The sequence below is a fragment of the Nicotiana sylvestris genome, chromosome 2 (genome assembly GCF_000393655.2).
Source record: "Nicotiana sylvestris chromosome 2, ASM39365v2, whole genome shotgun sequence".
Taxonomy (NCBI): Eukaryota; Viridiplantae; Streptophyta; class Magnoliopsida; order Solanales; family Solanaceae; genus Nicotiana; species Nicotiana sylvestris.
In genome coordinates this window covers 84,207,722-84,279,810 of record NC_091058.1, presented here as the reverse complement: position 1 = coordinate 84,279,810, position 72,089 = coordinate 84,207,722, and the positions used below count along the sequence as shown (strand labels likewise).

The 72,089-nt window shown below is 39.2% G+C and overlaps 1 protein-coding gene across 1 annotated transcript; it reads right to left on the bottom strand.

Annotated features, from left to right (window-relative positions):
- Positions 1-39,406: 39,406 nt before the first annotated feature.
- On the bottom strand, positions 39,407-42,462 carry LOC104245060 (uncharacterized). Its single transcript, XM_070166077.1, has 2 exons — positions 42,386-42,462; positions 39,407-41,024 (listed from the first exon to the last, which is right to left on the bottom strand). The coding sequence occupies exons 1-2, from the start codon at positions 42,460-42,462 to the stop codon at positions 39,407-39,409; spliced, it is 1,695 nt and encodes a 564-aa protein (XP_070022178.1).
- Positions 42,463-72,089: the final 29,627 nt, after the last annotated feature.

Here is a 72,089-nt window from a genome sequence, read left to right as displayed (position 1 = left end):
TTTAATTGCCTGTATATTTTCTGATTCTTTTACATGATTCTTCCCTTAATTAAACCCCTGATTATTTTATTCCGAACTCCTTTATTTGGTTTGATTTGAACTTCTTTCCTTAATTAGACTCCCTATTATTACCGTTTGGCTAATTATCTTCAATTAAGGGAGGTTTATTCCGAACCTTTATGTGATTGGATTTTGTGACTTCCTTAATTGACTGAAGTTGATTCTTTTACCTTAATTTTGCTCTACTCTTGAACTGCTATATAGGCACTCTCATTATGCTCCTTCAAGGAGGGAACTAAGTTAGAATACATATACGCACATTCAAACTCTCTCTTCTTTCATTGTTACTTGTGCTAACTGTTGGTCTAGCGGGCTTAAAGCCAAGGCTAGATAGTGGAAGTGTATCGGTTTTATATTTTGCACTTTGCTTCTTTAACTAGTATGTTTCCATCTCTAATGTCATTATAAAGTTCAAACCTATATGATTATCTGTAGCTCCATGTCTCTTCTGCACTAGTTTAATTACTTATGTACTTAATGCTACATTCTTTCCTATTTACTGCCTTGATCAACATGTTTAAGTTCATTATTCCATGTCAATCACTTTAATCAGCATGTTATTCCTGTTTAAGTTTCCAGCCTGTTTATTGCTTTAAACCAATGTGTCTACTTTTATGTTTAAGGCTCTTATCTCTTCAGTCCACTAACTTCAAATGGTATGATCAATACCATGTGGTTAAAAACCCTGCCCTCAGCATGACCACTTCTACACATAGTCTCTATGCTTCACCGTCTATTACCACTTTAGCATTAAGTATGATTTCTCTGTTAAGACTCTGAATCAGCAGTCTATATTCTAATGCTATGAATTTGGTTGCTAAATGACAATTAACCCTTGTCTGTCCTTGTTACTTATGTGCTCTCTCTTGTTTTTGTGTTTCTAAATCCTGTGCACCCAACCCCTGATTCCTATCTATAAAGTTACTTGTCTTCCCCTAGAATTAAGTAATAAACGGATTTGAATCTAGGCACTTTAAGTTTTGTGACTATGCTGTTGTTTGTTGAATCTTTCTATTTCTTAGAATTGCTTAAAAAAATATTGTCACTCTTAATATGTTTTTCCAAAAAAACTGTTTCCACTCATGAAATACTTTTCACTCCTAAATGTTCTTCTCCTATACTATTTTCCAAAAATTATTCTAACTATGTCAAGCACTCTCACTTCTACTCTTAGATTATTTAGGTTCTACCCCTCTGGTGTGTCTACTTCTTAGGGATCCTTGAGATCCCTCTAAACTCTGGCACACCAGGGCTGGCCCTTCCACACTACACATAACCAATCCTTATTGAGAAAGGTCTTGGTGTGAGCACTTCCCGGAATCCTTGAGGTCCTTAGGGAACTCTAACATACCAAGACATACTATTGGCTGAGAAATCTTTGGCTTATGAGATTGTATTGGAGGCTTGGCATTCCCAGGTTTCCTTTGGGCCTAATTTAGGCTCCCGATAGCATAGTTTCATTTACTTATGTATTTCATTTGATCCTGGTCTGTAATAATATTCTTTGTAAACATATATTGGGGTAATTAGTGAAAAGGGGAGGGTTTCTATGTGATTTTTGTTGGGAACCGGATAAATATCATGCTTTAGGTTTACATATATGTTGATTTGCAGTAGATATCATGCCTTAGGTTTTTATATAGTAGAAATCATGCTCTTAGGTTTATATATATATATATATATATATATATGTGTGTGTGTGTGTGTGTGTGTGTGTGTATTTGCGACAACAATCTTGCTTTGAGTTTATATTATGATAGAAATCATGCTTTAGGTCTATATGCTATGTTACATGCATCAAAAACATGTTTTAGGTCTATGTTATTTGCATTAGAAATCCTGCCTTAGGGTGCTCACGTTTATTAAATTTGCATATTAGAAAACATGTTATAGTCCATCACTTCTTTTTCTTCTGATTCTGCATAAGATGTTGTTGCCTGGGAATTGTGTCATTAACTACAACTGTAATCACGCTTAATAAAATGACCATCTCTCTCTGTGCATTAGAAATCCTACTTTAGGACTCTGTTTGCATTTGACTCTAAACCATGTCTACGTCGCTTCAATGAATAATTGTCTATAAAAAGTTTTAAAATAGCCCCACACGTAGACATCATGTTCTAGTATAAACCTGCATGAAATCAGTTTTGTAACATTAATCGCCTAGATCAACATGCCTCTAGGACTGGATAATTTCAAGTTGTTTTAATTAGTTCTCAAAATTATGGTTACATACAGACCAACACCTATGCAAGCCTTAGGTAATTAATGGTCTTATAATTGTGAAATTTTGCTCTGTTTATGTATGAAACTGTCCAGTTTTAACAGGCTTCAAAATCAATAGGCAAACTGCTTAGAATTCTGCCACTTCACCTTAAAACAAAAGCTGCATATTCTGTGTTTGTGATGTTCATCTAGATATCATGTTCTAGGGTATTTTGAATTTCATTAAAATCAGTTGTTTGACATGTGCTACCTATTTGTTTATGTGTGGAGGTAAACATGAGCCCCCTAATTGCTTCCTTATTTGACAGTCCTACGTGTTCTTTGTTGTCACTTAGATTTTACCTTTTAAATACCTTAGGAGTGTCTAGAACTACCTAAGTATAGAGATCCTAAACACCTCCGGGATCACAAGTAAGGGACGGGTAAAGCATGCTTAGAGTTCGTTAATTAAACTCGCTTATATAACCACTAAGGGGAGGGTAATGGGTAGTAAAAGGATATGATGACATATGCGCTAATGCCATATGTAACCCCTCTAGTTGAGGAAGGCTTACTGGGTATTGTACAAATGTGATCTCATAGGCTAACCAACTTAGGACTTCCCTTCTTTAATTTAAGTATGTGTGTTTGGACCGTCTAAACTTCCTTGATTATATGTGTGCTTAGGCTGCATAAACTTCCCTTGTTTGCAAATGTGTGCTTAGACTGTTTTCCTGTTAAATGACTAATTCACATAACTAAGTTCGGTCGAGACCCATCGTTGTGGACCACGAGGGGTGCCTAACACCTTTCCCTCAAGGTTATTTCGAGCCCTTACCCAATCTCTGGTAATGCAAACTAGTTATATGAGTTAATTGCTCTAGGTGCCCTAACGCACTTTAATCTGTTAGGTGGCGATTCTTCAAATACCCAATTCTCAAAAGGAAAGGAGTTGTTCCCAAAGAATGTCGAAACCTGGACTCCGCAAGGAAAAAGGGGGCGCGACACCAACTGTACTACTTATCTATTTCTGTTATACCTTATATTTTATTTAATCTCAGTAGGGCCCTGACCTTCCTCGTCACTACCCGATCGAGGTTAGGCTTGGCACTTATTGAGTACCGTTGTGGTGTACTCATGCTCTTTCTGTGCATGTTTTTCATGTGCAGATCTAGGTACCTCCACTTAGACTTATCACGCTTGAGACGAGGCATTTGTAGAGAATCCGAGGTATATCTTCCACGTCCACAAATTGGTTTATTTTGCATTGTTAGGCTTACCTAGTTGTAGAGACTAGGTGCCGTCACGATGGTTTATGGAGGGCGAACCGGGGTCTTAACAAGTTGGTATCAGAGCTCTAGGTTCATAGGAGTCATGAATCACAAGCTAGTTTATTAGAGTCTCGTGGATCGGTACAGAGACGTCTATACTTATCTGCGAGAGGTTATGTAACTGTTAGGAAAATTCCACTTCATTTGATTTCCTTGTCGTGCGAGATTTTGACATCACAATTCTAAACTTCTGTCTTTTATTCTCTCACAGATGGTAAGGACACGTGCTACCAGAGATGATCAGGCACTCGCGCCCCCTACTGCATCCGTCAAAGGCCGAGGCCAGGGTAGAGGTCGAGGAGGCGCACGTGGTGCAGCCAGAGCACTACATGAGCTGCCACCGAGGTACCACCAACAGTTCTAGCCGGAGTCCAAGCACCTAATACGCCTACTGCTAGTACTACACTAGCACTTCAGGAGACTCTGGCACAGTTTATGAGCATGTACACCACTTTGGCTCAGGCAGGGTTGCTTCCCCATGCTGTAGGTACATCCTAGGCCGGGGGAGGAGCACAGACTCCTACCTCCTACACTCATAAGCAGCGAGTGCATGTGGATCAGGTTCTAAAGATTATTCATCTACCGCCTGCAGCCCCAGGTCAGCCCGAGGACAGGGCAGCGGTTTCAGAGGATGAGCAGCGGAGACTTGAGAGGTTCAAAAAGTATGATCCTCCTGTAATTATTAGGTTAGCTTCAGATGATGCCCTAGGATTTTCGGAGGAGTGTCACCTTATCCTCCACACTATGGGTATATCAGAATTAAGTAGGGTTTCTTTCACTGCCTTCCAGTTTTGAGGAGCCGCATTTGAGTGGTGGCGTACCTATGAGTTAGACAGACTGGATGAGGCAGCTTCACTGACTTGGACTCGATTTTCAGATATGTTCCTGAAGGAGTTTGTTCCTCAGAGCCTTAGGGACGCATGGCGTGCAGAGTTTGAGCATTTGTGCCAGGGTGCTGTGACTGTCTCGGAGTATGCTGTTTGTTAAACTAGTTTGGCTAGACATGCACCAGCCTTGGTTTCTATTGTTCGCGAGAGGGTTCGTTGGTTTATTGAGGGTCTTATTCCCAGTATCAGGTCCATCATGGCTCATGAGTTGGATATGGATATTTCTTATTAGCAGGTGGAGAGCATTGCTAGGAGGATTAAGGGTATGCATGCTAGGGAGAGAGAAGAGGGGGAGGCCAAGAGGTCTCGAGAGTCGGGCCATTATTCTGCTGCCCATGCCCTAGTTGCAGGTCATCATGGTAGGGGTTATATGAGTCGTCCCATTCATTCAGCCCTTCCAACAGCCAGTGGTATTCCAGCTCCTCCTAGGCCTCAGTAGCCTTATTATGAACCTCTAGTATCTAGTGCACCTCATGCGCGGGGTGCTTTCAGAGGTCAGTCCAGTAGACTTGGCCTGAGCCAGTCACAGCCGCCATGTCCTCCTAGAGCTTTTTTTAAGTGTGGTGACATATGCCATGTGGTGAGGGATTTCCCTAGACTTGGGAGGAGTGCACCTCCACAGACTTCTCAGCCACAGCGTACCCCGCAGAGTTCTCAAGCTATGGTTACAGCTCTAGTTGCTATCCCACCTGCTCAGCCAGCTAGAAGCGGAGGTCGGGGAGGTAAAGGTCACCCTAGAGGGGGAGGCTAGGCCCAATACTATGCCCTTCCTGCCCGTACCGAGGCTGTTACCTCTGATTCAGTCATTGTAGGCATTGTACTGGTTTGTCACAGAGATGCATTGGTTCTATTCAATCTAGGCTCCACTTATTCTTATGTGTTTTCTTATTTTTCCCCGCATTTGGGTGTACCTTGGGATTCTTTGAGTTCTCCTATTTATGTTTCTACTCCTGTGGGAGATTCTCTTGTTGTGGACCGCGTTTATCGATCGTGTTTGGTTGCTCTTAGTGGTTTTCAGACCAGAGTCGATTTATTATTTCTCAGCATGGTAGATTTTGATATTATTTTGGGCATGGACAGGTTGTCACCCCATTACGCTATTCTTGATTGTCACGCCAAAACCTTGACGCTGGCTATGCTAGGTGTACCGCGTGTTGAGTGGAGGGGTGCTTTAGATCACACTCCCGATAGAGTTATTTCTTTCCAAAAAGCTCAACGAATGGTTGAGAAGGGGTGTGACGTGTATCTAGCTTATGTGAGAGATGTTAGTATTAATACCCCTACGGTTGATTCAGTCCTAGTAGTACGGGATTTTCCTGATATGTTTCCAGCTGATCTTCCAAGCATGCCGCCTGATAGAGATATTGATTTTGGCATTAATCTGTTGCCGGGCACTCAGCCCATTTTTATTCCTCCATATCATATGGCCCCTCCTGAGTTGAAGGAGTTGAAGGATCAGTTATAGGAATTGCTTGATAAGGGTTTTATTCAGCCTAGTGTATCGCCTTGGGGTGCTTCTATCTTGTTTGTGAAGAAAAAAGAAGGTTTTATGCGTATGTGTATTGATTATCGCCAGTTGAACAAAGTTATAGTGATGAACCGTTATCCTTTGCCTCGTATTGATGATCCGTTTGACCAATTGTAGGGTGCACGACTGTTTTCTAAGATTGACCTGCATTCGGGGTACCATCAGTCGAAGATTCAGGAGCCAGCTATCCCGAAGACTGCTTTCAAGACTCGATATGGTCATTACGAGTTCCTTGTTATGTTATTTGGGTTGACCAATGCCCCAACAGCCTTTATGCATTTGATGCACAGTGTGTTCCGGCCATATCTTAACTCTTTCATCATTGTCTTTATTGATGATATTCTGGTGTATTCCCGGAGTTGGGAAGATCATGAGCAGCGCCTGAGGACAGTTCTTCAGACCTTGAGAGAAAAGAAGTTATATGCTAAGTTCTCAAAATGTGAGTTTTGGTTAGATTCCGTGGCATTCTTATGCCATGTGGTATCAAGTGAGGGTATTCAGGTGGATCCGAAGAAAGTAGAGGCAGTGCAGATTTAGCCCAGACCATCCTCAACTACAGAGATCCGCAGTTTCCTTGGCTTGGCGGGTTACTACCGTTGTTTTGTTGAGGGGTTTTCATCGATTGTAGCCCCTATGACTAGGCTGACCCAGAAGGGTGCTCCGTTCTAGTGGACGGAAGAGTGTAAGGCGAGCTTTCAGAAGCTCAAGACAGCTTTGACTATAGCCCCAATTTTGATAGTGCCTACAGGTTCGGGGTCTTATACTATCTATTATGATGCCTCGAGAATTGGCCTTGGAAAGGTTTTGATGCAGGACTGTAGGGTTATTACCTACGCGTCCAGACAATTGAAAGTACACAAGAAGAATTATCTTGTACACGACCTTTAGTTAGCTTCCATTGTTCATACCCTGAAGATCTGGCATCATTATTTGTACGGTATTCCTTGTGAGATTTATATTGATCATCGGAGCTTGCAGCACCTGTTCAAGCAAAAGGATCTAAATTTTCGCCAGAGGAGGTGGTTAGAGTTGTTAAAGGACTATGATATCACTATTTTGTATCACCTGGGCAAGGCCAATGTTGTGGTCAATGCCTTGAGTCGCCGGACAGAATGTTTGGGGAGTTTGGCTTATTTACCAGCAGCAGAGAGGCCCATGGCGATGAACATTCATGCTTTAGCCAGCCAGTTTGTCAGATTGGATCTTTCGGAGCCCAGTCGGGTTCTAGCTTGCGTGGTTTCTTGGTATTCCTTATTTGATCGTACCTCAAGGAAAAGGTTCAGCATGGTGATGCCAGAGATGTGACTATTGGTGATGACGGGGTATTGAGGATGCAGGGTAGGATTTGTGTACCCAATGTTGATGGGCTTCGGGAGTTGATTCTAGAGGAGGCCTATAATTCACGGTATTCCATTCATTTGGGTGTCGCAAAGATGTACCAGGATTTGAGGTAGCACTATTGGTGGAGGCGGATAAAGAAAGATATAGTTGGGTTTGTGGCTCGGTACCTCAATTGTCAGCAGGTGAAGTATGAAAACTAGAGACCGGGTGGGTTGTTTCAGCAGATAGAGATTCTGGAGTGGAAGTGAGAGCGGATCACCATGGACTTTGTAGTTGGGTTCCCACGGACTTTGAGGAAGTTCGATGCCATTTGGGTGATTGTGGATCGGCTGACCAAGTCCGCGCACTTCATTCCTATGTGTACTATCTATTCTTCAAAGCGATTGGCGGAGATTTATATCCGAGAGATTGTTTGCCTGCATGGTATTCTAGTTTCCATCATTTTAGATAGAGGTACTCAGTTCACATCGCGGTTCTGGAGGGCCATTCAGCATGAGTTGGGTACTCGGGTGGAGTTGAGTACAACATTTCACCCTCAGACGGACGGACAGTCTGAGCGCACTATTCAGATTCTTGAGGATATGCTCCGTGCATGTGTGATTGAGTTTTGAGAGTCGTGGGATCAGTTCTTGCCACTAACAAAGTTTGCTTAGAACAACAGCTATCAGACAAACATTTAGATCGCACCATATGAGGCTTTATATGGTAGGCGATGTAGATCCCCGGTGGGTTGGTTTGACCCTGGTGAGGCCCGATTATTGGGCATAGACTTGGTTCAGGATGCTTTGGAGAAGGTTAAGGTGATTCAGGATAGACTCCGTACAGCCCAGTCCAGATAGAAGAGTTACTCGGACCGGAAGGTTCGTGATGTTTCCTATATGGTTGGAAAGCGGGTTCTGCTTCAGGTTTCGCCTATGAAGGGCGTCATGAGATTTGGGAAGAAATGAAAGTTGAGTTTGAGGTTTATCGGTCCTTTTGAGATATTGCGGCGTGTTGGGGAGGTTGCTTATGAGCTTGCCCTACCTCCCAGCTTGGTAGGAGTTCATCCAGTATTTCATGTTTCGATGCTCCGGAGGTATCACGGTGATCTGTCGCACATTTAGTTCGGTCCAGTTGGACAATGATCTATCTTATATTGAGGAGCCAGTGGAAATATAGGACAGGCAGGTTAGAAAGCTGAGGTCAAAGAACATTTCATTAGTGAAGGTTCAGTGGCGGGGTCAGCCGGTCGAAGAGGTGACCTCGGACACCGAGCAGGATATGCGCAGTCGTTACCCTTATCTTTTCACTACTTCAGGTATGTCTCTATGCTCGTTCGAGGATGAATGAATGTTTAAGTGTAGGAGGATGTGATGACCTGGCCAGTTGTCTTAAGAATTAATGCCCTGATCCCTTATTAACTTCTTTCCCCGTGTTTGTTTCTTCTATTGCGAGTTGTCGGGAGGAATTATTTGGAGTTTCAGAGAGTTTTGGGACACTTAGTCCCTAAATGAGAGCTTAAGTTTTGGAAATTTGACTGTAGTTGGAATAGTGTGAAGACGGCCTCGGAATGGAATTCTGATGGTTCTGTTAGCTCAGTTGGGTGATTTCGCATTTAGGAGCGTGTTCGAATTGTGTTTTGGAGGTTCGTAGCTAATTTAGGCTTGAAATGCCGAAAATCGAATTTTTGAAGTTTCCGGTTCGATAGTGAGATTTTAATCCGAGGTTCAGAATGGAATTTCAGAAGTTGTAGTAGCTCCGTAGGGTTGACTGTGACATGTGTACAAAATTTCAGGTCATTCGGACGAGGTTTGATAGGCTTTTTGATCGAAAGCGTATTTTGAGAGTTTTTGAAGTTCTTAGGCTTGAATCCGATGCTAAATTGGTGTTTTGATGTTCTTTTGAGCATTCTGAAGGTTGGAACAAGTTTGAATGATGTTTTAGGATTGGTTGGCATGTTGGTTGAGGTCCCGGAGGCCTCAGATGAGTTTCGGGTGCTTAACGGAAAATGAATTGGACTTAGGAAGAATTTGAATTTGTTGAATCTGTCATAACCGCACCTGTGTGTGTGGGACCGCAGGTGCGGTGCCGCAGAAGCAGATAGGTAGCCGCAGAAGTGAGTTTGGGCCAAAGCTCCAGGACTGCAGGTGCTGCTGGGTTTTCGCAAATGTGGTGCTACAAATACGACCAAGCGACCGCAGAAGCGGACCCAGCCCGTTAAGTGATTTTCACACCTGCGATGCCTTCTTCTCCAGGTGCGGGACCACAGGAGCTCTCCCTTGACCGCAGATGCAGTAATCGCTGGGCAGAAATATGAAATTTCAAGAGTTTAGTTCAAAACTTGGAAAAATCGAATTGGAGCTCGGAGTAGGGCGATTCTGTGGGGTTTTTGAAGAGAAGATCATTGGGTAACAATTCCTTATCCCTTTCTGGTTGTATTCCACTAATCTATTGTTGGTTTTATCATTTAATTTCGGATTGGAGATGAAATTTGGGAAAGGTTGGAAGAAAGTTCTTAGACCTAGAATTCAAATTTTGATTGGGAATTTGACCTTGGATTTGGATAATTTTGGTATGCATGAACTCATGAGAGTATGAGGATTCTGAAAATGTAAATTTTACCCGATTCCAAGATGTGGGCCCGGGGGGGGTTTTGGTCATTTTACCTAATTTCGCGTATTAGCTTAGAATTTATTTGTAGAATCAATTACTTGAAGTGTTATTTACATTATGAAATTGAATTGACTAGATTTGGTCCATTTGGAGTCGAGTACTCATGGCAAGACCGTGGTTTCGGATTGATTTGAGCTAGTTCGAGGTAAGTGGTTTGCCTAACCTTGTGTGGGGGACTTTCCCCTTAGGATTTGGTATTGTGATAAGTGAAATGCCTTGTACGCGAGGTGACGAGTGCGTACTTGTGCTAATTGTTGAAAATCTTGTTTTTACCAAAGTAGCTTTAATTGTATTTTTCCTTTCCTGCTTCTACTACTTGGAATTTAAGCTTGTCGTTAGCTTAGAAAAGCATGTCTAATTGACTTAATTCCTCTATTTTCTTAAACTGCCTTATTTGTATTATGTGAAGCATGCTAGGTTAGAATTACTTATTTTACCTTAGTGTGAAGTTGAGTTTAATTGAGTATTCTTTGTGTTATTACTGTGTGTTTTACTTTGGGACTATGGGAAGGCATCCCGAGAGATCCCCTGTCCGTATTTATGACTTGAGCTGAAGTGCGGGATACTGGGAGATCCCCAACACGTATATTGAGGGTACCAAGAGATCCTCGGGATACTAAGAGATCCCTTGCATACATTGAGGATACTAAGAGATTCCTGGCATATATTGAGGGTACTAAGAGATCCTCGGGATACTGAGAGATCCTCGGCTATTATCCTTGTGAATAGTGATATTTCCTTGTGCTTGTTTTTTTCTCTATTTCAGTTATTGTATTCCTTATTATACTGTATTAAATCCTTACTGTTAGCTTTCAACTTTATTGCTTATCTATTTCTGTTATACATTATATTTTATTTAATCTCAGTAGGGCCCTCACCTTCCTCGTCACTACCCGACCGAGGTTATGCTTGGCACTTACTGAGTACCGTTGTGGTGTACTCATGCCCTTTCTGTGAATGTTTTTCATGTGCAGATCCAGGTACCTCCACTCAGACTTATCATATTTGAGACAAGGCATTTGTAGAGACTCCAAGGTATATCTTCCGCATCCGTAGACCAAAGAGTCCCTTTCTACTCTCCCATTTAAGTATTAGCCCTTCTGTATTTTCTTTTCTTTGTTAGATATTCTGGAGTTAGATAACTGTAGACTTTCAAAGGCTTATGATCATGAGATTTCGGGTTTTGAAAAAATGTATTAGTTTTTGAGAGTTGATATTGTGTATGTCGAGCGACACTTTTAAACGCTGTTTTATTTCACTATTTCGGTTTTTAATTGTTTCTTCCGCAAGTTGGTTTATTTTCCGCATTGTTAGTCTTACCTAGTCGTAGATACTAGGTGTTGTTACGATGGTTCACGAAGGGCGAACCGGGATCGTGACAATTCTGCAAATGTTTTAAACGTAACTGACTCCCGTCAATTACTCACTATTCTCTATGACTATTCAGATACTTTCTCTATAACACATCCGTTACGTTTTAGATTCACATTCATAACTCTGCACCCGATACTATCCTTCCCAAAAGAACCATTTCTGAAACACACGTCCATCCCTATAACAATTCCATCAGTTTCATTCATCGTTGGATCCAGAACTGCACATGGCCTGATTCCTGTAAAACCAGTGATATGTAGGCAACTCAGAAATCGGAGTTCGGCCTCCATTTTTTAAATCATCCCATTCGGTCAAAATCGGTCATTATTTCTTTACCCGAAAATTCTTTCATCATTCCCGGGCAAAGAGGGGCAGCTGTTGATACTCAATTTTTCTCTCATATTTAAAAAAATTCAAAATAGTGCATATGCATTATCATTTGATTTATAAGCATACACAAATATGTTTTATAATTTTTCATAATTTTTAAAGGCTTTAAACCAATTTATTCCTGCATTTTATTATATATAAATACCCAATAATTATCCTCCAAATTACATTATGATTATTTAATTATTTAAACTTTTCATTTATACCAACATAATGTTTAAATATTTTTCAGTGCATTTTTAAAATTAAATTTGCTTTTTAGGGCTAATTGCACATTTTTGCAATAATATCCCATATTAATGTATAATTACATTATGTATGCATAAAATAACTTTTTATATTTTCATAATGTTAATTAATTATTTTTAATCATTTTTGTGCACAAATGATATTTTCGTTATTTATTAATTACTTTAATAAATTATTTATTTATTAAATATTGGGTATTTAAAAACTAGCCTAAATTCTACCTATTTTCGGACCAACCCCCAGCCCAATTACCTAATATACTAGATCAAAATACCCCAACCCAAACTAAATAACCCCAGCCCAATCAACTAAACCTACCTTACCCAAAAACCCCTTTTAAATCATGGCCGTTGATCTCTTAGATCAACAACCCGTATTACTCTTACCCAAAACCTAAATCATTCTCATCTGCCCCCTCCCCCTAAATCCTCTCTACTTTCTCTTTTTCTCTAAAGAAACCCTAGTTGTCGCCTCTCAAAACCCTCTCTTAATCCCTCTTCTAATGGGATTTCCCTCTCATCTACTTACCATATTAGTAAGTTTTCGGTATTGGTTGATTCTCCATGGTATTTGTCGCACCTCCTTTTTACCGCGCCCGCGGGGCGCGTGGGGAGTTTTCTCCAATTGAAGGACAGTCAAAACGGGATCTATTTAATTATTTCAGAGTCGCCACCTGAGAATTTTAAGGCGTCCCAAGTCACCGGTTTTAATCCCTGAATCTAGGAGAATATGACTCTGATTATTATTCTGCGAACCAGAAATCCTAAGTAAGGAATTCTGTTAATCCGGAAGAAGGTGTTAGGCATTTCCGAATTCCGTGGTTCTAGCACGGTCGCTCAACTGTTTTTATTATTGGCTTAATTATCTTGATTTTTACTAAATACGTTTTTATTGCATGATTTTATTACCACTTTTACTTATTGTTTACAATTATATAAACGAATTACGCGTACGTATATTCTTATTATATACCTTTCATAATTACGGGGATCATGTCACACATACGTGTACACAATATAATTGATCATATTATATCCTTTATTACCAATTCATATGTTCATGATTTAAAATAGAATTAAGAACGTCACCACACTTATATTTAAACAGTGAACTGCGCATAAAATGTTGCAATTTGTGCTTGTACATCTCATCTTATTCTCATATACTTTCTTTTAATCTAATAGGCGAAATTAAATTAATTAATTATGTTTATGATTGAGTTAGGATAGATATATATATATAATCAAACCAATTTGATTCTCAATCTATATGAATTATTACTAAACATTAACTTTTACATTGTATAAGTTCCTAAGCCCTTTATTATTAAGAAAGAGAACAAGTCTAGTTGACTTAATAAAATGATATTGCATACAATATTACTCACCATATTTGACCTCGTGAACATAGCGGATTATACTAACGTGTCTTTCAACTATTGATTATAAACACAACCAATGTTGTGCCAAAATATAGCAAATTGCAACCAACATCATCTAGCTTTAAACAACAACTAACTAACTAACAAATAAACTAATAGCATATTTTCTTTGATATTTCCATATTATGCTATACCTAGCTAACAATACCATAAAGTATAAATAAAAGCCAACTTTCTGCCATGCTTCCTATTTACACAACTCAAAGATAACTAAACTAATGAAATTTCGACATGGTTAACATTATTACAAAGTTTTATATGAATTTCAAAATAAGACAATTAACTTGTAGCCATCAAGTCGAACTCATTACTGGTTATCCAACATGAAACCAAAGCTGAAATTTAAATGTTTAAACTTAAACGAATAGAAGGCAGTATTACAATTCAAGCTTCATTATTTGTCATGCTGAATCTCTTTCCAACATAGAATTTAAAAGATAAGTACCTGGAAATGAAGGTAGAAGAAGTAAGTTTCAGCAGTTGCAGCAGTAACAAAATACTGGCAGAAATATCAGTATTTCCCCATATTTGAGCAATAATAAGAAGCGAGGAACCCAGATGCACAGTAACAGTATTTTTAAAGAAACTTCAGATTTTAACTGAACAATGGAATCAGATAAATCCGAACGGATTCAACGAAAAGACAATATTTCAGATTTCAGTTTCTTTTCTGTTTCAAATTCCTATTTCTGATTTTTCTGTTTCTGCTGTTGTATCTATGTCAGATTGTGTATGTGTGTGTGAATGTTCTCTTTTGATTTCTTTTCTGTTTCTTCTTCCTCTTCAGATTTTCATTTCTGATTTTCTGCTTAATTCTCTTTCTTTCTATATCACTCTAGGTGTATTCTTTCTCTTCAAAATCTGTATTCAAAATCTGACCTTTCTCCTAATCTCTCCTTATTTTTTTTTCTCCTCCTTTCATTTCTGTCCAGCTCCCTGTATTTATACAGGGCTGCCCCTTTCTTTTAAGTGCTGCCTGGACCCCTTTCCTCTTTAAAAATCAGAAAGTCCCAATAAAAACTGCTTTTGAATACTTTAAATGATCTTATCCTGATTTTAAGCAGCCCCATTACCCTTTGTTTCCCATTATCACTTTAAATAATAGCCAATAACTTTCCACTTTCAGCCCATTATGCTATCATATTACCCTTACTATTCTGTCCCAGAAATACCCTCAGAAATCCTACTGTGATTACTATTATTACTGCTGTCAAACTTAAAATCTAACAATACAGATTTTTAAAATCTGTTCAAACCTGATTATTAATCTGATTTAAGACAGCTACAACCAATCCTAAAGTTTTGGACTGAATCCTAACTAAGAATGTAACCTTCTAACACAATTACATCTAATCAACATTTGTAAAATCACACTGAATTCAACATAACAATTTAAACAGAACTTCAACATTGAGTTAGGATCAAACAGATACAGGAGCATTGTCAATATACTAACACTGCCCTGAAACTTAATGCTTAGAAATCAACACACATACAACATCCATTTGATGGATTTTATTGAACTATAAACAAAGATGACTTAATTAACGAGTATTAATTAAACTGATTATCAAATAAGAAACAACTGATTACAACAAAATAATCCATCCGAAACAGGGTTGCTTCAGTCAACATTTTCAGAAACAAGATTCACAATACAACTAATCGACGAACTTAATCGAGTCGATTACACACATTGTAAATAATCACAACCAACAGAAACAATTCACATTTAGAATCAAGTAGACGGGTAGGAGACAGTATGACAATAAAAGATGGGAAAATTACACAGACTAATGAAACAAACACAAAAATACACGTAGAATACACAAAATAAATAGAAAAAATACCTCTGAATCTTCAATTTTATTCCGACTCGAACTCAACTTGGATTCGGACTTTGTTTGAAATCAAACAGACCTTAGTCAAAGTATTTTCCACTGAAAATACTTCGACTAAGGTCGATTAAACCTCAATCTTTATTTAATTTGGGCAGAATCCAAAAGTCTGGTATTTCTAGGGTTCTTGAAGGTTCGATTTGGGACTTAACCATTTCTGGTCAGATTCGAGGGGGACCAAATACGACACAAGGGTGAGGGTAGCCTAGGGGTCATTTGGTGTCAGTTTAGAACAGATCTGAGTTTGTTCTTGTTTGGCTCGAATCTTCAAAAGAAGATTCGAGAAGCTCTGAAATGATTCGAGCCAAACAAACACCAGATCCATAACGAGGCATGCTAGGGGGTACTATGGTGTTAACTAGGGGTTATTTGGTTTAGATCTAAGCTCGGCTCGAATCTTCAAATGAAGATTCGAGAACCTTCAGGAAGATTCAAGCCAAGTGGCTAGCATATCTGGATAGAGGATGTTCAGGGGGTTCTAGGGTGTTATTTTGGTGACCGGCGGCGTTGATGCCGTCGGGTTTCAGGCGATGGGATGTTAGGGCGGCTAGGGTTAGGGGTGGGTCTGAGGACGATGATGAACAGTGAGAGGAGTGGGGTGTTTAGTTAGGGGGCCGGGGTAGGGGTTTGGCCTTATATAGGGACGGGGTGGGTTGATTCTGACCGTTAGATCTAGCAGAATGGAAGGCCAGGATTTATCCACTTAACCAAACGGTGTCGTTTGGCTTAAGTTTGGGGGGACGGGTTGAACCGGGTATTGGATCGGGTAAGGATTATGGGTTAGGGTGATGAGATCTCATCCGTTGGCTGGATTTGATCCAACGATCCATGATAAACTATGACCAAACGCTGTCGTTTTGACTCCTTTGGACTGGACCGGACCTGGGCTCTTTGGATTGGGCTGTGGGGGGGGGTATCTTGATTTGGGCCTGGATTTTAATCCAGGTCCGAGTTTCATTTATATATTTTTTTTTATTTTTTATTTTCTAATTCAAATTCCTAATTTTAATTATAAAATAATTTTAACCTCATAAAAAATATTAATTACTTTATAACAATTATTTAACACATAGACAAAACATTAATCACATAGTGAAATATTAAAATTAGAACAGACACGTATTTTTGTGATTTTATTTTTTGAATCAATTATTAAATGCATAATTAAATCCTAGATATGCATGCAACATATATTTTTATTTTTATTTTCATTTTGTTATGACAAAGTAAACATTTACGGATATAAGACAAATATTTAACAAACATCACGCAAAAATTCAAAAATTGCACAGTAAAAGAAATTTATTTTATTTTTGATTTATTTTGGAGTAGTTTTTCGTGAGGCAAAAATCACGTGCTCACAGCTGCCCCTCTTTGTGCGGAAACTCGAAGAGTTTTCGTGCAAAGATAAAGTGAGCGGATACGAGCGATTTTTGCCCGTTCAAATACTCCGTGGGAAGCATTTTTTGAAAGATTTGACCGAACCTCTGCTTCAAAGGTTTCCTACATATCCTTGGCTATAAAGGAATCAGGTCAATGTAGTTCGGGAAGTTTTAGGTAGCTGGGACTACCGTGGGACTGTGATGTTACTGCTGCTTCGTGCTGTTTTTACTGCTTGCTGACCTCCTTATTACACCTTACTTCAAAGGAAATACAAAAAGCTAAATTAGACTATGGTACATGAATTATAAAAATCTTATCTAGATCATGCCCTTGCGTTTCTTGTTGTCTTGATATCTTGGTGACTCTTGGGCATTTGGCTTATTCCGTATTCCTTTTGGAACTCTTGTTGTTTCTTGCTGGGGATTCTGTTGGACTTCTCTGCTTTATTGATTCTAAGTGTGCTCCTTTATCATATGAGCGGGCTTTTGATTTCAACACTTCAATTGTATTCCCTCGTTCTTCAGGTGGGTGCCTGACTGCGGATTCATCCTCATTCTCCAGGTGGATGCCTGACTTCTTCAATTCTTTGTCCTCGTTCTCCAGGTGGACGCCTGACTTTTTCAATTCTTTCATCCTTATTCTCCAGGTGGACGCCTGATTTCTTCTTAAATTCTTCATCCTCATTCTCCAGGTGGACGCCTGACTTCTTCAATTCTCATCCTCATTCTCCAGGTGGACGCCTGATTTCTTCAATTCTCATTCCTCATTCTCCAGGTGGACGCCTGACTTCTTTAGTTCTTCATCCTCATTCTCCAGGTGGACGCCTGATTTCTTCTTTTCTCATCCTCATTCTCCAGGTGGACGCCTGATTTCTTTAATTCTCATCCTCATTCTCCAGGTGGACGCCTGACTTCTTTAATTCTCATCCTCATTCTCCAGGTGGACGCCTGACTTTTTAATTCTTATCCTTATTCTCCAGGTGGACGCCTGACTTCTTCTTTTCTCATCCTCATTTTCCAGGTGGACGCCTGATTTCTTCAATTCCCATCCTCATTCTCCAGGTGGACGCCTGATTTCTTTAATTCTTATCCTTATTCTCCAGGTGGACGCCTGACTTCTTCTTTTCTCATCCTCATTTTCCAGGTGGACGCCTGATTTCTTCAATTCTCATCCTCATTCTCCAGGTGGACGCCTGACTTCTTTAATTCTTATCCTCATTCTCCAGGTGGACGCCTGATTTCTTTAATTTTCATCCTCGTTCTCCAGGTGGACGCCTGATTCCTTCTTTAATTCTTCATCCTCGTTCTCTAGGTGGACGCCTGACTTCTTCTTTTATCATCCTCATTCTCCAGGTGGACGCCTGACTTCTTTAATTCTTCATCCTCGTTCTCCAGGTGGACGCCTGATTCCTTCTTTTCTCATCCTCATTCTCCAGGTGGACGCCTGACTTTTTTAATTCTTATCCTCATTCTCCAGGTGGATGCCTGATTTCTTTAATTCTTTTATCCTCTACCAAGTGTTTCCTGACACAAATGTTGTTTTTGCCCCTGTTTTAAATCAAAGAAAACTTCGTTAGTTTAAAATAGGGTAGTTAACTGGGGTATTCTTACCGATGGTGGGGCTTCTTCTTCGTCTTATTTTATTGTCTTGGAATGGTTGAAAAAGACTGTTTTGTCTTTGTAATTGATCCTTGACTATAGGATTACCCTCTTCAAACCCTTTTAACTGTAATCATATGTCCCTCCTGACATTGCTGATCCACTTTTGATTTCACTTTTCTTCCTCACATATCTTATTATTTTTATCTCCCGCCTTTCATGGCCGTTTTTTGTATCATGTAATCCTTGAATCTTGGTAGTACACCTTGACATTCCTTCTTATTTGTTTGGAATAAAACTTATCTCAAAACTTTAGAAAAGTAAGATTATTAGTGACGAAACGCGCTGATTTCGACAATTATAGAATGAAAAAAAAATCCAAATTTGGATGACTATTGGAGAAGGAATAAAACTTATCTGATTGGAGTTACTGGCGCCAATGATCAGGGTATGCATTTCGGATTAATCAACCCAGTCTTTTAATCAATCTCCTTTCAATTGTCTCATTTTTGTTTTCCCCAAAATTTCCGTAATCCAACTTTATTTTTCATTTTACAGACCTGTTGGACTTGCAGTATCTCAAAGAGTTTTCACCGATAAACCTTCCTCATTTGTTCATTTCTTACTTCTTTTTCGCCTTATGGTGCCTGCGAAGGTTTTCACCAATAAGACTCTCTCCTTTTACTTTCTCTCAACTTCCATCGCCTTATGGTGCCCGTGTGGGTTTTCACCTATAAGACTCTCTCATTTTTACTTTCTTTTCTTGTTTGTACCAGAGTGTTATGAACCATCTTCATTTGTTTGACTCAGCATTTTTCTAAGATTGATCGAAAGGTCTTTTTGGTATGTGGTTGGAAATGGAAAGGTATCAAAAGCTAAACAGTTTTGGTATGGGTTTAAAATTACAACTCTTGGAATCTTTTCTTATTTCTAATACAATTCTTGCCCCAGTTTCTTGATTGGGGTCTCTTGAGTTTCTTTTTGTGCACATTATGTATATTGTGCACCCTATGACCGAGCCGTAAGGCGCCTACGTATCCTTCTTTGAGGAATCAGGTCAAACGTAGTTCACTAAATAATAGTGACTTTTTTTTTTAATTACAATTTCATATTTTATTTTCATTGATTCCAAGAGAGGGTAAGAAAGAAGCAAATATGGCTCGAAGGGGAAGCAAATGGTATAGTGTTTGGATAGCAGAATAAATTGCCTTTGTCATTCCAATCTTCGAAATAATGCTAAATACAAACATTCAAAAAGTTATGCATAATATCTCTTTACCGCGTCAGAATTGATCGCCATGTCTATGCATTTGCCTTCAATATCTGTTAAGCATAGTGCACCATTCGATAATACTCTGGTCACAATGAATGGTCCTTGCCAATTCGGGGCAAATTTGCCTTTTGCCTCAACCTGATGTGGAAGAATACGTTTCAGCACATGTTGACCCACTTCGAACTTCCGTGGACGCACTTTTTTGTTGTATGCTCTTGCTATTCTTCTTTGATATAATTGACCATGACATACTGCGGCCAATCGTTTTTCATCAATCAAGTTTAACTGTTCCAGACGGGTTTTGACCCACTCATCATCATCAATCTTTGCTTCGGCGATAATCCGAAGGGAAGGAATCTCAACTTCTGCAGGAATTACTGCTTCAGTGCCATATACCAACAAATAAGGAGTTGCTCCTACTGAAGTGCGAACAGTAGTGCGGTATCCTAATAATGCAAATGGTAATTTTTCATGCCATTGTCTTGAACCTTCTACCATTTTCCGAAGTATCTTCTTTATGTTTTTGTTGGCTGCCTCGACTGCTCCATTCGCCTTGGGCCGATATGGGGTAGAGTTGCGATGTGTAATCTTAAACTGTTGACATACTTCCTTCATTAAGTTGCTGTTAAGATTAGCACCGTTATCTGTGATGATCACCTTTGGGATTCCGAATCGACATATGATATTTGAGTGGACAAAATCGACCACAGCTTTCTTGGTCACTGATTTGAATGTCTTGGCCTCAACCCATTTGGTAAAATAATCAATGGTTACCAGAATGAACCTGTGCCCATTGGATGCTGCCGGCTCAATTGGTCCAATCACATCCATGCCCCAGGCAACGAAGGGCCATGGTGCCGACATTGTGTGCAACTCGGATGGTGGAGAATGAATCAAATCTCCGTGTATCTGGCATTGATGACACTTGCGCACAAAACTGATACAATCTCGCTCCATGGTAAGCCAATAGTAACCAGCTCGGAGGATTTTCTTTGCCAACACATATCCACTCATGTGGGGTCCGCAAACTCCAGAATGTACTTCAGACATGACAGCTGTAGCTTGTCTGGCATCTATGCATCTTAATAATCCAAGATCTGGTGTTCTTTTATACAAAACTCCTCCGCTTAAGAAGAATCCATTTGCCAATCGCCTAATGGTCCTCTTTTGATCTCCTGTGGCTTGTGCGGGATATATCCCCATCCTGATATACTCCTTGATGTCGTGGAACCATGGTTCACCATCAAATTCTTCTTCAACCATATTGCAATAAGCGTGCTGATCGTGGACTTGAATATGTATTGGATCTACATAAGCTTTGTCCGGATGGTGCAACATTGATGCCAGGGTAGCCAATGCATCGGCAACCTCATTATGGATTCTTGGAATATGTTGGAATTCCACTGATTGAAACCGCTGACAAAGATCATGTAGACATTGTCGGTATGGTATGAGCTTCAAGTCTCGGGTTTCCCATTCTCCTTGAATTTGATGTACCAAAAGATCTGAATCTCCCATGACTAAGATTTCTCGGATACCCATGTCTGCGGCTAGCCTTAACCCCAAAATGCAAGCTTCATATTCAGCCATATTATTGGTGCAATAAAATCGCAATTGAGCCGTAACAGGATAGTGATGCCCTGTTTCAGAAATGATTACAGCTCCTATCCCGACTCCTTTCATGTTAGCGGCTCCATCAAAGAAAAGTTTCTATCCAGGTTTTTCAATTCGCTCCACCTCGTCGATATGCATTGTTTATTCATCAGGAAAATAGGTTTTCAACGGCTCATATTCCTCATCGATCGGGTTTTCGGCTAAATGATCGGCCAGTGCTTGGGCTTTCATTGCAGTCCGAGTCACATAGATGATGTCAAACTCTGTGAGCAAAATTTGCCACTTTGCAAGTCTTCCCGTTGGCATAGGCTTTTGAAAAATATATTTCAATGGATCCAAACGCGAAATGAGGTAAGTAGTGTAGGACGACAAATAGTGTTTCAACTTCTGAGCCACCCATGTTAGGGCGCAACATGTCTTTTCCAGATGAGTATACTTAATCTCATAAGCTGTGAACTTCTTGCTAAGGTAGTAGATGGCCTGTTCTTTTCTGCCAGTGAGGTCATGTTGCCCCAATACACAACCAAATGAATTTTCCAAGACCGTTAAGTAAAGAATCAGAGGTCTTCCTGGCTCTGGCGGGACCAACACGGGTGGGTTCGACAAGTACCCTTTTATCTTATCGAATGCTTCTTGACACTCATCGGTCCATTTGACCGCAGCATCCTTTTTCAACAATTTGAAAATTGGCTCACAGGTTGTTGTGAGCTGAGCAATAAACCTGCTGATGTAATTTAACCTTCCCAACAAACTCATTACTTCAGTTTTGTTTCTTGGAGGTGGCAATTCTTGGATGGCTTTGATTTTTGATGGGTCTAGCTCGATGCCTCGCCGACTGACTATGAATCCCAGTAACTTTCCAGATGGAACTCCAAATGCGCATTTGGCAGGGTTAAGCTTGAGGTTGTACCTGCGAAGTCTTAAGAAGAATTTCCTTAAGTCCCTAACGTGGTCAGATTGATGCTTTGATTTTATGATCACATCGTCCACGTATACCTCAATCTCTTTGTGTATCATATCATGAAACACTGTGGTCATTGCTCTCATATAGGTTGCTCCGGCGTTCTTCAAACCGAATGGCATTACCCGGTAGCAATAAGTTCCCCATGGTGTGATGAATGCCGTCTTTTCTGCATCTTCTTCATCCATTAGAATTTGATGATACCCGGCATAACAATCCACGAAAGATCCTATATCATGCTTGGCACAATTGTCGATCAAAATATGGATATTGGGTAATGGGAAATTATCCTTTGGACTTGCTTTGTTGAGATTGCGGTAGTCGACGCATACTCTAATTTTGCCGTCTTTCTTTGGTACAGGAACGATATTAGCCAACCAAACAGGATATCGAGTGACTCGAATGACCTTTGCTTCCAATTGTTTGGTGATTTCTTCCTTAATTCTCACACTCATATCAGGCTTGAATTTTCTCAGCCTCTGCTTGACAGGAGGCACCGTTGGATCGGTGGGCAATTTGTGAACCACTAAATCAGTGCTCAGGCCCGGCATGTCGTCATATGACCATGCAAAAACATCTTTGAATTCTATGAGTGCTTTAATTAACTCTTCTCGGATCTTTGGTTCGAGATGGACACTTATTTTAGTTTCCCGGATATTACTCGTGTCCCCTATATTGATGTCCTCGGTATCACTCAAGTTAGGTTTGATTTTTTCCTCAAAGTGAATTAACTCTTTACTAATCTCTTCAAAAACCTCATCTTCATCATATTCTGATTCATAATCACAATATATTTCTTGAATTAATATTTCGGAACCAGATTGATTTTTAAGACTGGGCTGAGGATTCCTCATGCATGCCATATCACTAGAGCCAGCGTAAAAAGAACTGTACAGGAAAGAAGAAAAAGAAAAGAAAACTATCAGGAATGATAATAAAAAGGAAACTGCTTTTTATTGGATGATGAAAGATAACAAGGTTTTGCACACTTCAAACAAACTGTAAGATAAGCTTTGGGATTACAACCCTGAAGCAACCCAAACAAACTTGAAAGAAAATCAAAATAAACTACCAAGACTCCTTTCGAATGGGGAGAGGAGTGGCTTTCCAATTATTAAGCTTTGTTTCTGGCCCAACGAATTGAACTTCTGCGTTGCTACACCCTTCTCCGCTTTCCAACATATTCACATCATCAAACAATTTCTCGAATCTTTCAATCAATTCCTCCTCAGGATTGACCCGGGATTTAGGAATTGTTGTTATCGGGCGATTTTTAGCACCGGTCTTGACAAAATACTTCGACAGATGTGGGACTGGTTTTGGAAGATCCCATGCCTTGTGTTTCAACTTTCTGGCCTTTATCACGTCATCGACAGTGGGTATGAACCCTAAACCGAATGTTCCCCAGTTCTCGGGGAGAGATACTTGTTGTATAATTCCTTGCAAAGATGAGCCCAGACCTTTGCCGAGTATAAAACCGTTTTTTAACATTTCATAGGCTACCATGACTGATGCAGAGGATATCTTTGGATTCAGAAGGCATTTCCCCTCTGGAATTTTCTCTACCGACACTGTGTCGGACACTTGGTATACCCATGGTCCCTGGTCATTTTCTGTTCCCTCGACCGGTACAATGGTATTGCTGTGAGCATTTAAACTTTCCTCCCCATGCACAACTATTTCTTGATGATCCCATTCAAACTTGACAGCCTGATGTAGTGTTGACGGGACTGCTTTAGCAGCATGGATCCATGGTCGACCTAACAACAAGTTGTAAGAAACAGTTATGTCAAACACTTGAAATTCCATTGTGAATTCAACTGGCCCTATTGTTAGTTCCAACACTATGTCGCCAAATGAATCTCTGCTTCCACCGTCAAACCCCCGTACGCAGATACTATTCTTCTGGATCCTCTCCTCTTTAATTTTTAATTTGCTTAAAGTGGAGAGAGGGCAGATGTTTGCACTTGACCCATTGTCAACCAATACCCGGGTTACTACGGAGTTTTCACATTTCACGGTGAGGTAAAGAGCTCTGTTGTGCTCGGTACCTTCCACAGGCAATTCATCATCAGCAAATGTAATTCTGTTTGTCTCAAAGATTCTGTTGGCTATTCTTCCCAAATGATTTACAGAGATTTTTTCAGGAACATGAGCCTCATTCAGGATTTTCATCAAAGCCAGACGGTGCTCCTCTGAATGGATCAGTAATGACAACAATGAAATTTGAGCGGGCGTCTTCTTCAATTGATCCACAACAGAATAATCATGGAGTTTCATTTTTCTTAAAAACTCTTCCGCCTCTTCTTCCGTCACAGCTCTCTTTATTGGTGTTGGATTATTTTTAGTTTTTCTTAACTCTTCGGGCGTAAAACATCTTCCCGAACGAGTCAAGCCTTGCACCTCACACACTTCTTCCTTGACTTCTTTTCCCTTGTACATTACAGTCACCCGTTCATAGTTCCATGGGATGGCTTTGTTGTTGATGACTGGCAGCTGGGTTACAGGTGTGATAATAACCCGATCTGTACGGGCTCCTTCCACGAATACAATGGGTTTGTTAGCAACCCCTGGTACTATCACTTTCGGCCTTTCTTGTTTTGTGGCAACTTTGCTCGATGATCCCTCCTCGACTATCATAGATGGTTCATCACCATTTCTGTTCTGCTTAGGTACCGGCTTCTCCTCTGTTAACTGCTTATCTGGCTTGGCTTCATGAGACTTGATCATCATGACAGTTTGTGACGGCTTCTTTGTCTCCCCATCAGCTTGTATGATTTCTATCATATTGGCCTCTTGATGGGCTGGCATTGGATTTCTATTGATATTTGGAGCTTCGGGGGTTTGAACCTCGATTTTATTAGTATCAATCAGCTCTTGTATTGCATTTTTCAAATGCCAGCATTTCTCTGTATCATGACCTGGTGTACCGGAGCAATACTCACAGCTAATGGTGTAATCCAGATTCTTTGGAGGAGGATTGGGTAGCTTGGATTGTATTGGTCTTAGCATGTCCAGCTGTCTCAGCCTGTGGAACAGACTGGTGTATGATTCTCCCAATGGAGTGTAAGTTTTCTTTTTCTGTTCCCTTTCTCCCCTGAATGCTGGCCTAGGCCTGAAACCTGGTCCGGGATAGGCTCGTGGGTAAGTACTTGGTATGGCAGGAGCACGCCAATTGGCGTGAACAGGTGGCTGATTGTATGCTTGAGCATGGTTAATGGAAAAATGAGGCTCCGCAGGGTGATAGTAGTGTTGGGATGAATCGTGGTGGTGAGTTGATTGGCGAGGTCGTTGTTGATTATAGTAAGGTGGTGAACCTCTGGGTCCTGACCAAATTCCTGAATCAACTACCGCTGCTTCCTCCCTCTTCTTTCTTCCAATTCCTCCTACCCCGCTTTGAATAGCTTGAGTAGTCGCCTTAATCGCTGAATAGCTCATGATTTTATTTGTCTTGAGGCCTTCTTCCACCATACCTCCCATCTTTACCACTTCGTTGAATGATTTCCCCACTGCTGAAACCAAATGGGCATAGTAAGTCGGTTCCAAGGCTTGGAGGAAGTAATCTACCATTTCACTCTCCTTCATAGGAGGATCCACTCTTGCTGCCTGTTCTCTCCATCGGAAGCCATACTCTCTGAAACTTTCATTGTGTTTCTTCTCAAATTTTGTCAAAGATAGTCGATCTGGGATGATTTCCAGATTGTATTGGAAATGGTATGCGAATGCCTGTGCCAGGTCATCCCAGGTGTACCATCTCCCATGGTCCTGGCGTGTATACCACTCCAAAGCTGATCCGCTTAAACTTTGACTGAAGTAAGCCATCAATAATTCATCCTTTCCCCCAGCTCCTCGCATCTTGCTGCATAAACCCCTTAAGTGGGCTACTGGGTCGCCGTGCCCGTTGTATAGGTCAAATTTGGGCATCTTGAAGCCGACTGGTAATTGTACATTGGGGAATAAGCACAAATCTTTGTATGCTACACTGACTTGCCCACCTAATCCTCGCATGTCTCTGAACGATTGTTCTAGACTCTTGACCTTCCTGAACATCTCTTCTTGTTCAGCATTTTTGGCTGGCTTGTCAATTTCGGTTGGGAGATCAAAACGAGGAGCAGTTGAATGGATTTCGGAGGCTTTGAGGGTGGGCTCCGGGGGGTAATATTGGTTGTCCTGGGCCTGGAATGTAGGCTCACTAGGAGATTTGTGGAATGTAGCAGGGGGAGGTGCTACGAAAACAGGAGTCATAGGTGGAGGAAAATATGGAACTGGTTTCGGAGGTGGAGACTGCGGTGTCTGAGAGGTGGTGCCTCGGTAGTGCTGGTAAATGGGGAAATTTGGGGATAATTCAGTGGTAATATTATCCTGAGTTTGGGTCATTGATGGAGCAGGGTTAGTTGAGTAAGACGGGGGTAACTGTCCTGTAGACCAGGCTTGGTACATCTCAGCCATTTGCTGCTTGAGTTTAAACATCTCTTCTTTCATTTTCCCGACATCCATCTCCTCTAGCTCCATACCTGTGTCAACATCTGGGATAGACATACTTTCGGGTATTGGTCCTTTTGATCTTGTGTGATAATGATAATATGCCAGTATACTCTTTAGAGAAACTAACTGCTTGAATTCTGGAAATGAACATACTTGTTAGTTTTGAGAGTTTAACACATATATAATTACACGTTGAGATGCAATGCTCCTAGACAAATATCCCCTTTCTATTATGCATTTGCTCGGCCGCTTGTGTCATCCCAACTTTCTTGAAATTTTTATTGTTACTCACTTTTAATTTTATTTATTATATATATCTTTTATTGTGGTGGTCGAATCTTATAGAGATTGCCTACGTATCATGCCCCCGCATGAATCAGACCTTGCGTAGTTCGGACATGAGGCAAACACTTTTATTCATTATACAAAGATGGAATTACATTTGAGAACTTTAAGAAAATGGTTTGAAACACACACATTTAAATAAAAATAAAGATACAATTCTTAACATCTCACAACGTGCCCCACTTTCCACTTGTGTTGTAAATTAATAGATTATTTGCTCAACGTGGGGCTTGACCTGGATGACCTCCCAGCGTACGATACATCCTTTCCAACTCCATTGCTAGATGACGGGCAAAAATGGGTGCATGCTCTGTGAACCTTTCATAATCCATTCCTTGGCAGTTTACGTAACTTTGAGATGTGTAGACCGCCAGGTCGTGGATTTGTGCCCTGAAATCTTGGAGACGTTGGTCTTGGTCCTGTAATTGCTGCTGGTGAGTGGTGGCTATATCTCTGACACGGTTTTCACGATCTAGAGCTGACTCTAATAGAGCTCGGAGTCTGGCCTGCTCTAATCTTGCATGCGCTCTTTCCCTGTCGATGTCTGCTTTTTGATGTTCTCTGTTGCATCTTCTTGCCTCTTCTAGTTGTGCACGAAGCTGATCTTCTGATCGTATCCAATGGTCTTTTTCCTTCTTGAATTGTGCCCTGTCTTCTTTGGATTGCCTTACTTGGCGTTCCTTATTAGATCTGGCCTCTTCATTTAATTGTTGGATCCTTTCTTTTGCTTTGCTCAACGCCCTTTCGTTTTCCGCAAGAATGGAATCATAATCTTGCATTCTTTCAAAAAGATTAGCGATGGTTTTTTGATCCTTCCAGCTCCTCTTTGGTGTCTCAGAAACTCTTTTCATTTTTTGGAATCGAGCATGAAGATTTTCATTCTCACAAGCTAGACTCTTCTTCTCGCCTTCGGCTTCTTGTGCTTGCAAATCTTTCTCCAGACTGAGGCTTCTCAGATTTTCTTTTAGGGCATGGATAGTTGCTTTGTACCCTTTTTCCTTTTCTCCCCAGATCAACCGCTCTTGGATTTTATCATTGAAGTTTTGAACATGGGGTCTTTTTGTTGGCCTTCTTAGCTCAGGCTCTGGTACATCATCCACGCGAGACCGTTTTTCAAACCACCTTGCATATCCAGGATTTATCTCACCCTTTGTAGTGTCTGGGACTTGCGTATCACTTTTCAAGTATCGACATCCATTCCACATCTGCTGAAGTAGAGCCTCGGGAATAGTGGCTTCTGGGTGTAATTCGATTACTTGCATACTCAAATCTTCATCATCAGGAACTACTTGATATCTCCCTAGTTGTCTTAGGACTCTTAGTGGCGCATACGGCTGGATGCTTCTCAATCCCAATAGTAGCAGATAACTATTTGAGGTTGACATGTGTATCACTTCCCTCATCGGGAGCCATCCCAAAGTCCATTCAATCTGATTTGCCGTTAAAGCCTTTAGATGAGATACCCATGCTTCTATCCCTTCTGGAGCCTGATAATTTTTTATTCTTTCCTCATAACTCTCGATGCAATTATCATTGTTTGACCCATACTGTATGATCTTGGGCTGTTGTTGGAGATGTTCAATCACCCACATTTGCAACAAAATTTTGCATCCTTCGAAGACTTTTGCTCCTGATTTACATAAAGTCAAAGCCCGATAAATGTCTGAGAGAATGATGGGGACAAGGGTGTGATTTTCTTTGGTGGTGAGGATTTGCACAACTTTCGCGGTGCGAATATCAATTGTTCGCTCTTTGTTTGGGAAGACCATGATTCCTAGAAAAGCCACCATGAAGGCAAAGCGACGGTGAATCTGCCAAGTGTCTTTGTTTTGCTTGTTAGTAAGGCCTTTCTCATGAATTTCGAACCCATCTGACTTTCCGAACCTTGAATACAAAAAGTTGAAGGAACAACATCCATTGATGACATTGCTTTTCCTGATTTGACTGCTGATGTTCAGAAGACCGAAGAATCGATGTACCGAGGGAGCCTTTGTGAATATCAGGCTTTGATTTCTTAGACTTCCGTCAAAACCAGCATATCCAGCTATCTCCTCTAATGTAGGAGTAAGCTCGAAGTCAGAGAAACGAAAGACATTGTGAACAGGGTCCCAAAAAGTTACTAACGCCGTAATCAGATCATCATGGGGTTTAATTTTCATAATATCCGTGAGATTTCCCAAATGCTTGACGACCCATTTTTGACCAGCTTCGCCTAAATCATACCACCACATTTGAAGCTGAAATAGAAACTCTTCTGTATTCGTGGATAGGGGGTTTTGCGTGGTGCTCATTTTGTATCTGAAATTTAATTTAATAAAGTCAAGACTCATTTTGAAAATATACACTAAAAAAAATCATTTTCAAAATTTTTTTATTTATTAAATACCTTTATTTCAAGATTTAAAACTATTTTTTTTGAAATTTTTAAAACAACCCATTTTATTCCTCTTTTCTCACCATGATTTCATTTAAGCTGGTCAACAAGCATGTTCGAGGCAAATGAGTGCACAAGTAGCAAGTAGGATGCATCAGGATGGTCTTTTTATTTCGGGTTCACCTGTCCTAGACAGACCCAACCCCTGTGTTGAGTCTCCAAGGCCAAATGTACATGATGCAAATATACGTTCCTACTAGGGATCCGGTACATGGCTGAGTTATTCTAAGTGAAAAACCTGAGGTTGATTGTTCTAAACCTGGCTTACCCAAACGGACAGTTTGAGCCGAAGCGGGGGCAACGTACCGGGAGAACGAAAGTCTATCCGGCCTAGTTACTTGTCCCAACTTCGTCTTATTTGGTATGACCTTTAACAGAAAGGTGGGCCACGCGCACGTATGCACCATAAATTTAGAAGACTCAGAAAGAAGGGGGTTTCATAGCAGTTGTATATATTCACAATTCAAATAATATTAAAGCAGTAAAAAAAACATTTAGCATGTTAATCATATAAACAGTTGAAAATCATATAGTAAATAAAGCCAATTATCGCAGTTATTTTAAGCTCGAATTCTTTAAACCTTGAACCAGTGGTTCTGGGTTACAGTACACTTTGTTCCCCAGCAGAGTCGCCAGAGCTGTCGCACCTCCTTTTTACCGCGTCCGCGGGGCGCGTGGGGAGTTTTCTCCAATTGAAGGACAGTCGAAACGGGATCTATTTAATTATTTCAGAGTCGCCACCTGAGAATTTTAAGGCGTCCCAAGTCACCGGTTTTAATCCCTGAATCGAGGAGAATATGACTCTGATTATTATTCTGCGAACCAGAAATCCTGAGTAAGGAATTCTGTTAATCCGGAAGAAGGTGTTAGGCATTTTCGAATTCCGTGGTTCTAGCACGGTCGCTCAACTATTTTTATTATTGGCTTAATTATCTTGATTTTTACTAAATACGTTTTTATTGCATGATTTTACTACCACTTTTACTTATTGTTTACAATTATATAAACGAATTACTCGTACGTATATTCGTATTATATACCTTTCATAATTACGGGGATCATGTCACGCATACGTGTACACAATATAATTAATCATATTATATCCTTTATTACCAATTCATATGTTCATGATTTAAAATAGAATTAAGAACGTCACCACACTTATATTTAAACAGTGAACTGCGCATCCCGGGTTATATGAAATTATTTTAACATTTTTTGGAGGAATCCTTCTTATTAAATATTCGCTCGAAATTGCGCGTACGCATAATCCAAATTTTGCTTTTAAAAATATAGTCAGGGTACGCGAACGCATCCCTAATTGCGCAAAATTTTTGTAATAATATTATGGATTTTTCACCAAATTGTTTATTATATCTACACATTTTATATGAAATTCCTGAGAAATTCACATTTAAGGGATGCCTTTAAATTCTTTTAAAAGAATTCACAATTTATTAAATGTTGCCCGTCGATTATAATTTCCGAGTATAAATTATATTCATCCCAACATATTCAAATTCAAAGAAAAGAATAAGAATTTGATTTTTAACAAATACAACATATATATATATATGCCAAAGAATGAATTGTATATGAAACTAACAAAAATGATTTATGAAGGGAAAAAGTATTTTTGAACAATTTTTCATTATTTATTTAGTGCTAATTCTATTTCTAATTACCATTGATATAAAATGTTACAATTTGTGCTTGTACATCTCATCTTATTCTCATATACTTGCTTTTAATCCAATAGGCGAAATTAAATTAATTAATTATGTTTATGATTGAGTTAGGATAGATATATATATAATCAAACCAATTTGATTCTCAATCTATATGAATTATTACTAAACATTAACTTTCACATTGTATAAGTTCCTAAGCCCTTTATTATTAAGAAAGAGAACAAGTCTAGTTGACTTAATAAAATGATATTGCATACAATATTACTCACCATATTTGACCATCGTGAACATAGCGGATTATACTAACGCGTCTTTCAACTATTGATTATAAACACAACCAATGTTGTGCCAAAAGATAGCAAATTGCAACCAACATCATCTAGCTTTAAACAACAACTAACTAACTAACAAAATAAACTAATAGCATATTTTCTTTGATATTTCCATATTATGCTATACCTAGCTAACAATACCATAAAGTGTAAATAAAAGCCAACTTTCTGCCATGCTTCCTATTTACACAACTCAGAGATAACTAAACTAATGAAATTTCGACATGGTTAACATTATTACAAAGTTTTATATGAATTTCAAAATAAGACAATTAACTTGTAGCCATCAAGTTGAACTCACTACTGGTTATCCAACATGAAACCAAAGCTGAAATTTAAATGTTTAAACTTAAACGAATAGAAGGCAGTATTACAATTCAAGCTTCATTTATTTGTCATGCTGAATCTCTTTCCAACATAGAATTTAAAAGATAAGTACCTGGAAATGAAGGTAGAAGAAGTAAGTTTCAGCAGTTGCAGCAGTAACAAAATACTGGCAGAAATATCAGTATTTCCACAGATTTGAGCAATAATAAGACCCGAGGAACCCAGATGCACAGTAACAGTATTTTTAAAGAAACTTCAGATTTTAACTGAACAATGGAATCAGATAAATCCGAACAGATTCAACGAAAAGACAATATTTCAGATTTCAGTTTCTTTTCTGTTTCAAATTCCTATTTCTGATTTTTCTATTTCTGGTGTTGTATCTGTGTCAGATTGTGTATGTGTGTGTGAATGTTCTCTTTTGATTTCTTTTCTGTTTCTTCTTCCTCTTCAGATTTTCATTTCTGATTTTCTGCTTAATTCTCTTTCTTTCTATATCACTCTAGGTGTATTCTTTCTCTTCAAAATCTGTATTCAAAATCTAACCTTTCTCCTAATCTCTCCTTATTTTTTTTCTCCTCCTTTCATTTCTGTCCAGCTCCCTGTATTTATACAGGGCTGCCCCTTTCTTTTAAGTGCTGCCTGAACCCCTTTCCTCTTTAAAAATCAGAAAGTCCCAATAAAAACTGCTTTTGAATACTTTAAATGATCTTATCCTGATTTTAAGCAGCCCCATTACCCTTTGTTTCCCATTATCACTTTAAATAATAGCCAATAACTTTCCACTTTCAGCCCATTATGCTATCATATTACCCTTACTATTCTATCCCAGAAATACCCTCAGAAATCCTACTGTGATTACTATTATTACTGCTGTCAAACTTAAAATCTAACAATACAGATTTTTAAAATCTGTTCAAACCTGATTATTAATCTGATTTAAGACAGCTACAACCAATCCTAAAGTTTTGGACTGAATCCTAACTAAGAATGTAACCTTCTAACACAATTACATCTAATCAACATTTGTAAAATCACACTGAATTCAACATAACAATTTAAACAGAACTTCAACATTGAGTTAGGATCAAACAGATACAGGAGCATTGTCAATATACTGACAATGCCCTGAAACTTAATGCTCAGAAATCAAACACACATACAACATCCATTTGATGGATTTTATTGAACTATAAAAAAGATGACTTAATTAACGAGTATTAATTAAACTGATTATCAAATAAGAAACAACTGATTACAACAAAATAATCCATCCGAAACAGGTTGCTTCAGTCAACATTTTCAGAAACAAGATTCACAATACAACTAATCGACGAACTTAATCGAGTCGATTACACACATTGTAAATAATCACAACCAACAGAAACAATTCACATTTAGAATCAAGTAGACGGGTAGGAGACAGTATGACAATAAAAGATGGGAAAATTACACAGACTAATGAAACAAACACAAAATTACACAAAATAAATAGAAAAAATACCTCTGAATCTTCAATTTTATTCCGACTCGAACTCAACTTGGATTCGGACTTTGTTTGAAATCAAACAGACCTTAGTCGAAGTATTTTCCACTGAAAATACTTCGACTAAGGTCGATTAAACCTCAATCTTTATTTAATTTGGGCAGAATCCAAAAGTCTGGTATTTCTAGGGTTCTTGAAGGTTCGATTTGGGACTTAACCATTTCTGGTCAGATTCGAGGGGGACCAAATACGACACAAGGGTGAGGGTAGCCTAGGGGTCATTTGGTGTCAGTTTAGAACAGATCTGAGTTTGTTCTTGTTTGGCTCGAATCTTCAAAAGAAGATTCGAGAAGCTCTGAAATGATTTGAGCCAAACAAACACCAGATCCATAACGAGGCATGCTAGGGGGTACTATGGTGTTAACTAGGGGTTGTTTGGTTTAGATCTAAGCTCGGCTCGAATCTTCAAATGAAGATTCGAGAACCTTCAGGAAGATTCGAGCCAAGTGGCTAGCATATCTGGATAGAGGATGTTCAGGGGGTTCTAGGGTGTTATTTTGGTGACCGGCGGCGTTGACGCCGCCGTGTTTCAGGCGATGGGATGTTAGGGCGGCTAGGGTTAGGGGTGGGTCTGAGGACGATGATGAACAGTGAGAGGAGGGGGTGTTTAGTTAGGGGGCCGGGGTAGGGGTTTGGCCTTATATAGGGATGGGGTGGGTTGATTCTGACCGTTAGATCTAGCAGAATGGAAGGCCAGGATTTATCCACTTAACCAAACGGTGTCGTTTGGCTTAAGTTTGGGGGGACGGGTTGAACCGGGTATTGGATCGGGTAAGGATTATGGGTTAGGGTGATGAGATCTCATCCGTTGGTTGGATTTGATCCAACGGTCCATGATAAACTATGACCAAACGCTGTCGTTTTGACTCCTTTGGACTGGACCGGACCTGGGCTATTTGGATTGGGCTGTGGGGGGGTATCTTGATTTGGGCCTGGATTTTAATCCAGGTCCGAGTTTCATTTATATATATTTTTTTATTTTTTATTTTCTAATTCAAATTCCTAATTTTAATTATAAAATAATTTTAACCTCATAAAAAATATTAATTACTTTATAACAATTATTTAACACATAGACAAAACATTAATCACACAGTGAAATATTAAAATTAGAACAGACACATATTTTTGTGATTTTATTTTTTGAATCAATTATTAAATGCATAATTAAATCCTAGATATGCATGCAACATATATTTTTATTTTTATTTTCATTTTGTTATGACAAAGTAAACATTTACGGATATAAGACAAATATTTAACAAACATCACGCAAAAATTCAAAAATTGCACAGTAAAAGAAATTTATTTTATTTTTGATTTATTTTGGAGTAGTTTTTCGTGAGGCAAAAATCACGTGCTCACAGTATTACCTAATACTTTCCTAAATATGGCAAGTATTACCACTTTGATTCTGTCCAATTGCCTCCTATTTCTTGAATATGGATGATATTCTGTCTACACATGTTTATTCTACACCGTGTGAGTCCAATTTTGTCTATATTTTGTTGATTCTTACTTACCCTAAAACTAGGGTTTACAGATTTTCTTCAAATCGAACCAAAATTGGTTCAAGCCTTTGATTTTGAGTGTTACCTTTTCTATATTCGTCTTATTATGTGTGAGTTTGATTCTTTCTTTTTACTGATTTTACACTTGCCTTAAATGTGCTCAAATGTGTTTTGTTATTAGTGTTAGAAATCCTGCTTATAGGTTCTCTATTTTGCTCAAATGTGTTCTGCTTTTACCTGTTAGAAACCATACGTATAGGATATTAAATGAATAATATTTCAATGTGCACATGCATTAGATTGTGTAGGATTCTATTAATTTACATGATACCTAATCTGTAATTTAGATATCATGCCTATAGGATCTAAAATTAATCTCAATCATGACTATGGAAATCTTGCCTATAGTGTCTAAAATTAGTCTTCATTATTACCCTGCTCGTTTCTTTCAAGTGCTAATGTCGAATTTTCAACACTGCTAATTATCATTATTAGAAACCATGCCCATAGGATTCGACTAAGTAGTTCTGAACATATTTCATGTGGTTACCATCGTTAGTTACTGTGTGAATCACTTGGATATCATACCTATAGGCTTAATCTCTTATACGTATAATCAATAGGCAACTGCGCAGTCTTTTAGAAATAGTAATAATAAATTGGCTTCTATATATGAAATTGTCTGCCTTTTAAAATCCAGAATCACTTAGAGATCATGCCTATAGGATTCAATAACTTTAATCAGTCTAAAACCTGAAGCTTTCAAGTGCTCAATGTGTTTGTGTGCATTTGTTGTGAAAGTGTGGAGGCTAACTTGAGCCCTTAACTGCTTTTATATGAAGTCCAACTTGTTTTGTATGTCGATTATTTTTATCATTTTGAGCAGCCTAAGTCAAAGTCTAGAACTACCTAAATAGAGGTCCAAAGCCTCCTAGATCATAGGCATGGGACAGGTAGTGGGCGTGTAAGGCACGATTTAGAATCAACTAGTACGCTTTAGGTAAAAACTTAAAGATAGTAATCGGGTAGCATGAGATGATAGTCTGTGCCCACTTAATAATATGAGTAACACCCCATCTTGAGGGAGTTACGAAGTATTTTTTACGTTGCACGGGGTGATCCTTTAGGCTAAAATATTTAAGACCCCCCACCTTGTCTTTCAATCAATTAGTTATGTTTAACAATAAACTTCCCAAATTCCTTGGTTTCGTATCTTTGATCACATAGACTAATTCATATAATTGAGTTCGGTCAGGACCCACAGTTATCGACCTCAAAGAGTGCCTAACACCTTCTCTTCGAGGTAATTTCAAGCCCTTACCCGATCTTTAGTGACGCAAACTAGTCAAACAGAGTTATCTGCAAAATAGGTTCCTTAGCGCACCTCAAACCCATTAGGTGGTGACTCTCTCTTGTAACACCCTCCCTTAAAAGAGTTGTCACGTGTCGAAACCCAATTTCACGAGAAAAAGGGGCGCGACACCATGGCAACTCTGCTGGGGATTTTTAGGCTCTTACCATAAGTGAACTTGGTCTATATGAATTAGTCTTCTCTGATAAGTGTGTTTTTATTATATTTGTTGTTACATGCAAATCTCTGCTAAATTTGGTTAAAACATGCGCTTTCCTTCAAACATTTTTAAGAATTGCTACATCATGTCTCTCCCTACCCTCACTCCCTTATCTACTTTATTACAATTTCCATATTGCGCAAACTAACTTCTTCCTTGTTTTTCTTTCTTTGTATTTACATTTCACTCAAAACTGCATTTACTTCTTTCAACATGCAAACGTATTTGACAATGTGTTGTTTTATATTTGCAGAAAGCATGCTCTACATCATATTCCACTCGTGCGTAATTAATACCATAGCGGCACTTGATGAGTGTCTGCGTTCTTTCTAAATCACCCTTTAAATTTGAAAAGACTTATTTTCGGTAAAACTAGTCGATCAGCGGTGCAGTCGACAGTTCTGTGCCTTTACCTCTCAAGTTGTCCACTTGAGAGTACCAGTCTAAACTCTTGTAGAAACCCCACTCTAATAATCCAAACCTAGTATGAGTTAGAACGTTGTCCGTGTAATAACTCGCTAAGACAAAGCCTTGTCCAAAGTACGTCGTGATTTCCATAGTCCCAATGGACACAATCACGATCTGTGCATTATTTGGAGAAACCGTGCCAATATGCTGATCATTATCGTGTAAATAGCCAAATCTGGAGGGGGAAAGGGATAACTCTATTTGTTTTGCAGAAATGAGGCACGAAGTCTCCAGATTTGGCATGGTTCGGAATATCCCATCTTTGCTGCTGGATTGGTGGGAAAACCTCGCACCAAGTGACAAAAACCATATGAAAAGAGTCCTCGGGAATTTACTCTTTATGTTAGACATTCAGCCAAATAACCCACTAATTGAGGCCGCTACTATGTTCTGGGATGAGAAGAGAGTTGTTTTCCGTTTTGGTGACATAGAAATGACTCCCCTTTTGGAAGAAATAGGAGGTTTCACTGGGCTCTTGTGGGATAGTCCTGGTTTGTTGGTACCGAAAAATCACACTCCTCGAGGTTTCTTGAAAATGATGGGTTTCAGGAAAAATGATGATTTAGTCTGTTTGAAGAAGTCTCATATACCATTCAACTTCCTATATGAGCGTTATGAACACAGTAAGTCAGACCGCCTTTACCATGATGAGTTCGCCATCACTTATTTGAGTTTGACTCGCCGTTGAGTTTTTGTGTTCATTGTTTATTTTCTGGGGATGCCGGTATTTCCAATACAAGGAGAAAGGATCCACACTCGCCTAGCTATGGTCACTAAGGATTTAATGGAGGGGATTGAGGGGAAAACTTACACCATAGTCCCTATGATTTTGGTTGATATTACCGGGCTTTAGACCGTTGCAAGAAGGGGTATAGGCATTTCGAGGGTTGTAATCTATTGTTGCAAGTATGGTTGTTGGAACACCTTCATATGGGAGAATATTGTCAAGAATTTTCGCGACGACTATGAAATGACCACATAGCCTATCACCCAACCGAAGAGAAAGATTTGTATCCCAAACAAGTTTGTGCAATTGGAAAATGCTATGATCTAGGCACACGTCTTCAGCAATCTGACTGATGACAAAGTACATTGGATGTTCAAGTGGTTCCCAAACAGTGAATTCATTATCAGGTCAAGAGATACTCTTCATCTAGTGTTAATCGGATTAAGGGGGATTTATTCTTATGCTCCTATCAGAGTTATGAGACAAGCTGGGAGAAAGCATGTTATACCACGAGTTTTCAAAATGGTTCAGTACAAGGCAAACTTCCAAGGGAACGCCATTCTATTTAAGTTTGAGGCACAACACATGTGGCATCAAAAGGTCATTGTGGAGAAAGATACCATCGAGTCAGATCAGTATCATGCCGGCCATGTGGACTTCTATCCATCATGGTTGGTAGATAATATAGTGGGGGGTGTCAATCTAGGGATTATTCTAAAAAATAGGGTTATAGATGACGTTGCTGAAGCATAGTCCAATATAGGATGTTGCGTAAAAGGGTCTTCGAGTCTGAAGCCAAGCATTTGGAATAACATACAACGGACATGGAAGCAATGAACGAGTGGAGAGAAATCGCTACTAAGTCGATAGAGAGGTTGGAATATTTAGAGCAGGGGTTGATGTAGCTTGAAGGGAAGATGAGAAACAGGGTTGCAGGCTGTCAAAACATGGATGGAAATGAAGGAGGGCTCTTAGCAAGGGCATGTCTTCTATTGGACATGCGCGACCTAAGGAATCTGATCGATGGGGCAAAGAAGGCCAAGCATGGAGAAGGTACCTCTTGGACCAAATAGATTAGGAATTATGCTTTACTTGCTTTCTAGACTCGTTTTAGGCTTTGGTTGTAATACGGCAAATACCATTAGTGACTCTTTATGATTATTGTAATGGTTCATTTATCATATTAATGAAGTGATGCAGTTACTGGCATCGGGTTTCTCCAAATTTATGTGTCTCTTAGGCCTACCTCGGGTACAATGAGGTCCCCAAATTAGAATGTGAATTTATAATTCCTCAATACGTGTTTAAAAACCCCAAATATCCTTTTAATACTCCTTACTGACTTGTTTGCCTTTTTGTTTTTCTTCTTTTCTTTATTTGCTTATTCCATCCCCTAAGGCTGGTCCGTACATACTGGCATCATCAGCATATCATACCAGATCTAGAGGTCCTCTACCTCCTCCTCCTCCAAGTGATCCTAAAAGCAAATGAAAAGCCAGAATGCATAACACAAGCAATATCAGGAACGACAATGCTATGCATGAAGAGAATGTCGAAACTCTAGATGGTCGAAGCACTCCGGCACAGAATGACTTGGTTTTATGGTTGGAACATAAGATATTGGTGTTACAAGGGGAACTTGAGCATGTCCAGAACTTGGCAAACCTTTGCCTTACCCTGAACGTCTCTGACGTCAACTAACAAAACATCAGAAACCCAGCACCTCCCCAGAACACACAAAACCAAAAAAATCCTCCCGTACCTCACCAATATGCCACACCTCCTCAAAATCCCAATCCGAGACTGCCTCCAAAACGTATCCACCAATCTGTCGGAGATCGTACTTTCTTAGAATCCATAGCTAACTGACTTCCAAAATCCCCTCTCAAGTGGCCATATGAATCTAACTGAACATCCACTTTAAATCTCTCTTCATAACCCAACATTCTTTCCATGCATTGGAACAAACCTTGCTTGATTTCATAATTGTTAGAAAACCTTTCATCAAATCGCAACCGAGGATTCAAATAGTATCCAGCAGCATGAAGTGGACTATGAAGTTGGTTATTCCATCTATCATCAATTCTCTTCCAAATGGGACCATACTTTATTTGGTTGGATCCACAATTTATAGCTATCTTTTCCTTAGCTCTGTTCATCAAATCATACATATATCCCATGCATGATTTTTCCTCTGAATCTACTTCCCTCAAAACACTCACTAAAGGAGTAACACGCTTCACACAATAAGCAATATAAGGCCAGAAGTTTTGATCAAACAAAATTGTGGCTCTTGTTTTCACCCCCTCGTGTTTCTTAGCCCAAGTAGATTTATTCCAAGCTTTAGAAGAAAACATAGATCTAAGGGCTTGTTTTTGCTTTTGAATGCTTTGAAGCGTGAGATATGCTGTAGCAAAGCGAGTGACAGCAGGACGCAGTAACTCATGATTATTTGTAAATGACCTCATCAAATCTAATACCCAAGTATGCCCATAAATAAATCTCATCGCTTCTTTTGCCTTTTTAAGTGTTTCTTGATGAAGTGTCAACTTTCCTATATCTTCTAACAAGAGATCAATACAATGTGCAGCACATGGAGTCCAATAAACATGAGATCTAGTTTCCATTATTCTTTTTCCAGCATTCACAAAATTAGAACCATTATCAGTAATTATTTGAACAACATTTTCTTCTCTAACTTCATCGATAATTTTATTTAAATGCAATTCAAGCATTTCACCACTTTTAATAGAGTCAGAGGCATCAATAGATATCAAAAAGAAAGTATTGGCTGGACTATTAATCAAAAAGTTAATAAAACATCTACTTCTTCCATCTGTCCAACTATCAGACATAATTGAACAACCATAATGCTTCCAAGATTTCTTATGTCCATCTAACATCTTATTAATGTTTGTAACCTCATCTTTTAATATCCAAGTTCTCAATTCATGCATGGAGGGAGGCACAAAACTCGGTCCATAATTTGCAACTCCTTCAAACATTGGTAAATAATATGAGTCATTTGCAACATTAAAAGGTATACCACTTGAAAAGAAAAACCTACCGATTCGCTGACAAACTTCTTTCCTCTCTTCTTTTTTCCATTTGGAGTTTAAAGTAGCTTGACTTGTTTGTGCACTAACATAATCATCAATTGGTCCTCTTGCCTTTGGATGTGAATTCGGCCTACTTGGAGAAGTACCAGATTCATTGCCCATACCATTTCCAGATGCAACGGCTCGCATTTCTTCCAAAGTAGCATTCTGCAAGGTTTTAACTTTTTGAAGCTTTAGTAATGCTTTCTTGCATTCATTGGCCACTTCATCTGGCACTGTAGGGCAAGGCTTTATTCCTTTATGGGTGCCTGCTAAGTGTTGCTTCAGTCTGTTGATGGTTCCACTACATCATTGATTACAAAACTTGCATCAAAAGAAGTTTTCATCTGGATTCATGATTGTATATTTCCAAGCAAAATCTTTTTTGCTCACTGTATTTCCCTCTTCATCCATTGTCAACAATGACCTGCCAATATAAAGTTTATAGTTACTTGCAATTTTTAGTAATGAAAAAGTTATAGTTAATAACTTACTACTCTATAGTCTATATTTTTTAATTATCCATCAAACACTTAAATTTATTACTTCTAAAGAAAGGGAAAAAATAATTTTAACTCGTTGGTTTTAGTATTTTCATATAGCTTCTTCTGGTGAGGCAAATCAATCTTTCTATAAGATATATTGACTAAATAGGATTGATCTTTTATACAAGAGTCCATATTAAGTTGAAGATTCTGTAAAAAGTAGAAATAAACATACGCATTAGTTAAAAGGGAAAAAATTAAGCTTGACAATAGTTCCTTTGTCCTTTCCTTAACAATTCGTTACTATTTTCAAGAAGAAAGTCAGAAACTACAAGTGCATGTTGATAATCACACAATAAACATACAAAATGCAGAAATTTTTAAAATATAGCAACAACAAGAAACAAAAACCAAACGTAGCAAAAGACATCTGTTATAATTTTCGGAGTTAGAGTGATTAGTGAAGTAAAAAGCTCCAGCAGTTGAGGAGAAAGCTCAAGGTTCTATCATATATGGATTATAACTATGGAGTGTGGACGATTATTCACTGTTGAATAAGGTTAGGGCTTTTTTTAATACGGTGGGGACATATTTGGGGTAAAACGAAAAAGGGTTTAAAAAATATAAGGGCAATTGTCAAAATTATACTTCAATTGGTTAAGTTCCATCATGCGTGGGTCTTGGTTCTAAAGCGCGTCTTGCGCCTAAGCATGTGCCTCTTCTCTTGGGGCGTACGCCCAAAGGATCTGGGCCTCTCACTAACGCCCAGATGCATTTTATGTGCGCCCCGCCCCGATTCGTGCCCCGGGACTCACCCCATAAATGCCCCTAAAAACACTGACGTGCAAAAGTTGATGAAGAGGTTCACAAAGATAGAATTCAAACATATTCCGAGAATCTAGAACGAGTTCACAGACGCACTAGCTACTTTGTCTTCCATGATACAGCATCCGGACAAGAAGTTCATCGACCCTATTCCAGTAAGAATCCATAATCAGCCAGCTTATTGCACTCATGTTGAAGAAGAAGCAGATGGGAACCCGTGGTTTCATGATATCTATGAATACTTGGCAAAAGGAGAATACCCGGAGCATGGAAACCATACTCAGAAATGCACACTTTGAAGATTATCCTATTATTTCTTCCACAATAGAGGAATCTATACAGAAGGACTTCAGACCTGGGATTATTACGGTGCGTTGACGCCAAGGAAGTTTCCAAACTACTCGAAGAGATATATGCTGAAACAGACTGCATCAGGTATGTCCAAAAGTCTCACTAGTGTCAAGTACAACAGATATGGTACAGGTACCACCAAATAAACTCAATGCAACAAGTGCACCTTGGCCTTTTGCCACTTGGGGAATGGATGTCATCGGTCCGATCGAGCCCGCCGCTTCAAACGGGCACAGGTTCAGTTTAGTGGCCATAGATTACTTCACAAAATGGGTTGAGGCTGCATCTTACAAGGCTGTAACCAAGAAAGTTGTTGTAGATTTTGTCAGGGATCGTATTGTTTGCCGATTCGGGGTACCAGAATCCATCATCACTGACAACGCCACCAACCTCAATAGCGATTTAATGAAAGCTATGTGTGAAACCTTTACGATCAAGCATAAGAATTACACAGCATACAGACCTCAAATGAATGGAGCCATGGAAGCCGCCAACAAGAACATCAAGAAAATTCTAAGGAAAATGGTAGACAATCACAAGCAATGGCACGAGAAATTACCATTTGCCTTATTAGGGTATCATACCAAAGTTCGCACATCAATCGGACCAACTCCCTAAATGTTGGTTTACGGTACTGAAGTTGTCATTCCCGCCGAAGTCGAAATTCCCTCTCTGAGAATTATACAAGAAGCAGAACTTAGTGATGCAGAATGTATAAGAAATTGCTACGAACAATTAGCTCTTATTGACGGGAAAAGATTGAATGTGGTATGCCACGGTCAACTTTATCAAAACAGAATGTCCATAGCTTTCTACAAAAGGGTCAGACCTAGACAGTTCACACCGGGGCAGCTGGTGCTGAAGCGGATCTTCCCGCACAGAATACTAACAGGAGGACCACTCATACATACAGAAATGGACGGAGAAATTTGGCTGAAACCAATCAACTCAAACACAATCAAAAGATACTATGTTTAGGATTGTTTACATTTCTTTATCTGATGTAACTGAACTGCGCTTGACCTGATTCCAGTTTAAGAGGGGATACGTAGGCAGCCTTGTGGGTTCGACCACATCTTAATAAAATCTTCATTTTCCCCATGGTCAGAAACTAGGGCAGAATTTTGAGAAGGACCCTCAAAATTCCGGAGCAGGTCCAGCCAATTTCATCATATGCGGAACGACCGAAGAATCGCTTATTAATTAAATTGGGGCAGAATTTTGAGGAAGACCTTCAAAATTCTAATGCAAGGAAGTCGCAATGTCTATAAAGTGTCACAGTCATTGGTTCATCTAATTTACTAGATATCGTATACTACTATGTTTTTTAAATAACTATGTTTATCAAATGCATGCATATTTTTTGAAAAAACTTTATTTCTATGGCAGACAGAAGTTATCTAGGGTAACTCAAACTAGATCTCCAGAGCAAAGCAAAGCAAAGCAAGCAGGCGAAGGCACGAACTAATCTTCCCCGCAGAACTCATGACTTTTCTTTGGATACAGGCACAATGAACATAACAGGAGTATTCAGAAATACACATATATCAAAATCACTATCTTCCTAACGACGAAATTACCAAACACAAACATATCTCCAGATAAGAAATACGCTGCTATCACTCATTATCTTTTCTTTGCATAAGGCTAAGCATTGACTTTCATTGCATGAGAATAAACATTGTCTCCTCTTCTTGCATGATGATAAGCCATGCCTCCTCAATTGCATAAGGCTAAGCATTGCCTTTCATTGCATGAGACTAAGAATTGTCTCCTCTTCTTGCATGAGGCTAAGCCATGCCTCCTCAATTGCATCAGGCTAAGCATTGACTTTCATTACATAAGGCTAAGCACTACATTTCCTTGCATCGAGACTAAGCATTATCTCCTCTTCTTGCATAAGGCTAAGCCCTGCCTCCTCAATTGCATCAGTTTAAGCACTCCCTTTCATTGCATCGAGACTAAGCATTTTCTCTTCTTCTTGCATGAGGATAAACCATGCCTCCTCAATTGCATCTGGCTAAGCATTGCCTTTCATTGCATGAGACTAATCATCGTCTCCCTTTCTTGCATGAGAGTAAGCACTGTTGTTGATACCCAATTTTTCCTATATTTTTTATATATGCATGAATACCTTCAAAATAGAATATATATGCATATATAAGCATGCACAAGGTTTTTATAATTTTTCCCATAATTTTAAGGATTTAAACTGATTTATTTCCTTCCCTTTTATTCATAAAATCCCCAAAAATTATCCCCTAAATTATTGTTGTGATAATTTAGTCATTTAATGTCTATATTTATACGAAAATATGGTTAAAATATTTTTTATGCATTTTTATAATTGCATTTTTGTATTTTTAAAGCAAAATTGTATATAATTACAATATTAGCCCCATTAGTATATAATTACCTTTATATGCGTCAAATTGATCTCCTATATTTTATAATATTAAATATCTATTTTGAACCATTTTGGTACATAAAATTATTTTCCAAAAATAATTTATTATTTATTATAAATTATATGGTGAAAATTGGCTATTTAAAATATAGCCAGATTTACATTTCAATTGTAGCCTAAATTAAACCCAACCCAGCCCAATTTCTCACCAAACTACCCGACCTAGACCCTAAACCCGCCTACCTGACACAGGACCCGTCAAATCTTGGTCGTTGATCTTTTAGATCAATAGCCCTTATACGTTCCTTCCTTTTTTTATCCCAAACGACCCCTAAGCCTAGACCATAACTCAGAGACCACCGCCACTGTATTCTCTCATCTCCTCTCTTCTCCCAACCACCCAACCTAACCCTAGCTTCTTTCAACCTCCTACCTTCTTCTCCGGTCTTCTCCGGTGATCTCCCTTTAACTCCTAAGCCTCCAATGGCTCCTCTATTTCCATGTTCATCTTCTCTGAGGCCTTCAAGGGCCTTAGGCCATGCCGACTTGTATCTAGGGTTTGCTTTTTGGCTGTTCTTGGCTAATCCGGTGTGATTTCGAGCAAAATCACACTATATTTGTTACGTTCTTTAGGTTTCTAAACATGTTTTTTCATCTCTACTTGGGTTTCTTTTGAAACCCTAATTTTTGCTTACATCTCCTAGATCTGTACGATTTTTAAATAATTTGAGTTTGTTCCTTTGATGTTTTACACTGTTCTTGAATCTCTTTTACTAGAATCGTCGATTTCAAGTTGTTTTCACCTTCTTCTAAAATTAAGATTTTTGGAACTTCTTCTAAAACCTTGTTTAAACTGATTCTTTATGTTTAAACTTATATTCTTGCATAATTCAACTGATTCTATGATTTTACTGTTTTTTCAACTCGCCTATGTTAAAAGCCCTAATTTTTTCCAGATTTTCTTTGTTTGATTCTGTGTGTTAGCATGACTACTCGATTCTTGTTTAAGTTTTTGTGGTTACCTTGCCTTGAATATGCTCTTACTGAGTTCTTAGCCTAACTCATACCACCTCTATGTGATTATGTTCATCTTGATTGTTCAAGACTTGCCTCTTTCTATCGATACTGTTTAACCTGCATATTTGGTTGTTCTTACTTTATTTATATGCTGAGTACTGAATCATGACATCCTCTTGATTGATTCCGGATTCCTTATTTTATGGTTTGATTGAAAGATCTTCCTTTAAACCCTAAATTTCTACCTCGTCTGTTCAAATTAACTGATTCACCTACCTTGTTTGCTGTGGTACTTTATTCTTATTGAACTGTTTCCTTAATGGGAGTTTTTTGAACTTAGCCCTAATTGTTTACCCTATACTTACTAAAGTTGAATCTTTATTTATTAGTCATACACTGAATTCTTTCCTTATTTATCACTTGTTCTTACCGTTTGAGTTAATTCCGTTAATTAAAGGGAGTACTTACCTTGATTTCATGACTGATTGATTCTGAGTTCAGCAATTACTAATAAATTTTGATTTTTACCTTATTTGCTACCTGCTTTCAAACTATATATATTCACTCTCTTTCATTAACACAACACGAACACTCTTGGTTAAAAACTCTCTCTCTCTCTCTCTCTCTTATACTTAAAACTTTCTGCTCCCTTTTTGTGCTACTTGCTACTGCTCTAAGTTAGCTGGCTGCAAGCTAAGGCTAACCATTGTGTTTTCATGCTCTTTCACTTTGCTTACTGTCTTCTTTACTGGTATGTTCTAGTTTCAGTTCAAAGTTCCAACAACAATATGATTCTTTTATTGCTTCAGTTCATTCTGTTTCTAGTTTGCTTCTATCTATGGTTTTGCTATGAAACTTGTAGTTGATATGTTATTAGCATGTTATGTACATCCCTTCTTTAGGATCAGTGTATTAACCCTCTATGTTGTTTCTGAGCATGTCTATACCAATTATCTCTACCTGTTATGTGCTTACCATCATGTGGTCCACGAATCCCCAAATCCCTATCACCCCTGTATGTAAGTTTGTTCTTCATGTCTGGTTCTGTGACTATGTCTAGTCAGCTGTTTCTGAGCATGTTTGTACCAATTCCCAAGACTTTTGCTTGTTGCAATCAACTGTTCTATGTATCCCTAAATCCTAGCTTGACCCATGTTTGTGACTACTAAACTTGTTTTGGTTTTATGACTCCTGGCTATGTATGAACCTGTCTTAAAGGTGTTGTACTGTTGTTCACTACTCCAATCTCTTTTCAAACTGTCTCTATTGTTATTTAATAAATTATTTTCAAACAAACTTCCTTTTAATACAGTTTTTCCATTAAAACATTTCAACTTGTGTTAAGCACTTTCACTCTACTCCTAAGTCAATAAGTTCTGCCCCCTCCAGTATGTGTACTGCCTTTGGATCCTTGAGAACCCTCTGAACTCTGGCATACTGAGGCTGGCCTTTCCACACTGCACTTATTCACTTTTGTTTACCAAGTTTAGGTGTAAGCACTACCCGGGATCCTTGAGATCCTTAGGAAACTTTGATGCATCTAAACTATGATTTTGTCTATGGAATTAAAGCATTTGAGGCTATTGGAGGCTTTGGAAACCTGGGCCTAATTGAAGGCTCCCTATAAAATAACTTCTTCTTTTCTTATTTACTTATGTAATTTATTCATATGGTCTGTAATAACTTGTATATAAATATTGGCGAAATTAGTGAAAGGGATGGGTAGCTACATATTTATGGGGTAATACAGGTAGAAATCATGCTTATAGGACTTTACACTCTAATTTGATTGCCTTACCAAGTAGAAATCATGCTTATAGGACTTTACATTCTAATCTGATTGCCTTACCAAGTAGAAATCATGCTTATAGGACTTTACATCTTGTCACGTTTATCTCACCATGTTAGAAATCATGCCTATAGGTTTCAAATAATTCTGTAATAGAAATCATGTCTTCTGGTCTTAAAATCAATCTAACAAATAGATGCCATGCCTATGGGATTTAACCCGGATTCTATTATAACAAGTGTTTATGTGTGTTTCTATGCCTGCAAGTCTTTAAAATCAGTATTAAACTTAGATATCATACCTATAGGGAACAATATCAAATCTTGCCTATGGATCTCACCTAAGTTTAGTTTAAATAACTCAATCCGGTTCACGTTTAGTTTACTTCTGAATCAGTTCAATTAAGTGGTATATTTCCTGAAAAAGGTTCTTTCAAAACTGCCTCATTTTATCATTAGACAACATGCCTATAGGTATTAAAAGTCTGTCTTAAAACTCGCCTTGTTTCACTATAAGATGTAGTTATCAGTGTTCCGCGTAGGCAAGCCTGTAGGGCATTTTTTCAAAGCTTGCAATTCTGAAGCTGTTTCTGTGACTTAGTGTCTTTCTAATCTTAACATGCTTTAAAAACAAATAGGCAACTGTTACGGTCCTTACTTCTGAGTCTAAAAATAAGTTGCTTATTTTCTGCATATTCACCTAGATATCCTGCCTTAGGATACTGTTTAATAAAAAGCCTTTAATTGTGCTTGAGTCGTGTTGTTTATGTGCCTTGTTTAAGGAGGAAACTTTGAGCCTCTATTTTCTCCCTTTTATCTTATGTGTTAATGTCCTAGTTGTTTTTCCTGTCGCCTTAGAATTTTCACCTCTAAAACCTTAGGGGTCTGTCTAGAACCACTTATAGGTAGAGGTCCTAAATCCCTCCAGGGCCATTAAGAAGGGACGGGTAACAGCACATAATAGAGATCGCTGACTAAACACTCACTTTGCATGACCACTAAGGGGACGGGAAGGGTAGATATGGGATATGATTACTATGCACTAATGTCACGTGTAACCCCTCATCGAGGAGTATTTACCGAACATTATGTCGGATGATCTTACAGGCTAACCAACCCAGGACTCCTCCTTTTTCCAAAATTCTTTTTTTAAACCTTTGTTTTATACAACTTGTTCAACAAAATATTATCTTATTACTCGAGTTATCCAACATGCTTTACTTGTAACCTATTTGATACAACTGTTTATTTGTAATGGACTAATTTGTAACTATAAGTTCGGTCGGGACCCACAGTTGTGGACCAAGAGGGGTGCCTAAACCTTCCCCTCGAGGTTATTTCGAGCCTTTGCCTTAAATCTCTGGTAATGCAAACCAATCCATGAGTTAATTACTCTAGGTGCCCTAATGCACCTTAATTCGTTAGGTGACGACTCTTCAAATACCTAATTCCCAAAAGGAAATAAGTTATCACACCCCATGGAATGTCGGAACCGGACCTCACTTTGTGGAGAGAAAAAAGGGGGCGCGACAGCATGGCGACTCTGCTGGGGATATCTTTTAGGCTCTTACCATAACGAACTTATCTTTTACAAATTAGTCCAAGCATGCTTTATCCCGCACCCTTTTCCCTTATTTGAATTAACTGTCTGTTTTAAGCATTTATGTTTATTTTATTCATGAAACTGACTTGTCTCTTTGTTTTCTTTTTCTATAACTGTATTTCAATTATTTAAATGTTGTATTTATCTTTCCTACGTGAAAATACTTGACTACACGTTATTAATTACTGCATAAATCATGCTCCACATCATATTCCACTCGTGTGTATCAAATCCTATAGCAACGCTTTAATGAGTGGTCGTGCTCTTCTTATTTACTACACTTAAATTCGGAAAGGCTTATTTGCGGAAAACTAGTCGATCAGCGGTGCAGTCGACAATTCTGTGCCTTCCCCCTTAAGTTGTCCGCTTGAGGATACCAGTCTAAAACCTCATAGAAACCTTACTCTAGTTAAAATTGTGCATGCATCATGGCCAAACCTAGTCAGATCGGTTATGTTGTCCGCATAATGATCCTTTAAGATAAGCCTTATCCCAAAGTCCATCGGGTTTTCCATAATCCCAATGGACACAACCACGTTCTGTGCATTAATTTAGAGAACTAAATACCATATATTAATCATGAATGTATAAATAGTCGAGTCCGGTGGGGGTAAGGTCTAACCCTTTAGTTTTGTAGAAAATGAGGCACGAGGTCCCTAGATTCGATATGGTTAGCAACATCCCACCATTGCTGCTAGATTGGTAGGAAGATCTTTCCTCAAGTGACAAAAAACATGTGAAAAAGTACCTGGGTAACCTGCCCTCCTTACTGGATATTGAGCCAAACAACAAATTGATTGAAGCTGACACTATATTCTAGGATAGTAAAAGAGCTATGTTTCATTTCGGTGACATAAAAATGACACCGCTTCTAGAGAAAATAGGAGGACTTGCAGGATTGACTTGCGATAGTCCTGGGCTATTGGTACCAGAAAACCGTGCGGGCAGGGGATTTTTGAAGATGATGGGGCTGAAGAAGAATGTTGACCTAGTGTGCTTGAAGGATTCCTACATACCTTTTGAATATATGTACAAGAGGTATGGCCATAGCAAGTGTTTCCGCACTTACCATGATGAGATCTCCCTCACTTCTCTAGGTCATATCCACCGCAAAATGTTTGTATTCATTGTATGATTTCTAGGCCTAATAGTGTTCCCAATGAAAAAGGGAAGAATCCACTCTATGTTGGCCATGGTCGCTAAGACTCTGATGGAAGGGATTAATGGACAGACATATACCATAGTCCCCATGATCATAGCCACATCTACAAGGCTCTGGAGCGCTGTCAAAGAGGGGTCAAGCATTTCGAGGGTTGTAATTTGTTACTGCAGTTACGGTTGCTGGAGCATTTCCAAAAAGGTCGCTATCGTCAAGAATTTTTGCGAAGGGCTTGGAATGACCATATTGTCTTCCATCAACCTAAGTAGATGACTTACATTCCAGACAGATTTACTCAACCAGAAAGTGCCAAAGGGTGGGTAGAATCTTCGATAATCTGACCAAGGAACAGGTGCAGCGGATGTTTGAATGGTTCCCAACAGACGAGTTTATTATCAGATCCAGGGATGCTCCGCACTTGGTGTTGAGAAGGATATACCCGTATGTCCCTATGCGAGTTGTAAGTCAAGCAAGCAGAAAACAGGTTGTACCAAGGGTTGTTAAGATGAGTCATTTCAGGGCAGACTTTCAAGATGACGACATCCCTTACAAGTGTCAAGCTCAGCACATGTGGCACTGCAAAATCATTGTGGAGAAAAGCATCGTTGAGCCAGAAAGGTATCACGCAGGGTGCGAGCCTCTCTATTCTACATGGTTGGAAGACAATCTGAAAGGAATGGTGACACTAGGGACCGGTCGAGGAAACAGGATCATAGATGAGGAAGCTGAAACTCAAGTCAAATATAACAGGCTGTGCAAGAGGGTCCACGACTCTGAGAATGAGCACCAGAAAATACATGAGAGAAATGTGAGGTTGATCGAGGAATGGAAAGAGATGGCAATCACCTCCAATAGGAAACTGGAATACCTAGAGTGAGGAATAGTGGAGCTGGAAGGCAATGTCATAAAGAGAATTGAAAATTGCCAGAATGCTGAAGGAGCTGAAGGAGGACATCTGGCCAGAGCCTACTTGCTGCTGGGACTGCGCGAGCTGGGGATCTATGTGATGGATTCCAGAAGATCGAGTCTGGGGAAGGTCCTTCTGGGACCAAATAGGCTAGATTTACTTGCTTTTCCTAAAATGTAATAAGGCCAAGTCCCAAGTAGTGACTTAACTTATTATTATCTTAGTGTCGTTTTGGGATTCGTCTATTTTTATATTATGAAATGAAGCAGTTGTTAGCATTAAAAGTTCTCCAAGTTTATTTGTCGTTAGGCCTACCTCGAGCACAACGATGTTCCCAAAATAAGACACGAGTTTACACTTTGCAATATGTGTTTAAATACTGCCAACGTTTCAGAATCCTCACTAACTTGTTACCTTTTTGTTTTTGCTTATTTGTATTATTATTCTCATCCCCTTAGGTTGGTTCACTCATATTGGCCTCGTCATCATATCATACCAGATCTAGAGGCCCTTCACCTCCTCCTCCTCCAAGCAACACAAAATGCAAAGGAAAGATAAATATGGATGACCTAAGTGGAATCCAAAAGGAAAATATTGAGAATGCACATACTTCAGATAGTACTCCGACCCCGAATGATCTGGTTTTGAGACTGGAACAAAAGATACTAGAACTACATGGAGAACTTGAGCAGGTCCGCAATTTGGCAAACCTGTCACTCACTCTCAATGTCCCTGAAATCCACCAACAAAACACAAAGAACCCAATACCTCCTCAGAACGCACAAAACCAACAACCACAAAATCCTACCGCACCAAATCAATACGCAACTCCACCCCAAAATATCAATTCGCTGCCAATACCAACTCCACCACAACATCATCATCAACCAATTCAGTACCCACCAACCACCACTTACCATACTCCCCAAAACACATAAACCATTCCTGATCCCCAAAACTCCACCAACGACCATCACTATACCTAAGTTCCTGGCACCCATCAGAGCAACTCCCTATACGTGGAAACTATACCTCATTCTACCCAACCAACCTCCTATGCACCGGAAAGTTCCAAAAAGGACCTGCTCATTAAGAACATGACTGAAGAACTCAAGAAGCTAATGAGTCGAGTTCAAGGTGTTGAAGGTGACAGAGGAATAGAGGGTTTAAACTATGAAGATCTGTGCATACAGCCGGATGTCGAACTGCCAGAGGGGTACAAATCTCCCAAGTTCGAAATGTTCGATGGTACAGGTGATCCTAGGGTTCATCTAAGGACCTATTGTGACAAGCTTGTCGGGGTCGGGAAAGATGAAAAGATCCGGATGAAGCTCTTTGTGAGAAGACTTACTGGGGATGCTTTGTCTTGGTATATCTGGAAAAATCCCAAGAAATGGTCCAATTGGGTAAGCATGGCATCGGACTTCATAGACCGGTTCAGGTTCAACACAGAGAATGCACCAGATGTCTTCTATATTCAGAATCTTAAGAAGAAACCTACTGAGACTTTCCGTGAGTACGTTACTCGTTTGAGGTCGGAAGCAGCTAAGGTCAGGGCCTCTTTGGACGAAGAACAGATGAATAAATTCTTCATCAGGGCACATGATCCACAATATTATGAGAGACTGATGGTCATAGAAAATCACAAATTTTCTGATATCATCAAGCTCGGGGAAAGGATCGAGTAAGGAATCAAGAGCAGGATGGATACGAATTTTGAGGAACTGCATGCCACAAATAAGGCACTATAATCAGGTGACACATCAAAGAAGAGAGATGTTGGGACAGTAATGGTGGCTCAGGGCCCAAAATCTTCACTTACATATCAAACACCTCCTCCCATATACCAAACACCTCCACCCACATATCAAACATCCCCACCCACATACCAAGCATCACCGCCTACATATCAGCCCCCATCTCCCAGATATTCCTAGCCAGCCACTGTCCATCACACCTATAATTCCCAACCATCTCACTTCCAATCAGCACCAGCTCGCCAAAATTATCCAAGACCAAGACCCAACTTCGACCGCAAGCCACCTAGAAAATACACCGCCATTGTTGAGCCCATCGACCAACTGTATGAAAGGTTGAAAGCTACAGGTTACGTCACTCATGTTCCCGCTGTGGCACTAGAAAATCCATCCCAATGGGTCAATCGGAACAAAACTTATTCATACCATTCTAATATAAAAGGGTACACCACTGCTGAGTGCCGAACATTGAAGGATAAGATCCATATGCTCATTGACAACAAGGTCATACAAGCAAAGGAAGCCGCACTTAATGTCTGCAACAATCCCCTCCCTGATCACAGAGGTGATGGTGTACATGTTATAGAAACCAATGAGGAATGGGACCCTGAGGGGTCAATCGGGCTTATTTGAGTAGGCGATGACTTTAAGGTTGCAGTCACACTTACTCCTATTGTGGTTCAAACTCAGGCATCTGTTGATGTTGAGGTAAAGGCATTAGTTCCATTCGAAGTAAAAGTGGATCCGCCCATAGTCGCCTCCACTCCATTTGAAGTAGAGGTGGCCACACCTCTCACTGTGACGGTATTAACCACACCCCCATTCAACTCAAAAGCAATACCCTGGGATTATGTTGTCGAGGCTCCGCGAAAAGGGAAGACTAAGATAGAGGAATCCGACGTTGCACAAGGGATGACTAGAACTAGAAGAGTCTATACACCTGAACACGTGGGAGATTCGAGTAAGGAGGCTACTACTAGGCAGCCTATCATTGAGACTGGGCTAGATAACCTATGAAGGAAAGTACAGGCAAAAGAATACTTTGTTGTTGACCATCTGAACAAAGTCCCTACTCAGATATCTATCCTGTCACTATTACAGAATTCAGAGGTACACAAGAACGCACTGATGAAAGTACTGCACGACGCTTATGTACCCAATAACATCATTGGTGGAGAAATGGCTAACATGGTCAGTCAAGTGCTGGAGAGCCATAAGATTATCTTCCACAAAGATGAGCTACCGCCCGAAGGTTTGAATCACAATCGGGCGTTGCATATTACAGTGCAATTTGAAGACAAGTTCATTGCTAGGGTCCTGGTTGATAGATGTTCGAGCCTAAATATTTTTCCATTGGATACTCTGAAGAGATTGGACAAAGGTCTCCACGAGATACGAGTAGGAAGCATGAATGTGAAGGCTTTAGATGGGTCCTAGAGGGCCACGATCGGGGAAATCAACCTTTGCTTGCAGATAGGGCCAACTTGGTTCGATGTTGAATTCCAAGTGCTTGACATACCAGCCTCATACAATCTTCTGTTGGGACGACCATGGATCCATGCTGCTGGAGCCGTGCCTTCCACACTATATCAAGCCGTGAAATTCGAATGGAACCATCACGAGGTGATCATCCACGAAGATGAGAGTAACAACATCTACACTAGTCAAACCATCCCGACCATTGGACATAGTAGAAGGCTAGGAGGGGAAACCTATCATCACATTGAACGGGTCAATGCCGTCGAGAAGGATAAGTGGTAGAGTAACAAAATAGAAAGCATACTAGAATGGTCCAGCTATGAACCCGGCAAAGGATTGGGAAAGAACCTCCAAGGCATCACCAAACCAATACAGCTGAAAAATCATGGTACCACTTTTGGGCTCGGATACCAATTGTCACACCTCCTTTTTCCTACCTCCGGAAGGGGTATAAGGGAGTTTTTTCCAATTTAAGTGACAATCGAAATGAGATTATTTTATTTAAAATTGAAAGTCGCCACTTGGAAAAATTTATGGTGTCCCAAGTCACCGGTTTAAAATCCCAAATCGAGGAAGTTTGACTCTGTTTTACAGTCCGCAAACATAGACATCCGGGTAAGGAATTTTTTTAATCTGGGAGAAGGTGTTAGGCATTCCTGGGTTCCGTGGTTCTAGCATGGTCGCTCAACTATTATTATTGGCCTAATTACTTGATTTTTATATTTTTTAAAACCTATGTGCATTTTATTCCTTTTAACCGCTTTTAATATTTTTTAGGAAAATTTAAGGTTGTTTAAAATACATCGTAACCACTCTACATGAAATGCACCCGTGGTTCACGACATGTTCTATTTAACCTTGTTGGAAATTAGAACCGATGTACACCCAGATTTTAGTAATAGCCGTGATAATTATAATTAACGTACCTAAAGCAAACTAGGATGTTCATGAATTACTTAATTAATTTCTTAAGAGTTATAAATCATTATGAAACCAAGCATTATCGAGATACAAAATTGGGAAAAAATTTCAGCACTTAACAAATGACTTGTGAAAAGTGAGTTTCCAGAACCCAAATCCACCAAATCGAATGGGGCCTCTTTCACAGACCCAAATATAGCAGAAACGTCAATTTTTGCCCCAACAACACAACCCTTTTCCTCCAATATAGGGTTTTCCATTTAAGTATAAGAACTGAACCAATTCACAGTAACATTAGCACTAGATATTTCAGAAAATCCCATTATAAGGTCAAAAATAATAATAATACTAATAATGATAGAGAGTAGTATAAGGAAAAAGAAAGGCAGCAATAGAAGGCAAAGGAGGAGAGTAGTTGATGAAGTTATCAAAAAAAGAGTAAAATGCAACAAAGTACTGATAAAAAGAAACTAACCAACGGTCAGATTATATCTCAAACAACCGATCATCAAATATATAGCCAAAAAAACCTCCAGTTCCTTCTAATCACGTAAAAAAAAGCTCGAAACATGACTTCAAATAAGAAATAGAGATCCATTCATCACTAAATATAACTAAGTATAAAGGGGCTCTTTTGAGTTTACCTCTTGAGTAAGCAAAGCAATAAATAGAAGCCAAATAGAAGCTGAAATCGAACAGAAAATGCTGCAGCGCCGTAACCTCGCCGGAATCTCGAACGAAACTGAACAACGACTTCAAATCGCTTCCAATATCTCATCTCCAAACAACTCTCCAAACGAGCTTCAAAAATGGAATCTATGACTTTGAAATTGTTATGGTGTACGTTCACTGGTTTCAACGATGGTCATCGGAACGTCACTTCTCATCAAAACAGGAGCTGCAAGCTTGTTAATTTCCGGTGAGTTTTATCGCATCAGTGAGAGGAGTGAAAGAGAGAGCAAGGTGAGGGAGAGAGAAACGGGAACGAGGTGAGAACGACAGTCGCCGGTGGAGCTGGTTATGGAGATGGCAGAAGAGGCTGGTTGTTGTGGTGGCTGGTCGTTTTGAGAGGAGAGGTGCCGGCGGCGTTGGGCTGCTATGGAGGGGCTGCTGTCGAAAGAGACGAGTTCAAGGGGGGTCGTTCTTTAGTTCTTGCGGCTGTTTTTCTGAAAGTTTTCTAGGGTTGTTTTGTTGCTTCTATTCATGGAGAAGATGAATCTTAGCTTCCAAAAATAGAAATAGCCGATCTTAGCTTTGTGCGTATTGGTCTGTTTAGGTGTTAGCTCTAATGGAGAAGATGAGCTAATGGTCTACTGTGTATTCCCCATTCTGAAAACGGCCGGTCTTAGCTTAGTCTTAGGTCTATCTTTTCTTCTTTTTTTTTGTATTTTTCTCTTGATTTCTGAAGCAAAAAATGGCGGATTGTTTATGTGTAGAGTCTAGGTCTTAGGTCATTAGGGTGTAGGTCCTTTTATAGTCCAAGTCTAGGGTTTTAGGGGTATTGGGATTGGAAATTATGGGCTAGAGATTTATGGGCTAGGTCCGAAAATCAGTACTAAAAAAGGTTGTTTGAGCCCAAATTTATTCTTTCTCCGCGAACGAGATTAAAATACGACCTCATTTATTAATTGGTCCTACTTAAGTAAAATAACTGTTAAAATAAGGCTGACCGTTAACACATAACTATTTTTGATATTTTCCAAGATTAAAAATGACTACAAAATATTAATGAAACTATTTTTTTTAATTTTCAAGAGTCAAAATTAGTTGAAATAGCAATATTAGGCCTAAATTAAATATTTACATGCTAAATATAAAAAATCTTGTGGAGGGTCAAAAATCAGATGTCTACAGTTGCCCCTCTTTGATTAGAAACACGAAGAGTTTTCAGACAAAGAACGACTAGACAGATTTTTTGACCCGACCCTTATTTAATGAGACTAGAAGCTAAAAGAAAGGAGAATTTGACCGAGCCCCGGTATCTGAGCTGCCTACATATCCTTGTCTATAAAAGAATTAGGCCACGTGTAGTTCAAAAGTAAGTGAGATGATGAAGTATACCGAGGTGGAGAGCCGATCGAGGTACCATTCCGTCGAGGTTCCGGTCCGCAGTCCTGTTATAACATCAAAATGAAAAAATGAAAAAAGACTAACTAAGCCTGTTAACTATGAGTTACAAGATTCCTATCTATAAGTCTTCTGAAGCTTGATCTTGAGTCTTGAATGGTTTTTCATGCAGACTTTGGATTTGAACCTTGATGCTTGCTAGTTGCAGGTGCTAGTTCATTCTTCTTCAGCTTTTCAGACCAAAACCGGACATACCATGCTTGTGACTTCAGTCATGTCTTGAGCGGCTCACATCTTTCATCAACTTCTGTATTTGGATTCACTTCTTGCCTTTATTTTTTATATTCTAGGTTGTGACTAACTTTCGTTGATCATCTCAGACTGTTGACTCACATTCTTGTCGTGAGCTTCTTTTGTTGCTGACTTGAATTGCATTCTAAAGTGAATTCTCTTATTCTCCAGGTAGGTTGATTGCCAATATTCGAACTATCTTCCTTTGAACATTGTTGCTTTCCCTTGTTCTCCAGTTGGGTGCCTGATTGCCAAAACATGAATTGTATTCCCTTGCTCTCCAGGTGGGCGCCTGATTGCCAAAACTTCAACTGTATTCCCTGACTCTCTAGGTGGGTGCCTGATTGCCAAAACTTTAACCGTCTTCATTTGAAAATTGTTGCTTTCCCTTTGTTCTCCAGGTGGGTGCCTAATTTCCAACACTTGCACTGCTTTTCCCTTAAAACTTGACTCATTTTCCTTTGTTCTCCGGGTGGGCTCCTGATTACCGACACTTAAACTGCTTTTCCCTTTGTTCTCCAGGTGGGGTCCTGATTACCGACACTTGAATTGCTTTTGCTTTGTTCTCCAGGTGGGCTCCTGATTACCGATACTTGAATTGCTCTCCCTTTGTTCTCCAGGTGGGCTCCTGATTACCAATTCTTGAATTGCTTCTCCCTTTGTTCTCCAGGTGGGCTCCTGATTTCCAACACTTGAATTGCTTCTCCCTTTATTCTCCAGGTGCGCTCCTGATTTCCAATACTTAAACTGCTTTTCCCTTTGTTCTCCAGGTGGGGTCCTGATTACCGTCACTTGAATTGCTTTTCCTTTGTTCTCCAGGTGGGCTCCTGATTTCCAACACTTGAATTGTTTCTCCCTTTGTTCTCCAGGTGGGCTCCTAATTACCGATACTTGAATTGCTCCTCCCTTTGTTCTCCAGGTGGGCTCCTGATTTTCAACACTTGAATTGCTTCTCCCTTTGTTCTCCGGGTGGGCTCCTGATTTCCAACACTTGAATTGCTTCTCCCTTTGTTCTCCAGGTGGGCTCCTGATTTCCGACACTTGGATTGTTTTCCCTTTGTTCTCCAAGTGGGCTCCTGATTACCAACATTTGAATTGCTTTCCCTTTGTTCTCCAGATGAACTCCTGATTTCCAACACTTGAACTATTTTCCCTTTGTTCTCTAGGTGGGATCCTGATTTCCAACACTTGAATTACTTTTCCCTTTGTTCTCCAGGTGGCCTCTTGATTTCCGACACTTGAATTGCTTCTCCCTTTGTTCTCCAGGTGGGCTCTTGATTTCTGACACTTGAATTGTTTTCCCTTTGTTCTCCAGGTGGGCTCCTGATTTCCAACACTTGAACTGCTTTCCATTTGTTCTCCTGGTGGGCTCCTGATTTCCGACACTTGAATTGCTTTTTCCTTTGTTCTCCAGGTGGGCTCCTGATTTTCAACACTTGAACCGTATTCCCTTGCTCTTCAGGTGAGTGCCTGATTTCCTACTCGAACTGATTCCTCTGAAACTGCTGCTTTCTCTTTGTTCTCTAGGTGGGTGTCTGATTGCTGAAACTTGCTTTGTCCTTTTCTTTAAACTACTTTTCCTTTGAACTGTCCTCCTTTGTTCCTGATTGCTTGACCCCGAACTACTTTCTATTCTTGAAACTCATGTTGTTCTCCCTTGCTCTCTAGGTGGGCACTTGATTTCAACAAAATAGACAAAACAACGAAAATTTCCTACCCCAGTTTGGTAGTTGGGCACATCAGTGAGTGTTAATTGAACCATGTTACCAAATATCCCTAAGAATTTGAAACCACTTAATCTTATAATGCTAGGTCTTGTTACTCATGAATGTTTTGAATTTTAACTAGGTCCCATTATCCAGAAGGGTCCTGAGAACTTCAAATTAAATCTCATTATCCAGGCTGGTCCTGAATTTATTTTTAAAAAAAAAATTAAATCCCATTATCCAGGAGAGTCCTGAGAAGTTTAGAATGAACTTACCTGAGCCATGCTCTCTTCCTGGAGGATCTCTGCAGAAAGAACATAATTCCTTGCCCCTGAAGCATGCTTTTCCTCATGGAGGGTTCCTACAGATCGAACAAATTTTCCTTTCCCCTTCTCAAACCGCCTTTGTGCTGACAAAATTTGGGCATGACACTTGAAAAAATTCAAACTTCCAAGCTTTCATTTGGACACAATTTTCGTCCCTGTTTCAAACAAAGAAAACTTGTGAGTTTATAAATATGGTGGTTGGTTTGTGGCCTTGACTTTGAGGGCGATTGCTCCTTCACTTCCCATGATAACTTTGGTTTCAACTCGAAAGACCTTGCTTGTTCATTGACTAACCACTTTCTCTGTCACCCTTATCCCAAGAGATACCTCTGATTCGTTCAAACCCAAACCCTCTATCTGTTGCATTGTGCTCATGCATTGATATAGACTGAGCCTTTGCATTTCACATGAATCCCAAAGCACGTCAATTGCCATGCACTTAGTGCACATGTTATTCTTTCCTGACTTAAACACTGGCCTTGGCCTTGAGGACTATTGCTCCTTCACTTGTCATGATAACTTTGATTTCCGCTTGGAAGACCTTGCTTGTCATTGGTTAACCACTTTCTCTGTCAATTTTATCACAGAAAATACCTTTGATCCGTTCACCCAACATCCTCTATCTGTTGCATTGTTCATGAATTGACATATACCAAACCTTTGTATTTCACATGAATTCCAAAGCATGTTGATTGTTACCAACTTAGTGTGCACATTGTTCTTTCCTGACTTACGCCACTTTGATGTGCTAGCAAGATCCCATTTTGTGCAATTGGAAAGTTGTTGGCAAATTTTGAAGTCATTTCTCACTTGTTCTAACCAAACAGACTCAGGAAGAGGAAGTAAACGAGACAAAAGGAACAGAGTAAAGGACAATGGAAAGGGATGATTCCTAACAAGAAAACTACAAAGTAGAAACTTATCAGATGTGGATATCAACTCTAATGACCATGACATGCACCTATGGTCTAATCTGTCAAACAAGTCTGATGTTCAACTCTTGTTATACCCCTAAACCGTGAAACTGGGCTTCAATGCTCCAATTATCCAATCTCATTCACAATCCTTATTCGACTTGTAGTGCTCGAAGGGTTTTCACCATCAAGCCTCTCTCATTTTGTTCTTTTTCTCAACTCACCATCGCCTTATGGTGCCTGTGAAGGTTTTCACCAATAAGACTCTCATTTTGTTCTTTTCTTCTTATTTCCTCTGATTCTGTAGATGACAAGGCATTAACCATGGTAAAAATATCATATACTCTTGATATGTCTAAACTCAGCACTTTCAAAGATTATCTGGGAGGTCTTTTTTGGACTATAATGTGGCTTTTGGACAGGGTTAGAAAGAAAGGATAAAGGCTCAAAATAAATAAGACAACACGGTTAATTTATTTACAACTCTTGGAATCTAAAACTTTGCCCCAATTTCTAAAACAAGGGAATTTGATTCTTCTTTTATTTTTCTTTTGATGGAGTTACTAAGAAAGACTGCCCCACTCTCGACTTCGTGGGATTATGAAATATCTTATTTGGTATGACTGAACCGTAAGGCTACCTATGTATCTTGTGGTGACAAGAATCAGGTCAAACGTAATTCACACGACTACCTTTTGTTACTATTTTCCTTTTTTTCTTTTTCATTTTCCTTCATTTTTTCTTTTTTCATTTTTTTTTCCTTTTTTTCTTTATCTCTATTTTTCTCTTCTCTTTTTTTGAATTTTCCTTTTGGAATGAACTTTCTAAAATAAACCTATGGGGACATGAACTTTTTTTTTCGTATGACTCTAACTTGATTACAAAAGAGGGGAGGTCAAGAAAATCAGCATAAGCTCAAAAGGGGTACCGAATGGTATAAAGTGTTTGGGTAGCTGAAATAGGGCCTCCCAATCCCTGAAAATGCCAAGTAAAACACATGCAACTTGAAATAAAAATAGAAGATCATGCACAATATTTCTTTTGCAGCTTCGGCATTGATATTACTAATATGTCTTCCACTTTTCTTTAGTGCCTTGTCAAGTACAGAACCCTCATTGGGTGATTCCCTTTTCACAATGGATATCCTCCGTCAATTCGGAGAAAACTTCCTTGACTTTATTTTGTAACTTGAGATGCATTTGGACTCAAAGTTGCTTGCTTTAAATCATCCGGGATTCACTCTCCTTTAACGAATTCTTGCCACCCTATTTAACTTTCCAAATTATCTGCCCCAGTTTCACATTGTTTGGGCTTCAAATGATCTCAAAATGTTCAAATCTGTACTTATTTCCCTCAAGTGTCCCTACCATCTTCAAAATTATTTCATTACTCCATGATTAAACTAACTTTTGAAACCAGACCTAGAATTATGTGTGCATGTCATATCACTAGAGCCAGCATAAAAAAGAACTATAAAAAGAAAAGAGAGCTAAACAAAAATGACTAGAAATAACAAAAAACAAAAAATTGCATTAGACAGACGGTGAGAGGGTTTGAACAACAATACAAGCAAAATAAACTAGGGATACAACCCTGGAACAAACCTATATAACACTAAATGAGTTAATATGACTAAAGGAACTAGGCAAAGTAAAAGGATAGAAGGGTTTGAGTCACAAGACAATATCCGAATTACAACCCTGAAATAACCTGGACAACAGAAATGATAACAAAATGAACCACCAAGACTCCTCCCCGAGTAACCAAGAAAGGAGATTCTTTCCAATTGCCAAGCTCGGCATATTAGCCACTGAGTTCCACATCAATATTACCAAGACCATTCCAATTTCAATATCATTAACTTCACCAAGTGACTCATTTGACCAACCCTTCATCATTGCCAACTATCCCAACAATCTGTGCATTGTCATGTACCTGTAGAGGATTACATGTGACACTTGGTGTATTACTGCCTTGGACCGCAATTATTCCTCCTTGAATCATTCTTTCTATTTCCCTTTTCAAAGCACGACAATCTTCAACATTGTGTCCCTGGGCATTGGAATGGTATTCATACCTTTTAGTAGGGTCAAAGCTTCTCGCACGTGGGTCTATATAATTTAGAGGAATAGGTGCAATCATGTCATAATGCTTTAATATCTCAAACAAACTTGCATAGGACTCTCCTATTGGTGTAAAATTATCTTTCAGCCTTTGTTCCCTTTTACACCCTTGGCTTGAATGTGGGTTGTAGGGCACTTGAAAATTTTGTGAAGGCTAGTGAAGTTTTTGCGGTGCTCGTGCTCGCCTGTTGGAGTGACCTAGTGGTTGGACAGATGGTCGGATGTGGTTCGAAGGATAATACTGGGGTGAATTATGTGGAGTTTGGGGATATTCATAGGGTCAGTATTGAGGCTGAAAGCGTTTAGCAGGAATGCCCACTGAATCCCGTCGTTGGCGGGGCTCAGCAACATCTTTTCTATCATTGGGAGGCCTGTCCCGAGAAACTTATTCGTTCCATCTGAACCAAAATTCCCTATAACTTTCCATGGGTTTCTTTTCCATCTGAGATAGGGAGGAGCAATCTGGGACACTGTCTATATTGTACTGATAGTGTCGCACAAAATCTTGAGCCATGTCATCCTATGTTTGCCACTTACCGACATCTTGGTGAGTATTCCATTCCAAGGTTGCCTCAGTCAGACTCTCACTGAAGTATGCCATCAGAAACTCATCTTTCCCACCAACACTTCTCATTCTACTTCAATAACCCTTCAGATGGGCTACTGGGTCTCTATGCCCATCATACAAATTAAACTTTGACATCTTAAACCCTTTCAGCTTTCTGGATATCTCATCTTGCTCTACTGCTTAGCAGGTTTGCAGTCTCACCGGGAGGCTCAAAATGAGGAGCGTAAGAGTATGGCCCGAGACCTTAAAAATTGGTTCTAGAGAATAGTGTTGGGCATCGGGGATTTTAAACACAGTCTCGCTAGAGGATCGAGGAGAGGTAGCAGGTGAATGATCTACAAAAACATGAGTGACCAAAGGAGCGGAATATGAGGTGGTTTTGGGGGGTAGAGTGTGAAAAGGTTGTGAGGAGATATCCTGGACTTGTGACAGTGGTGGAATGGTGACAAGGCTTGGTGGAGGGCGCCCACTAATCCAGGCTTGGTATATTTTGGCCATCTGTCCTTCAAACCTTAAGACCTCTTCTCTCATCTCAGATTCTGATTCAACAATTCCCTTAGACGGATCAATGACCCTTGTGTCCCATTCTTTGCTAGCCATGACTACTTTGCTCTTTGACCTTGTGTTGTATGGATGATTTACTTAAGAACCACAAACCAACCACCCTTCTGCTCAACGAAGATAACAAAAAGAACAAAATGGGGTCATCCTGTCAGCGTTAGGGCATTTAACATAGGATAATCTCATATTATGTGCAATGCATCTAGTAGCAATTAACGGCTCTAGAATGACTTCTAGGGTCACAAGGTCACTTGGCATCATCCCAATTTTGTTCATTTCAATCTTCTCTTTTCTTTTCTGTTCTCGCACTTCTTGGCTTATTCATTTTCTTTCCTCTCTTTTTTTCTAATTATCACTCTTTTATTTCCTCTCATTTCTCACGTCCCACAACTTCATCCTTTTTTCTCTTTTTTCTCTCCTTTTCTATTTCTTTTAATAAATTAAAAAAATGATTCGATCGAACCCTATGTAGGTTGTCTGCGTATCATGACGCCACATGAATCAGATCTTTGCGTAGTTTGGAAAGATTGGGAATAAAGTAAACTAACTAACGTTCTCATTTCCTTTTCCTTTTTTTTCTTACCTTAAAGACGACTCTGATGAGAAAAGAGAAATAAAAGAAGCAAATCTCCTTTTTTTTGAATTTTCTAGACTTAATGTTCTATAACATATTCTAAACTCAAACTTAACGATCATACATTTTTTTTATTTTTTTTTCTTTTTGAAACAAACACTCTACGGGAAATTATTAAGGAAAAGAAATCGTAGAAGAGAAAAAAAATTTGATTTTGTTTTTTTAGGAGAGAAATCAAAAGAATAAACCGGAGAAAAATATTTGATATCCCTGAAGAAAGATTTCGAAATGAAAAATGAACAAGATAAAAAATATTTTTGGATTTCAGTTTGATTACCTAAGGAAGAAACTTTAAAGACAAACAAAAGATAAAGTATATTTTTTTTCTTCTATGTACAATGTCCTGAAGTTATAGTAAAATAAAAAAAATTATTTTTCATTAATTTCCCAAAGAAGAACCTCAGAAGAAAATCTTTTTGGATTTTTTGGAATTAATACCTTAAAAGAAAACTCTTTAAAGAGGTACTAAAAGAAAATTCTCTTTTTTTTTTTTGAATTTTTAGTCTAATATACTAAAGGAAATATAAAAATAATTTTTATTTTAAGTTTTAGATATTAACTGCCTAAAGGAAAAAATCACCTCAAAAGAATTTTTTTTTATTTCTAAAATTAGTATTCTAAAGAAAACTTCTAACAGAAATATAAAATGCAAAACCTCTTTTTTTTATTTTTGAGTTACAACACACTTTTTCAAACCCAAAGTAGAAAGTACAATAATATAAGACTCAACATTACTGTACAAAACTAGAAAGTAAAAAATGACATAAAATGAAAAACAGACTCAAAACATAAAAAAAAATCTCCTTAAGCAACCCTTGAATGAGTGATCCTGATTGGATGGTCCTGGGGCGTCTGCCATACTCAAACTCTGGTAAATAGACTCACACCTGTATGAGAAAACTCAAACCAACACTATGTGAGACAATAACATTCCCTACTAGACACATGCAAGACATGGTTGTTACTATTTTTTTAAAATTGACCTATATGGCTAAAAATGCAAGATTTGGCTAAGAACCCCGCGAAGCCAAGAACCTAAACTCACTAGAAAGACCGGACCCTATGTGGGTTGCCTACGTATCACGACCTGAAAGATAAGAATCGGGTATGCGTAGTTCGGGCAGATTGGATACGGGCGAGAATTAAAAAAACAACTAATTTAGAGAAAATATTATTTTTGTCTTTTTTTTTCTTGAAAAATGATGAAACATGTAAACTCTTTTTGGATTTTCTTTTTCCTTTTTTTGATTTTCTGATTTTCGGAAAATGATGAAAAAGTGCAAAATCATTTTTGAATTTTTCATTTTCATTTTTTTTGTTTTTTTTCTCTTGAAAAGTGTGAAAAAAAATTATAACTGGGCCCCACTTGCTTCATTTTCATACTTCACCCTCTCTTTTTTTCCTTCTACTTTTTTTTCTTTTTCATTTACCCTCAACTATCATTGGTCCGCCAAATGACCCTTTTTACATGTAGCACGTAGGATGCATCAAGATGGTCTGTTATTTTGGGTACACCTGTCCTAGACGGACCCAACCCCTGTGTTGAGTCCCCAAAGTCAAATGCACGTGATGCAACAAACGTTCCTACTAGGGATTCGGCATGAGGCTATGTTATACTAAGTTTGAAAACCTGAGTTTATTTGTTCTAAACCTGGCTTACCCGAGCGGACAGTTCGAGCGAGGGGGCAGCATACTGGGAATACAGAAGCTTCACCGACTTTGCAACTTGTCCAAACCTCGTTCTAAAATTGGGATATGACTCTAATAGAAGAGAAGCTACACGAAGTGCACCCTTCTCAAATCATTTAGAAGACTCAGAGAGATGAGGGATTCGTAACAATTTATATACAGTTCAACAATATCAAAGCGGTAAAAAGTAACATTTAGCACATTAATCCCAAAAATGTGAATAAAACCAAATAATAAATAAAGCCAAATATAACAATTATTCTAAGCTCGAATTCTTAAATCCTGAACTAGAGATTTTGGGTTCGTGTCCCCAACAGAGTCGCCAGCGCTGTCATACCTCCTTTTTCCTACCGCTGAAAGGGGTATAAGGGAGTTTTTTTAATTTAAGTGACAATCGAAACGGGATTATTTTATTTAAAATTCAGAGTCACCGCTTGGGATAATTTATGGTGTCCCAAGTCACCGGTTTAAAATCCCGAATCGAGGAAGTTTGACTTTGTTTTACAGTCCGCGAACACAGAAATCCGGGTAAGGAATTTTGTTAACCCGGGAGAAGGTGTTAGGTATTCTCGGGTTTCGTTGTTCTAGCACGGTCGCTCAACTATTATTATTGGCCTAATTACCTGATTTTTACATTTTTTAAAACCTATGTGCATTTTATTCCTTTTAACCGCTTTTAATATTTTTTAGGAAAATTCAAGGTTGTTTAAAACACATTGTAATCCACGCTACATGAAATGCACTCATGGTTCACGACACGTTTTATTTAACCTTGTTAAAAATTAGAACCGGGTCACATGAAATGTATACCCAGATTTTAGTAATAGTCGTGATAATTATAATTAATGCGCCTAAAGCAAATAACGACGTTCATGAATTACTTAATTAATTTCCTAAGAGTTATGAAATCATTATGAAACCAAGCATTATCGAGATACAAAATTGGGAAAAAATTTCAGCACTTAACAAATGACTTGTGAAAAGTGGGTTTCCAGAACCCAAATCCACCAAATCGAATGGGGCCTCTTTCACAGACCCAAATATAGCAGAAACGTCAATTTATGCCCCAAGAACACAACCCTTTTCCTCCAATATAGGGTTTTCCATTTAAGTACAAGAGCTGAACCAATTCACAGTAACAATAGCACTAAAGATTTCAGAAGATTCCATTATAAGGTCAATAATAATAATAATAATAATAATAATAATAATAATAATAATAATAATAATAATAATAATAATACGAATAATGATAGAGGGTAGTATAAGGAAAAAGAAAGGCAACAATGGAAGGTAAAGGAGGAGAGTAGTTGATGAAGTTATCAAAAAAAGAGTAAAATGTAACAAAGTACTGATAAAAAGAAACTAACCAATAGTCAGATTATATGTCAAACAACCGATCATCAAATATATAGCAAAAAAAACCTCAGTTCCTTCTAATCACGTCAAAAAGGATCAAAACATGACTTCAAATAAGAAACAGAGATCCATTCATCACTAAATATAACTAAGTACAAAGGGGCTCTTTTGAGTTTACCTCTTGAGTAAGCAAAGCAATAAGGAGAAGCCAAATAGAAGCTGAAATCAAATAGAAAACGCAGCAGTGCCGGAACCTCGCCGGAATCTCGAACGGAACTGAACGACGACTTCAAATTGCTTCCAACATCTCAGCTCCAAACAACTCTCCAAACGAGCTTCAAAAATGGAATCTATGGCTTTGAAACAGTTGTGGTGTGCGTTCGCCGGTTTCAATGATGGTCACCGGAAAGTCACTTCTCATCAAAACAGGAGCTGCAAGCTCGCTGACTTCCGGCGAGTTTCATCGCATCAGCGAGAGGAGTGAAAGAAAGAGCAAGGTGAGGGAGAGAGAAACAGGAACGAGGTGAGAACGACAGTCTCGCCGGTGGAGCTGGTTATGGAGATGGCAGAAGAGGCTGGTTGTTGTGGTGGCTAGTCGTTTTGAGAGGAGATGTGCCGGCGGCGTTGGGCTGCTATGGAGGGGCTGTTGTCGAAGGAGATGAGCTTAGGGGGGGTCATTCTTTAGTTCTTGTGGCTGTTTTTCTGAAAGTTTTCTAGGGTTGTTTTTTTTGCTTCTCTTCATGGAGAAGATGAAGCTTAGCTTCCAAAAATAGAAACAGCCGATCTTAGCTTTGTGCGTATAGGTCTGTTTAGGTATTATCTCTAATGGAGAAGATGAGCTAATGGTCTACTGTGTATTCCCCATTCAGAAAACGGTCGGTCTTAGCTTAGTCTTAGGTCTATCTTTTTTTTGTATTTTTCTCTTGATTTCTGAAGCAAAAATCGGCGGATTGTTATGTGTAGAGTCTAGGTCTTAGGTCATTAGGGTGTAGGTCCTTTTATAGTCCAAGTCTAGGGTTTTAGGGGTATTGGGCTTGGGAATTATGCGCTAGAGAATTATGGGCTAGGTCCGAAAATCAGGCCTAAAAATGGGTCGTTTGTGCCCAAATTTATTCTTTCTCTGCGAACAAGACTAAAATACAACCTCATTTATTAATTAGCCCTACTTAAGTAAAATAACTGTTAAAACAAGACTGACCGTTAACACAAAACTATTTTTGATATTTTCCAAGATTAAAAATGACTACAAAATATTAATGAAACTATTTTTTTGTAATTTTCTAGAGTCAAAATTAGTTGAAATAGCGATATTAGGCCTAAATTAAATATTTACATGCTAAATATAAAAAATCTTGGGGATGGTCAAAAATCACATGTCTACACCAATATACATGGAAAGAGTACAATGATTGGTTACCTCCATGGCATGGACCATATTACCCTCTTGAGCAGCCAGTGCCATGTTTGGAATAACCTTTTCACCACCTGATACGATATGGGGGACTGCAGAGGAAGAAGCACTAGCTGGGTTGAAGAATTTGTTCTTAGAAAATGAGGACATGGACTGCGGTGCCATAATTGAGGAGGAGGAGGAAGAAGGCCTCACTATTCAGACTGTGGCGAAGGGAGTTGTTCTCAGAAACTGGACCGCCACACCATCCCGAGCCCGCCAAGTCCCTAGGTAGCTTGGCAGAATTTACATCTATAGCCGTTCTAGGCATTTAAAATTTCTTGTAGTTTTGTTTTAATCTTTACTTGTTTCAAATAAATGCTCGATTCATCGAGTCATGCTTTGTCTAAATAATTTCTCAAGTTTTAATCAAATGCATTTGCTCTTTATTATTCACTACTATCTTTACACTTTTTCTTTCCACAGCGCTATTATTACTTTTCCTGATGAACCAGTGATTGTGACATGTAATGAGGTAACGCAACATGAGAACAGTGATTCAGAGGAAGAAGATGAGATACCTGAGGAAATTATCAGGGAGGTTGAAAATTTGAGAATAAGCCTAAGTCCAATCTGGACGAAACCGAAGCAGGAAATTTGGGGGACGTTGAGACCGTCAAGGAGACTTGCATCAGCATTCACTTGTCACCAACAGAGAAGGAAGAATACATTCGTTTCCTAAAAGAATATGAGGACATCTTCGCATGGTCATATGATGACATGACTGGTTTGAGCACTTTCATAGTAGCTCACAAGTTGCCTACTAATCCCATGTGTCCGCCAGTCAAGCATAAACTCGGAAAATTCAAACCAGACATAAGTCTAAAAATCAAGGAGGAAGTTACCAAGCATATCAAAGCCAAGGTTCTCAGGGTGGTTGAATATCTAACCTAGTTAGCTAACATCGTGCTAGTTCCAAAGAAAGACGGGAAGGTCAGGGTTATGTGTTGACTATCGGGATTTAAACAGAGCAAGTCCCAAGGATGACTTCCCACTGCCAAATATACACATTTTGATCAACAACTGCGCCAAGCATGAACTCCAAACCTTTTTGGATTGCTACGCGGGCTATCACCAGATTTGGATGGATGAAGAAGATGCAGAGAAGATAACTTTTATTACACCTTGGGGTGTATACTGTTACAAGATGATGTCATTCGTTCTGAAGAATGCTGGGGCCACTTACATGAGAGCCATGACAACCATCTTCCATTATATGATACACAAAGAAATATAGGTGTATGTGGATGATGTCATTATCAAGTCCAAGAGGGTCGCAGATCACATAGCAGACTTGAGGAAGTTCTTCGACAGGCTAAGGAGGTACAATTTGAAATTGAACTCCGCAAAGTGTGCATTCGGGGTTCCCATAGGGAAGTTATTGGGATTTATCGTCAGTCGTCGATGGATCGAACTAGATCTGACTAAAGTCAAAGCTATTCAGGAGTTACCACCACCTAAGAGCAAAGAGGACGTAATGAGATTCCTAGGGCATCTCAACTATATCAGTCGATTCATAGCACAGTCCACAGTCATATGTGAACCCATCTTTAAGATGCTGAGAAAGGATACTGAAACAAGCTGGACAGAGGATTGTCAGAAAGCTTTTGATAAAATTAAGGAGTACCTGTCCACACCACCAGTTTTGGTCCAGCCAGAGCCAGGACGACCTTTGCTACTTTACCTATCTGTATTAGATGGAGTTTTCGGATGTGTTTTAGGACAATATGATGAGACAGGAAGGAAGGAGCAAGTCATATATTACTTGAGTAAGAAGTTCACACCTTACGAAGCACGGTATTCTTTGCTTGAACGCACTTGCTATGCTTTGACCTAGATAGCCTAGAAATTGAGACATTACTTCTATGCCTACACTACATACCTCATACCCAGGATGGACCATCTAAAGTACATATTCCAGAAACCCATGCCGACTGGAAAGTTGGCCAAATGGCAAATACTGCTAAGTGAGTTTGATATAGTCTATGTAACTCAGAAGGCGGTCAAGGGACAAGCATTGGTAGATCACCTTGCTAAAAATTTGGTTGGAGGAGAATACGAACCCTTGAAAACGTATTTTCCTAGTGAAGCAGTATCATTTGTAGGAGAAGACATTACTGAAGCATATGACGGTTGGAGGATGTTCTTTGACGGAGCCGCAAATTTCAAAGGGGTAGGCATTGGAGCAGTTTTGGTATTAGAAATGGGTCACCATTATCCGGTATCTGTTAAACTCAGATTTCCTTGCACCAACAACATGGCAGAATATGAAGCCTGCATACTAGGGCTCAACATGACAGTCGACATGAATGTTCAGGAGTTGCTGGTGATCGGTGATTCAGATTTTCTTGTGCACCAGGTATAAGGAGAGTGGGCCACCAAGAATTCCAAGATATTGTCATATCTGCACTATGTGTAAGAATTGAGAAAGAGGTTTACAAATATTGAATTCCGACATGTGCCTAGAGTTTAGAATGAGTTTGCCGATGCATTGGCCACTTTGTCATCCATGATATAACATCTATATAAGAACTACATTGATCCCATTCCGGTGAAGATCCACAATCAGCCAGCATATTGTGCTTATGTCGAGGAAGAAGCAGATGGAAAACCTTGGTTCCATAACATCAAAGAATACTTATCAAAAGGAGAATATCCAGAGCATGCGAATCACACTCAGAAACGCACGCTCCTGAGATTGTCAAATCCCTTCTTCCATATCGGAAGGAACTTGTACAGAAGGACTCCTAATTTGGGTTTAATAAGATGTGTTGATGAAAAGGAAGCTTCTAAGCTACTTGAGGATGTGCATATTGGGACATGTGGTCCGCACATGAATGGTTTCGTCTTGGCCAAGAAGATACTCAGGGTAGGTTACTTTTGGATGACCATGGAGACGGATTGCATTCAGTATGTCCGCAAATGCTTTCAATGTCAAGTACACGCCGATATGATAAAAGTGCCGCCAAACAAGCTCAATGC

Excerpts from the sequence above, each read along its gene's own strand:
- LOC104245060 (XM_070166077.1), bottom strand. The coding sequence starts at position 42,462 with ATGCAGTCTGTTTCAGCATATATCTCTTCGAGTAGTTTGGAAACTTCC. Across the intron at positions 41,025-42,385 it reads ACGCACCGTAATAATCCCAG|TGGAACCATCAACAGACTGA; the intron begins GTCTGAAGTCCT and ends TCAATGATGTAG.